This window comes from Osmerus mordax, chromosome 5 (assembly GCF_038355195.1).
Source record: "Osmerus mordax isolate fOsmMor3 chromosome 5, fOsmMor3.pri, whole genome shotgun sequence".
Taxonomy (NCBI): domain Eukaryota; kingdom Metazoa; phylum Chordata; class Actinopteri; order Osmeriformes; family Osmeridae; genus Osmerus; species Osmerus mordax.
Genome location: NC_090054.1, coordinates 21,120,241 through 21,191,947, shown reverse-complemented (window position 1 = coordinate 21,191,947; position 71,707 = coordinate 21,120,241). Strand labels below are relative to the sequence as shown.

The 71,707-nt window shown below is 49.4% G+C and overlaps 1 protein-coding gene across 1 annotated transcript; it reads left to right on the top strand.

Annotated features, from left to right (window-relative positions):
* Positions 1–50,068: 50,068 nt before the first annotated feature.
* Positions 50,069–70,481, top strand: sptlc3 (serine palmitoyltransferase, long chain base subunit 3). The gene is made up of 12 exons (XM_067236969.1): positions 50,069–50,323; positions 52,490–52,681; positions 53,923–54,077; positions 54,268–54,416; positions 58,084–58,208; positions 59,119–59,212; positions 61,098–61,203; positions 63,359–63,578; positions 66,009–66,135; positions 68,358–68,493; positions 69,442–69,571; positions 69,820–70,481. Exons 1-12 carry the CDS (start codon positions 50,213–50,215, stop codon positions 69,931–69,933), a joined length of 1,659 nt encoding a protein of 552 aa, XP_067093070.1. The 5' UTR covers positions 50,069–50,212; the 3' UTR covers positions 69,934–70,481.
* The last annotated feature ends 1,226 nt before the right edge of the window (positions 70,482–71,707 follow it).

The following is a 71,707-nucleotide window of genomic DNA, read 5'->3' as shown; positions in this document are numbered from 1 at the left end:
ATGTAAGATTAGCCTGGTTATTGCGGTGTCACTCACTTCCAAATAGATCAATATGGTGAGGATTTCTAGTGGTAAGCGCTCCATATACCAAGTGAATTATGATTGCTTTGGAGATTGGATTTTCAGAAATAATGTTTGGTGAGACTCCACATGCATCGCAGCTCATAATCCTCTCTCAAGACAAACAGACAAGAAAAACACAGCAACAGTGTACTCCTCACCCACCGAGCGCAGACGGGATCTTTCAGCCAAGCCGTAAAGACTAAAGATCATGTTTTACATAATAGTGTATTTATCCAATGAAAAACATACAATCTTAGAGATATAGAACCTTAGTACCCTGAGGAAACGTTCTTTCCTCATTTCTTTCCCCCTCTTCTTCAGGTCCATACAGTACCTGAACGTGTCGCTGATGCTTTATGCTAATGAATCAATTTTTTTCTTTCTCCAGAAGCGTAGCTTCGTATACCTGTCACACAGAGCTATAATAGCAACGCATGATCAAACCCCCCTGTGCTGTCAGCCTGGTACAGGGAGAGGGGCTGAGCTCTGTAGGTGCTCTGAAACCTCTCTTTCTACTGAAGCACATCCTCCCAAGGCTGCTCTCTCTTTGACAGTATGGAGAGGGAGGGCCCTTCTCCCTCCAGGGTCTGGAATAATGAGTGTGAGCTTACTAAACATGATCTGCAGGGCTCTCAAATAAGCTACTTGAAAAAGAGTGAGCTTGAAACACTGCAACAAACTGCAGAGCGTGTGTGTGTGCATGTTCCTGTGTGTGTGTGTGTGTGTCAGAGTGCATCTTTGTTTGTGAGTGCATGTTTGTTAGTGTGTCCATGTACCTGTGTGTGTGTGTGTGTGTGTCCATGTACCTGTGTGTGTGTGTGTGTGTGTGCATGTACCTGTGTGTGTGTGTGTGTGTGTGTGTGTGCATGTTCCTGTGTGTGTGTGTGTGTGTGTCCATGTTCCTGTGTGTGTGTGTGTGTCCATGTACCTGTGTGTGTGTGTGTGTGTGTGTGTCCATGTTCTTGTGTGTGTGTGTGTGCATTTTTCTGAGTGTGTCCATGTTCCTGTCTGAGTCTGAGTGCATCTTTGTGAGTGCATGTTTGTGTGCGTGTGTGTGTGTGTGTGTGATTTATTCCATCAAACCTGAAAACAGACAAGATCACCACATTACCTTAACAACTTAATTACTGTAATTCTACCTTGCAAGCACAAAATTCCCCACAACGAAAGGTTTTTGTGGGTGATTACAGTCATGGTTTTCTTTATTCGACATTAAGCAGATATAAATGGCTATTTCCAGTACAGTGGTAAATAGATTGCATGTTTTTGCTCAATCTTCATTCATTATTACTTCCCCGTGATCTTATCACTCTAGAGCACTAGATGCTGGTCATCAAGAGAAACTTTATACTGGCAATAAGCAAGGTCTTTTTGTCAGGAAAAATACATTATCAACTAGACCGGGAGTCAGCACAATTTTACAATGCTGCAGTACTGCATTTTATGACTCTCCCACACACAGACATATTTCGAGGGGGTGAGTTGTATTTGCTGAATGCATGTTTTCTCTGTATTTAACCTGAAAGTGACGATGCAATCCTTCCCTCCCACAGTTGAACTATCTGCACTTAGTTTATCTGCACTTGTGGTAGTTTAGTGTAAATATTGGACAGTTTTAGTCGACCTTGTTATTCCCAACATGGCACGGAAAATGTTATATTTCCGTAACATTTTTTTACTGTTGGGTGTGATAGTTTCACTTTGTCATCTTCTACAGGAGTTTGCCTTCCCTGCTCCCTCTTTATTCAGCGGCTGGAACGTCAATGTCTTTGCTCTAAACTTCAGCAACCTGCTTTTATGGCCTAAATTAAAAAGTAGAACACCTTCCTCTCTATCGCTGGCCTCTTTCACTGTATACATCCTCTCTCCAGAGGAACAGAGGAGCTGCCTGTTGTCGTGAACACTTCTTCTGACACCAACCTTTAATACAGCAGCATACTGTACCACAGAAAAGCACCTTGTTCTTTAGATCTATTTTGGGGGCATTTCGGCCTATTCTTCATAAAGACAATGAAGAGATGACATGTAGCAAAGGGTTAGGGTCCGATTTGAAACGAGGCCTCTATGTTAAGGACTCAGCCTACAGGTATTTGCACTTATCTGGTGAGCTATCAGGGTTCTCCAGAAAAGCTTCTTGTGGAGCCACGAAAAGGACATACAGCTGTCTTGTAATTGATCTGGCTGATGATAAATGTAACGTCGATGAAGGAAGGCGTTTTCTCAGGTCTGACTGTAACACGGATAATTAGCTGCAGCTGCTTAAACTGTCACAACAAAGACAAGTCAATTAGAGGTTATGAAAACAAAGTATTTGCGATGATTTCGGAAAGACAAATTGAAGCTTGGTCATTATGAATCCAGAAATGGGAAAAACAAACCAGCTTTGGACGATAATAACAAACATTTTTTTTAATTAACAATGTCTACAATATACTGATGTGGAAAACAAGAAAAATCCATCAACAATTGGATGCAGAATACCCAACAATTTTCTTCCAATTGGCTCTAGGAGGATTTGGTCAGCCCCAAACTGCTTTCTGTTAGGAGCGAGTCGTTGGAGAGATTTATGGAGCCTGCCAACGGGGTTTCTGTTGTGCTTGAAAAAAAAATTAATCCTCACACTATTTTCTCATTGCCCCCAACAGTGACCTTAATTCAATCTTTTAACTTTTTCCACCCCCATTGGATCCCAGCCGGTACATTGTGAAACCTTTGTCGTTGAGGAATGTCAGAACTCGAATAGAAAGACAGCGTGAAGTCAGGTGGATAGTTTGCCATGTGACTGTGTAGAGAAGCACACTTTATATGAGTTCAGTGTACAGGCTGTTAGAGTCCACACCCAGGGGGATGGCCCTATTCTACATCCTCATCCTGTCCTAGAATTCAAGCCCACAGAACAGTCATGTCCGACAGTTAAATTGCTTTTACAGAAGGTGAAAACTGCAGGATGTGCCAGTTTGTATGTGATAACTGGGTCTTCATGTCCTCTGGGACATATTCAGGCACAGCTACCTGAAATATATTTTCACAAAATGTTACTTGACTGTCACTAAAGGTGACATGTTTTCTCACACTGTGAACAGCATGAGTGTGTGTGTGTGTGTGTACGTGTATGCTTGTTTACAAACACGTGTGATAGCCATGTCACCATAATTGTATAGGATGCATCGACTGAGCAGCAAGGGACTTGGGTGTAGTGGATACAGACAGTATTGATGCACAAATCCTGTTGAATCCAAATGAATTCCAGCCAAAGAATAAAACCAGTCATTGGACTGGCAGAGATGCTACCCTGTATATTCCCATCGTGCCTCATCACTGGGAGATAAGTCTGGCCTGAGCTTTTCAGTGAATCTGATACTATGGTTCTACGGCGGGCCTGGCGTCAGAGTACAGGCTGGGGGACTGGGAGGATGACGAGGCGGCAAGTTGCAGATCGTCTCAGATGGAAGACGGGAGCTAAGGGGATTTCCCCCCCTCCCACCCCCTGTCTGAAACGCTTCACTTCCAGCGCTGTTGTGACGGGGAGGAGGGAGGAGGGGGGAGGAGGGAGGAGGGGGGAGAAGGGAGGAGGGAGGAGGGGTGAGAAGGGAGGAGGGGGGAGGAGGGAGGAGGGAGGAGGGAGGAGGGGGGAGAAGGGAGGAGGGAGGAGGGGGGAGGAGGAGGGAGGAGGAGGGGGGAGAAGGGAGGAGGGAGGAGGGGGGGAGGAGGAGGGAGGAGGAGCAGGAGGAGGAGGGAGGAGGAGCAGGAGGAGGAAGGGGGTGAAGAGGGGGGTGAGGAGGGGGGATGGAACACTGTTCCTCAATGATGAAATTCTTTTCATCTGCCCTCGTTTGCATAACAAAGAGGTGTAGAATGCATTCTATACGGCCCTCTGCAACTGTGCGTTCTGGCCTGGGGGCTGCCTTGTCAACGCACTGTCCTACTTCTAGGACTGGAATCATCCTCTCTTTCTCCTAACACAGTGTTGCTCCATGGTGAGGGCGCACTACAATCACAAAACCACAGAATGGGCCTGAGAGCAAGAGCTGCATCGTACTCTGTGGTGGCGATGAGGAGGGGATTCTATTACACTACAGGACCGACGCCGAGCGTCTCTCTAATTGAATCCAGACAGAAGCAGGCGAGCAGCCGGAGGTCAGCTTCTCAATGACAGGCCCGATGACAGGCAGCGTGTTGAGCCAAGATGGAGGCCCAACTGAAGATGACAGGCAGCGTATTGAGCCAAGATGGAGGCGACAGACAGCTGGATGAGGAGCAGACAGACAGAGAACACAAAGAAGACAGACTCGAGCACCATGGGGGTTTAAACTCCAGCATAACAACTCGAGGGGGAACGTCTTTGAACTAAATTCTGTTGACTATTTGTTTGCCCTTCATTTAACTCTTGATTATGTGGGAAACGATCCATACTTCGCTCCCTCGCAATGCATTGGATTAATAGGTCGCTTACGCGGGCCTATTTCCGATCAATAACCACATGGCTATTCAGATCTTTGAGTTAGTGTGTCTGTTGTTGTATATGATTATTATTCAAATCCGACCAGAGTCTGTTGCAAGGGTCCTCTGGCTGTATCAAAGCAGTCCTTTGGACACAGTGTTCTCAGACAAACAGCTCTCCAGATTCTACATTCTCTTGCTTGATCAGGCCTTAACGGGGTCTGCAGCTAAATATATCTTAGTTCAAGAACAGTCTACTGGTCTGTTGAGATCACTGGGTACCTGCAGGAATGAATCCAGACACAGGCAAATGCATGACATAAATTATGCTTAAGCAGTGCTGGTAGGTCATTCAGATATTCAATACAGCACTTCAAGAGCTCCTCAAGATTTGCAGGATCAGAAGGTTGTAAGAATGGCCCTGGCTCAAAGTATTGATCTACCTTCACTGAAAGCTGCTTTCAATTTCCCAACAATTAGATGCATCTGAAGGTTAATACGCTACATTGTTAATCTGTTCTGCTGTGTGAAAATGTTCTTGTTCTCCAAGAATCTGTCTGCCTCTCTCTTCCAACTCCGTTCAATCTCTCTCCACGGGAAAATTAAATACAAATTAAATAATGTTACAGTTTTTTTGTCCCAACTCTGAATGGGGTGGGGCGATCACTCAATGCCTGATGGATGGTCGGGTCAAATCCCTGGCAGGATCGTATCCATAATCCACTGCAGGGGTCGTTTGACAATTAGCGATGTCCACTGGCAGCCTTTATAATGATGCATGGGAAGGGAGGGTTACAGAACCAGGGTTTGTCTGGGCTGAGGAGGAGAGGAATAGGAGGAGAAAGAGGAGGAGGAAGAGGAGAGGAGGAAAAGGAAGAGGAGAAAGAGGAGAGGAGGAGGAGGAGAGGAATAGGAGAAGAAGAGGAGAGGAGGAGGAGAGGAAGAGGAGAGGAAGAGGAGAGGAAGAGGAGGAGAGGAAGAGGAGGAGAGAAAGAGGAGAGGAACAGGAGGAGGAGAGGAAGAGGAGGAGAAAGAGGAGGAGGAGGAAGAGGAGAGGAGAAAGAGGAGAGGAGGAGAAGAGGGAGAGAATAAGAGGAAAAGGAGGAGGAGGAGAGGAGGAGGAAAGGAGGAAGAGGAAGAGGAGGAAGAGGAGGAAGGGAGGGAGGAGCTCCAGAAACAGGGCTGGTCTGGGCTGACGAGGAGGGAGGGCTGGGCTAATGTCACCATGGTGACGAGGAGGGAGGGGTGGGCTAATGTCACCATGGTGACGAGGAGGGAGGGGTGGGCTAATGTCACCATGGTGATGAGGGAGGGGTGGGCTAATGTCACCATGGTGACCTTCAGACAACACAAACCTCCTCCTGAAGATCTTACCATAGCAGGTCATCACCCACACTGGAAATGTTGTAGGCGTAGATTTAACCATTCTCGCTAACTGGAAGGCTGGTTTTGTATATGCAAGGGTGTTGTCATACAAGTTATATGTCTGTGTAACAATGCCCTTCTAACATGTGATCCTGACCGATCTCCCCTGTGTGTCATACAGGGGATTTGAAATAGAGACAAAAGCAGAATTGACAGCCAAATTATACGGTTGAAATGAAGCTCTATAATGTTATCCATTTTATTCATAGAAATCTGTGACATGACGTTTATTGACTTGCGTGTAGAGTATTCACGCAATGCAGTATAGGGCTTTCTGGAAAAATTCTGGGTTGTAAATTGTGGAAAGCTGAGAATGATGCGTCATCAGAAACATGATTACGGGTCTACAACACGCCAGGGTCCTGCTAAACATGCTGAACGCAGATTTAGTTTATACACAACCAGCACAGGAAGATTTATACAGCCTCATTTTCGTAGATAAAGAGTGAGTGATAAAAAGAGTGTGATAGAGAGAGAGAGACTGAGAGAAAGAGATGGTGAGAGTAAGAGGGATGGTGAGAGAACGAGAGAGAGAGACGGAGAGCGAGAGAGCTTCCAGTAGATGTTTGCTAATTGTTGTGCCAAACCGATGCTCTGTAATTACGATTGTTTGAAAACAGCATGTGCTTCCCAGTTCATTTGGCTTCTATTTTTTCTCTGCTCAATCTCCCACTCACTAATTAGGATGGATAGTTTCGTGGCTGGTTCTCTAAAGAACAAATTATAACAGAAGAACTCACAATGACAGTGTGTGGAAGCTTTAAGACAATGCTGGTCAGAGCAACTGGAGAGAGGGGAGATGGAGATAGGGGAGAAGGAGAGAGGGGAGATGGAGAGAGGGGAGATGGAGAGAGGGGAGAAGGAGAGAGGGGAGAAGGAGAGAGGGGAGATGGAGAGAGGGGAGATGGAGAGAGGGGAGAAGGAGAGAGGGGAGAAGGAGAGAGGGGAGATGGAGAGAGGGGAGATGGAGAGAGGGGAGATGGAGAGAGGGGAGAAGGAGAGAGGGGAGAAGGAGAGAGGGGAGATGGAGAGAGGGGAGATGGAGAGAGGGGAGAAGGGAGATGGAGAGAGGGGAGATGGAGAGGGGGAGATGAAGAGAGGGGAGATGGAGAGAGGGGAGATGGAGAGAGGGGAGAAGGAGAGAGGGGAGATGGAGAGAGGGGAGATGGAGAGAGGGGAGAAGGAGAGAGGGGAGAAGGAGAGAGGGGAGATGGAGAGAGGGGAGATGGAGAGAGGGGAGAATGAGAGAGGGGAGTTGGAGAGAGGGGAGTTGGAGAGAGGGGAGATGGAGAGAGGGGAGAAGGAGAGAGGGGAGATGGAGAGAGGGGAGAAGGAGAGAGGGGAGATGGAGAGAGGGGAGACGGAGAGGAGGAGAAGATAAGTAGGTTCTCATGTTGGTGCAGACGGACATGCCAGGTAAAGCTCCTCAGAGACACAAGCGGAAATGAGATTAATCCAGCGCCATCGTTGCTGATCTGCTGCGACTTGGTGAACTTTTTCCATTACGCTTGTCATTTCAAGAAATCCTTTTGACAGGTAATGTGCGGTCTGTGCTAATGGAGTGATGCATTTTCAGCTTTAATGATGTTATGTGATGGAAGCAGCACAATGGATGTGTGTGTCTCAGGTCCTTCACGGTCACTGTGACCTCGGGCGTGCCAGTGCGTGAGGAGGACACAGAAAGGAGAGCTGCCTCAAATCTGGAACTGACGTGTCAACCTCGTCGTTGTCATGGAAACCCTTCAACGCCCCCCCCCCCCCTCAAAAAGAAACAAGGCTGTGAGTGTTAATGAGGACAGTGTCATCTCCCCGGGTCCCCCTGAGACCACAACAGCGTAGATCCCCGCAGACCCTCATCAGCGCTCCTCCCAACCTCACACCCAAAGCCTCCGCAAGTGTCACCTCTGTTATCACTGAATCAGCAGGATGGAAACGGTGTGTGTATGTGTGTGTGTGGATGGGTTTGAGTGTCGAGACGTGTTCAATACCTTGCTGTAGCCGTGAGTACGAGTGCAATAGTGAGGATTCTAAAACGTGCTTGAGACGCAGGAATATTATGTTTTTAAAATGTAATCAGTGATTCCATCCCATCAACCCCTCTTTTCTTTACTTCTTGTTGAACTCAACAGCAGAAGTTAATGTGGTAACGTTGTCCTCCACAGGGACAAGGAGCTACTAATATCTGTCTTCGATATCTACATTTACATTTAGTCATTTAGCAGACGCTCTTATCCAGAGCGACTTACAGTAAGTACAGGGACATTCTCCCCGAGGCAAGTAGGGTGAAGTGCACTGCCCAAGGACACAACATCATTTGGCAGAGCTGGGGATCGAACTGGCAACCTTCTGATTACTAGCCCGATTCCCCTAGCCCGATTCCCTAACCGCTCAGCCACCTGACTCCGATATCTGAAAGCCATTTGTTCCGGCGGGAAGCTACTGTACGAGCTTAACTGAGGCTAGTTGTCTCCTCTCAGTGTCGATCTGGTCTGACACTCTCCTGACTCCTGTTCCCATGGACTGGCTACCTCGCAGAGCTGCTAATTCAAACTCATTAATTCAGATCCACACTGCGGTTCATCCTCGCCTTGTTCCACCCTACCGCACCTCGCTCTCCTTCTCCCCTACGGTAACGGAAGCAGAGAGGGTCGGGGGGGTGCAGATGAAGCGGGTGAGAAAGAGAGGAGCGAAAAATAGATCCGGTTTCCTAATCATCCCTCCGTTTTCCCCACTTGTCCCTGCTTCCTGGTCCAGTGAGGTCAGCGGACAGTGGGGACAGCTTTACAGCCACTGCCTTGACGTAATTAGGGTACACGACAGAGAAAGGCGTTCAGGAGAGCGCGTAGAGACCTGAGTGAGGAGAGACCTGAGCAAGGAGAGGGTCTGAGCAAGGAGAGGGCTGAGCGAGGAGAGGGCTGAGCGAGGAGAGGGCTGAGCAGGAGAGGGCTGAGCGAGGAGAGGGCTGAGCGAGGAGAGACCTGAGCGAGGAGAGACCTGAGCGAGGAGAGACCTGAGCGAGGAGAGGGCTGGGGGATGAGGTCTGGTATGATGAGCTGTGTATGTCACAACCCAGCAAGGGGATTGTCTCTTGAATAATGCCACACACAGAACTGGCCTTTCCCCATGTGAACCGCCCACTGGACTGACAGAAGGGAAAGGTGGACAAGCCCAGCAAATCAGACATAGTCTGAGGTGAAGGCAGGGAAAGGCAGGCGTCTTGAACGGGATGATATTCATGTCCTTTGAGGAGGCAGCTGAAGGATACGAAAGGCTGCTTGGGTTTTAATAACGTCCAATAACATCCAAGGCACGTAAAAAGATGAGCTTGTGTGTGTGCACAGTTATTCAAGCACATACAAGTATTTTTTAAATGGAATGGGCATTTCCTTATCTCACTGCCAAGTAAGATACTGTGAAGCAGATCTGCAGTTTTCCATTTGATTGTCCATAAAACCAGACATCGCTAAATTGAATTTGGACGCATATATAACCCGTCCAACTCCATCAGCATTTTCTATTTCCCAGCGATGAGCTGGGTTTCCCTCGTTTGTAGGTGAAAACCTAATCATCCGACAGTGCAGTGAACCCACCTCTCCAAGCAAGAGATTGTATTAAACATGCTTTGATTCCGACTCCCATTCCTCAACATGACTCCTGAGTGCTATTTCAGCTCAGTCTAAATGAGAAGTTAGCTTTTCTTTGCACCTTCATCAGAAGTACATTTTCCTCCCTATCTCACACCTATCTCTTTCTGTGCCTCATTCACTTACCTCACAGGCTGAAGATGGTTTCGCTGGGATGTTCTGGGGCATTTCTCGAGGCCCAGTCCATCTTCAAACCCACACACCTCTCTGCCAAACCTAATTCGCTCCGAGATGATGGGTTGGAAAGGGTAGTGAAGCATTTCCCGTAGTTAAGCCACCAGCCGGGGCCAGTGAGGGCTGAGCTCTGCCTCTCTTTCAAGATGTCGGCCGTCCTTATAGCCCCACCGCGAGGCCCTGAAGACTAATAGGATTGTGTCTCCAGTGAAGGTGCCATTGCTGGCTGTGCAGGGGAGGTGCGGGCGAGCAGACCCAGAGAGGAGCAGGTCTCTGTGGGGAGGTGCGGGCGAGCAGACCCAGAGAGGAGCAGGTCTCTGTGGGGAGGTGCGGGCGAGCAGACCCAGAGAGGAGCAGGTCTCTGTGGGGAGGTGCGGGCGAGCAGACCCAGAGAGGAGCAGGTCCTCCCTGTGGGGAGGTGCGGGCGAGCAGACCCAGAGAGGAGCAGGTCTCTGTGGGGAGGTGCGGGCGAGCAGACCCAGAGAGGAGCAGGTCTCTGTGGGAGGAGGGGGAGGAGGAGGGCCTTCCCTGGCTGGCCAAGATCATGAAAGGAGGAAGCAGGCAGGAGGATGTATTCTCCGCACTCCACAAATAACCTGGTAAATTGCAGGCTTGGTGGGGTCAGCATGATGCTGGTCTGCCAGTGGATATCCGAGGGCCGGGGTCTAACCTGTAATCCGACAGGCAGGAAAGTGAACAGCGAAGCAGTTACAGCAAAAATGCCTCTTTCTGCGGCATTTACTGTGTTGGAGGGAGACAGAGAGCAAGAGGGCAGGATGCAGGGATGTGTACTTGATCTTGTTCTTCACAGAACCTGAGTGCTATAGAAGTTCTGCATTCACTACCTGGGTCCTGGCTGTTCTACAGCTCTGATGCTGGTTGTAAGAGCCGATGAAAGCAGCTCTGGGTCAGATGGGAAGGGTAATGGAGGAGGAAGAAGAGGTTGAAGAGAAGGAGGAGGAGGAGGGTGAGGGAGCGTCTGTGTGAAAGACTGCTGGATCACTTTGCTTTTGGGGCCTGGGGAGCAGAAGCTGCTCCTCATAGCCCGCTCTCCAGCCCTGCAAGCTTTCAGAGATTAAACATTGATTCTGAAAGTTCAAGCATTGATTCACAGATGATTTGAAATCAGAGCCTTGGGGGCACTAAAACAAAATGATACCCCCTCCCCCCGCGTCTCCCCTCTCCCCCCTCCCCCTCTCCCCCTCTCCCCCCCTCTCCCCTCCCCCCCCCTCCCCCCTCCCTCTCCTCCCCTCTCCCCTCTCCCCTCTCCCCTCTCCTGTCTCCCCTCTCGCCCTCTCCCCTCTCCCCTCTCCTTCTCCCCTCTCCCTCTCCCCTCTCCCCTCTCCCCTCCCCTCCCCCTCTCCCCTCTCCCCTCCCCCCTCCCCTCTCCCCTCTCTCCACTCCCCTCTCCCTCTCCCCTCTCCCTCTCCCCTCTACCCTCTACCTCTACCCTCTCCCCTCCCCCCTCCCGCCGGGCGAGGAAGCGCCGGCGAGGCAGCGCCGGGCGAGGCAGCGCCGGGCGAGGCAGCGCCGGGCGAGGCAGCGCGGGATGGAGGCATTGATGGTCAAGGGGCAGGTTTCTGTGTAGATATGAGGAGCCTGAGGCTGAGGCAGCTCTGGTTAAGATGTCTTTCTCATTTAAGTGAGGCAGGCACAGCAGAGAGCTTGCACTCGCAGTCTCAGCCCTGATAAGACTGTGTATCGGACAGATCTGATGAATCTCTCTCCAAGGAAGAACCGCAAGCCTAGCTCCAGGGTGAAAGAGAAGCATGAGACAATGGCGCTTAACCAATTATTGTTAATTAAGCTTCCCTGCGACATGTTTTTCAAATTGAAAAAAATGCCTGGATATAAGAAGAGGTAGTTACAAAAGCTGGCCACAGTAATCCATGCGTTCTACGTTACAATAGACATAATTTTACCGCTTGCTGTTCTGTTTTTTCAACAGAAAGCAATTGCCGACAAAAACCTTTTCTCTTGTCACAATGTAAACGTCTACTGTTCAATCACAGCATCTGTCAACGGTGGTTTAAGCAAACATCCTTCCCAATGCCACCCCCTGGAACACAGGGGTGTGTTCATGTCTCACAAAGAGGAGCAGCCTCACTTTCTTTGTATATTCTAATTGATTTCTCGACAGGGCTGATCAGATAAGGGGGTCAGTGTGTGGAGGGGGGAGGGGGGAGACAGGGTCTTTCTCTGCCTGTCGGAGGCTGTCACAGCCTCTGTCACAGCCTCTTATCACCCAATCTGGGAGCCTCCCTGTCACGCTGCAGTCCTCATGGAGACGGTCGCAGGTGCTGAAACAGCTGCAGTGTTGTCCTGGGAGACGCGGTGATGCGCAGGCTGCAGAGCCTCTCTGGGCTTCCTGAACAGTACAGTACGGGCTGCGTTTATGTCACGCTTTTCTACCTGAGCGGCACTCAAAGTGCTTTAAGTTTCTGCCTCTCATTCACACACTGACGGAGCTGCAGCTGCCTTGCAAGGAGCTGGCCTGCCCAGCAGGAGCAGCTTGGCGTCCAGGGTCTCGCTCAGGGACACTTGGACACACAGCCAGGAGGGGATTAAATCAGTATCCTTGTGGTTAGTGGACGACCCTCTCTACCTCCTGAGACACGGCCGGCCCACAGATAGATGTGTAGGGTAAAAACAGGAGTATATGAAGCTTAGTCAGTTAGTGCTCACACATAGTGGGCATCTATGGATTCATATTTTTCTGTAGCAACCGGTGAGAACTGGTGCCACTACGTCACGGTAGGAAAGAAAGAAAACAACCGGTCTGTGTTGTTATCTGTGCATCTCTCTCCAAGAACTACCGCTGCTTTTCCAACACTCTCGTCAATGGAAGGATCTTCTCCCATCATCAAAGAGATTTGTGCTTGCGTTCCTCAAAGCGTTCCTCCTTTTGTCAACACACATCAGTGCATATCCTCTCTGTGCTCACCTATCTCATCTACTCTCCCACCTTGTCACATCAAAGCCTGTCTCTCTCTCTCTCTTTCAGATCCCAGACTGACTGTTTAACGTCAGAATGATCTGATTTATAGAACGATGATGTTGATATTTTTTCCACAACATTCCGTTCTCAGTGTATGTATGTAGACGCCTCTCTATGGTGGATTATGTCTCTCTCTCTCTCCCCTCTCTCTTTCTCTCCATCCCCATTTCTAGTGCTCGCACGCTTTAAGAAAAGTACACACAGAGACAAGCTCCCGCTTCAAGAGACACAATCCTGTTAGGAATTGGCACCAATGCTGCCTTTATGAGCCAGTCGAAATATAGCAATCTGTTCACAGACAGAATGAGCAGTAGACATCATGAGACATATATTGAAGGCTCCACTTCCACCCTGGTCTTCCACAGTGCTGGACACATAGCTTCCATCTGCAGCTTTGATCATTAACTACACAAAACTATCCATATACTGCACCCTATCTGGTGATAGCATGTCATTGCACATACATTGAAAGTGAGCCTGTATGTTTGCCTCAGTGTGGGTGTGCTACAAACATCCATGCAACTACAGTACTATGATATGTCTGCATTTATGTATGTTTGTTAAAGGTTTGTCTCTTTCAAAACGGTGTGTGTGTGCTTTTACGTGAATGAGCTCAAAGATATGGAGATGAAGCCATGGGTGTTATGAAGCTGTGTGTTGGGCGGCGTCTGATCAGGATTGTGGTGCCACGCTGCAGGAAGGAGACTGATGCGTGCTCGGGGCCATCAGTCACAGCTAAATGGCAGATGGTCCTTCCTGTGTCCGTGCAGGAGGAGCACTAACACGATCTCTGCAGGAGCAAAGGATCACTCCACCTGCTGCTAATCCACTTACCCTGAGACAAAGCTGCTTTAATCTGGCCCGCGCTCTCTCTCTCTCTCTCTCTCTCTCTCTCTCTCTCTCTCTCTCTCTCTCGTCCACACGGACAGTCCCTGTACCGTCCTGGAGGAGAGAGAGCCGTATTGATCCACGTGAGCTTCCTCTACGCACCGATACTGAGCACTGACTCCCTGGCTTTGAGGAGACCTTCACTTTCACACGAGAGTGTGATCCTGTACACAACTCATTCTAATGATCATCTTCAAACACAGACTACGGAACTACTTCAGGGCTTCTGTTCTTGACCACATGAACGTTTCTATGGGGGGTTTATGTCTGGTTTTGTCAGTAAACCTTTCTACTCTCGGCTGGTTTCAGTGTGGGTCCGGTCGCGGGATGGAAAAGTGGAAGTGGCTTCAGTACAGGAGGGAGGGAGGGAGGGAGGGAGGGAGGGTGGGGGTGGCACCAGTCTAGCTGTCCCAAAGGGAGTGATTAGAAGGCAGACTGAGGTCTGATTGAGATCTACTGCCAGGCCCTTCCTACTGATTAGGCTTCATTACTGACACAGAGGTGATGAGTTTAAACTGGAGAACGTCACGTTTGTCTGCCCAGCATCAGAACCACACACTATTGAATCTCTGCCCGGCATCAGAACCCAACACTGCTGAATATCTGCCCGGCATCAGAACCCAACACTGCTGAATATCTGCCCGGCATCAGAACCCAACACTGCTGAATCTCTGCCCGGCATCAGAACCCAACACTGCTGAATATCTGCCCGGCATCAGAACCCAACACTGCTGAATCTCTGCCCGGCATGGACCTGGAGGGTGAGAGGGGGGAGGGAGGGAGGGTGAGAGGGGGGAGGGAGGGCAAGAGGAGAGAGTGATTTATTGTGGAGAGCCACCGCTATCCCAGGCTCAGAGGGAGGCTTGAAAGAGGGCAGGTGCAACATCACATCCTTCCTGTCGGAGGGAGCGCTTGAAAGGCCCGTGGAGGAAGAGAGTTTAGCCAGGAGGAGATGCGTGCAGAATGATGACCACCGCCTGTAAGAATCAGCTATTCAGAGCTCGTTCCTTCCATGTGCCCTTTTGGGTCTCAAGGGGATCTGCCAAGTAAAATATGCTGCCAAAGTCTTCCCCGGTGTCTGGAATACCGAGCGGGAGAATCAGGAGGAGGAGAACTCTTTGACCTTGATCACGGCTGTCGCTGACACATTCTGTTGAGGTCACACGTTAGTCATCAAGCACACCGCCTCAACAAGCCACGGTCCTCAGGTGCTGCTTCAGTTTCCTGTGTTTCAAAAGGAGGTGTTTTGACACAACAGACTCGTTGTTTGGATGAGAACGTCTAAAACTGAGATGACAAATTTCTGAATGTCTGAAACAAACACAAGGAGGAGCTGATTGTATATTGCTGACTTAGTTATGCTCGAGGTACATCATTTACTGACAAACTTTGCTTTTGATATAAACTAATTTCGCAGCCACAGTCATCGCTCAACATCCAACTCCAGTTTTACTTGCGTCATATTTTATTACGTATTATTTATTTTTATCAATATCTTCTCAGGGTTTCCAGCCTTTCTGGCGAGACACCAATTTTTTTCAGGCTTCTCAAACGATAAGATATCATAAGTGCCATTATGTACTGTTTATCATCTGTCTCTGGTCCTGCCGCCTGTCTCAGGAGAAGCACTGAGAGCTAATGATTGGGATCTCCCTGATTGATATCAGCTCTATTCTCCAAAGACAGGGAGTTTAATCATTTACCCAGCCATTCATAACTACGCTACACACTGTTTCAATTCATTTGTTTTTACCGGTCCCAGGTTGATGAGGAGTGGTGTATAATCCTAATAGTGATCCCCTCCATACACAGCCATCCAATTTTATTCCTCTGCATTTGTAGTACGATGGCGTATTAGGGCAAGTGTAGGTAAAAAAACGAGCGGGAGGAGGGGGGGGGGGGGTTAGGGGGGGGGGAATATTCTGAGATTAAAGTCATAAATTCTCTGAGTTTATAAAGTCACAAATTTGCACTGCTCCCGCAGTCCCTCTTCTTAAAGGGGCAGCCCGCCTTTTTAACACATTCTGTGTGAGTACAGTAAGATGACAGGGTAAACAGGGGCTACATTCCTTGTGTGTGTAATAATTGTGTGTGTGTAATTAGCCAATAAAGCTGTTTGTTATTCTGATGTGTTCAGACAGGCCTTTCTACTGGAGCTCAGGCCCCAGAACTAGAGATCATCTGGAAGACCCGGGGGTGGATGGTCTCGCTTACTATTTCCATCCACCTGATGCTCCTTCAGGACTGAGAAGGTTCTGTACTCTGCGTGACCTGGTGAACATGAAGTCTTTGCATCTCAATGATTTCACGCTATCATGCAATCTTTTCAAGCTTTACGTGCTGGCTAATAAGCCCTCCAAATGTTCCTCAATCTGTGCAAAGTGAGTTAACCTCTCAGAGAGTTCCCTCTCAGAAGTAGTCATCCGTAGCTCTCATGCAAAGGCATTTCATGCACTCGACTGTGGCTGTGAATCGAGATGCAAGCCAAAACGCAATTAGGCTTTTTCATTTCTGATTGCCTGTCTCTACGATTGGCCATAAGTGCTGCCCAATCTCCTTTCAGCAGTGATTGCTATGGGAACCTGTCGGACTGTTTAATTGGTTCCATTAGTAGACTCCTTACACCTGAATGGTTCGCAGTTTCATTCAGGGGCAAGAGGTCTCTCACCAACGCCCTTGCCTGCGGTCCGCTTCCACTAGAATCTTTACAAATCACAGTCATTAGCTGCCATTCAAATTAAATACAAGCATAATAACATACACTTACGTGGCACAGAAGGACTAGCAATGAAAGGAAATGAGTTTTAATAGTTCCCTGCAGACTTTACAATATTAGAGACCTCTGAGAGGGTTGACAGAAGATTTAACCAAAGCCCAGAATGATGAAGCATCGTTGAGCCCGTTTCTTGCCTCATTTATAGTTTGTTTCTTCCAGCCTACTAAGTGGTCTCTCTTCTGTGTATCCAGACGAAACCATGCCACTGCCCTTTCCTCCAAACTCTGGCCTTTTGTCCGGGCAGACTGAAGACTCTGCTGAGCTGAGAGCTCTTGGTGTTTGTCCACCATTGATTAGCATCCCTGTTAGCAGCGCCGATGTTGAAATCCTCTGGTGAGAGGAGGTTTAGGTTCAATAACTCTTTCCGGCCTCTCGATCTCTCCTCTCCACCATCTCTCCCTCGCTTCCTCTCCCTCCCTCCGTCTCTCTGACGTTTTCAGAAATAGACGTACAAAGCATGTGTTATTCAGCTTGGTCAATATTGTCTTGTCTCAGAGTCAATATTCACTACTTATTCACTTACCCTGACTCTGGAGATTTCAAGAGAGAAAGGGTACGACCAGATTCCTTAAACAAGCTCTGGTTTTGTTGTCCAGCCACAATAAACAGAATCAGTGGGAACTGATATGTGGACTGAGGGTGACCCCCTGCCAAACCAGGCAGTATCTCACCCGGAGGTCAACCCCTCTATTGATCGGTTTGAAAACCTTCACCCAGAAACTAATCACGCTTGACAAGAAGAACCAACAGTCCCTCACTGTGGAGTTGGAGTGGAGCAATGCTGAATGAATCAGAGCTGTAGGACAACAACACTTCACCTTAATGTCGTCTCTCATTAGTCTGCTGTTTAGGGCAGCATGCAAATTAAATAAAACGTTATAATCATTGTGCAGAGTACAGGTACAAAGCCAATGAAATGCAGTCAGAATCTAACCAGAAGTGAAAAATAATAGAATTTACATAGAAGAATGTAAATCCAAGGCTATGAATTACTGTATGGAGAGAGAGACACATTGACAGCAATAACTACCCCTCCAGGAGCCCCGGGTGCCCTTGGAGAGGGGCTGTGTGGAGGCAGACAGACTCGGCTCTGACTCACAGGTGGAGCTATGTTGAGGCAGACAGACTCGGCTCTGACTCACAGGTGAAGCTATGTTGAGGCAGACAGACTCGGCTCTGACTCACAGGTGGAGCTATGTTGAGGCAGACAGACTCGGCTTTGACTCACAGGTGGAGCTATGTTGAGGCAGACAGACTTGGCTCTGACTCACAGGTGGAGCTATGTTGAGGCAGACAGACTCGGCTCTGACTCACAGGTGGAGCTATGTTGAGGCAGACAGACTCGGCTCTGACTCACAGGTGGAGCTATGTTGAGGCAGACAGACTCGGCTCTGACTCACAGGTGGAGCTATGTTGAGGCAGACAGACTCGGCTCTGACTCACAGGTGGAGCTATGTTGAGGCAGACAGACTCGGCTCTGACTCACAGGTGGAGCTCTCTAGGTTGTTGTTACTCCAAGTAGGCATCGCCTCTGTCTCCAGTTGCCTGAGGAGCATGAGTAAACAGCATCTCATTCTGCAGGCTGGCTGTTTTCAGGCCCCGGTTCAGGGGAAAGAAGACATGGAAACATTCTGTGGAGACTTTGTATCACTATAAATGCCAAAAGCTTAGTCTTTGGTGTTGTATATCACTGGTTTATGGGAACTTGAAAGCAGGTACTTTAATCACCCTCCGGCTGCTTAATGCTTCATGTGGGAAAGTTAATGTACAACATGACAACAGCAGAATCATTTGTATCAAGAATACATTTTGGTTCAAGGAGACTCTTTGAGTCGTAAACATATTTCTCCAACTCTTCTGTCAACTACGAATGTGTACACAAGACTAAATCACAGCAGTTGAGATTCTCATTCAGCACCTTGAGGACCCGATCAATGGTCCTAGGAAACAGGCAGTGACCCTCACGGCCACCTTAAACTGTAAATAACATTCACACTCCATAATCAATAACGTCTCATGTCTGGGTGACAACATTGACATTGTGCAGTATGTTTCTAATATGCGATGGAACCAATCTGGCCAGCCCTGGGCCATAGTGCAGCTGATTTAACGAGGGCTGAAAGAGAAGCGACAGGCTGTCTGGAGGCGATAGAGGTGTCGCTGGATGTTCATGAGGCCACTCTAATGAATAAATGGCCAGAAAAATTTCCCCTGACTCGGGAACACGAAGCCTCAGGGCCGCGGCGTAAAAAGCCCAAAGTGAGATTAATCACTGTTGCTGAGAGGGATGATGTTCTTTGTTTCTGTTAATTTATGGTCTCTTTGCAAAACGGGGAGCAGGAATAAGTGCCACGTTGCTTCAATGAGCTTCTCTCCACTAATCACACCCTCCTTAGGCTCGTCCCTCTGACACAAACAGAGACACAACAGGACAGGTCTTTACATAAACAGGACATTAGGCCTCATTCCCATTCTGAGGGTAATGATGGTGTAGCTCAGCCCAGGTACAGACCAGAAGCACCCAGGACTGGCCTACTATGGGATGCACAAGAGGGGAACAGGAAGAGGGAGAGCAGAGCCAGTGAATCTCGCAGGTGACGTGGATGGCACAGATACTCAGCCTTGACATGACGAGCGGCAGCTGTTTGTGACTCAGCTAAACTGCCGTTCAAGAGCAAGACAACTCATCAGCCACCTGAGACAGACAGAACCCTACGACCTGTCCACCAATCGCATCGCCTGACAGCAGTCGTGACCGTGTTGGTATGGAAGTTACCGTGATCCACTGTGGGTGTCTACTGCCCCCCAGCTCCTCCCCTGCCCCCCAGCTCCTCTCCTGCCCCCCAGCTCCTTCCCTGCTACCCAGCCTCTCCCCTGCCCCCCAGCTCCTCTCCTGCCCCCCAGCTCCTCCCCTGCCCCCCAGCTCCTCCCCTGCTACCCAGCCTCTCCCCTGCTACCCAGCCTCTCCCCTGCTACCCAGCCTCTCCCCTGCTACCCAGCCTCTCCCCTGCCCCCCAGCCTCTCCCCTGCTACCCAGCCTCTCCCCTGCCCCCCAGCCTCTCCCCTGCTACCCAGCCTCTCCCCTGCCCCCCAGCCTCTCCCCTGCTACCCAGCCTCTCCCCTGGCTGTCCAGGCACCTTTGGAGATCTGCTGGGCTCTGGAAATCCCACATCCCCCACACATCCCCCACATCCAGAGGATGCTTCCTAAAATGTATTAATGCTTCATTCTTTCATTTACTCACTTACTCACCCTTTCATTTAACTATAAAAAAAATCTTTCATTCATTTGCTCATTCATTACTTCATGTAAAACGACCAAACATCCAGTATTCAGTCGTTTGCGTGGTGTCCATGACGTGTGAATGGCCGGTGTTAGCCCGGGTTCGAAGGGAGGGGTAACTTGTCCTTGTGGAGCTGGACGTGAGGGTTGGAGACCCCGCCCTGCTCCCCTCTGCTGACATCACATGACTCGCAGGAGCCGTGAATATTTCATGGGAGGACCTTGTGGGTCCGACCGCTTGGCTGGTCTCAGGCTGCTTTGCAGCATGGAGGACACTCTCCTACACACACACACACACACATACACACACATACAGGAACACTCAGCACTATTTTCTGATGCAGCTGTATGGGCAAGAATGCACGTATAGTCACACTATGAGGAGTGGGTCTGTGGGTCTGTGTCGACCAACACACACATAATCTATTATTCATTGCTATCTGCCATCCAGGTGAACTGATAACTGTGCTGTTGATTATCTGCTGTGTAGCAGTGAGTAGCGCCCGTTTACAGTACATTGACTGCTCCATGACAGGGTCCCAGAAGACTTTAAAACATCCAGTCTAATTACAGACAAGACAAATCAAGTGCTCCCAAACCCCCTCCTCAAGTCCTAGATTCTCAAGGTTATGTTCAAAGATAGCTCAGGCCTTAGCTGTGCAGTATGTGGGTTAGGCTTTAAGTAAGCCTGGCCACTGGAGACAGGAAAGACTGATGCAGGGTGAGGGGAGGGGTGAGGGGGGGTGAGGGGGTGTGAGGGGGGTGGGGGGGGGTGGGGGGGAGACGTGGGCAGCTAATTTGAACCCCTGGGAGGTCTGGAAATGCTTCAACTTTTGTCCTCCCAGATTACATCCAAACCATTTTCGTTCTGGGTGTGTGTTTTTTTCTCTCCCTCTCACAGAGAGAGCAGCGTTGCTGTCAAGTTGCATGTCAGCATTATAGCACTTAAAGGTAATGAGATTTCAGCTTTCTGCATCGTAAACTATGACTGCCTTGAAAACCTGAAACAAAGGCCGGCGTGTTCTGCCCAGGAGCACAGAACTGGCTTAGTCCACATCAGAACTGCACGGCCTCCATGCTGAAATATGATTATGTGCTTCAGAAAACATGTGCTCTCTGTCAGTGATATTAAAGACATTGTAAGATACATCTTTAAACATGTCCAGAGCATTACTGCCTTCAGCTTACCCTGCTGGATGGCAAACCCCTCTCTTCTGTTTGCTCCAGTCCAAGTCTTTCCAAACACCCTGCATACTCAGATCACTATAGCCTTGTTTACCCAGCTCACAATTGCGTTTCTATGAATTCTCCTAATAACAATGGTCAGATGTTCCTATTTTTAAACATATTATCTTTGTCTTTTACCGAAGACATTGCTTTGCCACATTATATCGTGGTTCTGGTCAGCCAAGCAATTTTCTAATGTTGATTTATTTTATTTTGAGGTATAATGAGCTAACTTCAGTCAGGACCTGTCACTGTGCATTACAGTCTGGAGGCAGCAAATGAAAACCTCTCTGATTCTCAGACGCTTTTAAATACCCTGAGAAGAGGAACCACATGAGCCCACAGTGGAACAGACCTGCCTGCTCACAAGCTGTCTCTCCTCCTGTCTCTCCTCTCGTCTCTCCCAATCACCTCAACGGTGTCTTACTTACTGCCTCAAAAATACAAATTCCATCCGTATTTCCGCAAATTGCAAATAAATAAAATATGGATTAATAATGCCAGGAAAGCCAGATAAAGCTGTTTGAAGTGGTCTCTGGGCCTTTCAGATAATGACAGGCGAAGTGGCTGGCGTTCTCCTGGGTCGTAAGATCTTCCTCTAAAACGCTGCAGGCCTCGGCAGTCTGTCAGCAAAATAAGCAGGCATGAATTCACCCAATAATCTCTTCAAAGAATTGGAGTACAGGTTTTTACTTCACAGTTCAGGGGACTCTGACCACTTTTTATAGTTTCAAACTTGATGTTCGTCGGCTCTTCGCTGTTTCAGACAAAACTTCAAATGACTTTGTCCAGGAGGGAAGTTGTTAAGGTAACTCTGTAATGGAAGATCCAATTAGCAATTAATGCAGCATAGAATAAAGTATTGGGACACTTGAAAACATTTATTGTGTGTGTGTGTGTGTGTGTGTGTGTGCGAGTGCGTGCGTCTGTGTGTGTTTGTATATGTGAGTGTGTGCGGGCATGCGCGACTGTGGTAAAGTCAGGTTATGCAATTGTGAATTAATAGCCTGAGTTAATTAATGACCATAAGAATGTTAAAACAGAGAGAGAGAGAGATCTCAGATCTGTCTACTGAGCAGAAAGTACAGCACACCAGAGATCTCTAAACATCTAAGAACCTAAGAACATGGATGAATCACACATCTACTACAAACGAGAAAGAAGCCAATCGAAGGCTCGCATGGAATGAACATGTTGTTCTTAAACGTGGAAACATCGGCAATGCATCTGTTACGTAACTGTTACATAAAGAAATAAACCAAACCATGTCTCCATTACAGCACGGCTGCCTCACACACACTCTGCCTCACGCACACTCTGCCTCACACACACTCTGCCTCACACACACTCTGCCTCACACACACTCTGCCTCACGCACACTCTGCCTCACACACACACTCTGCCTCACACACACTCTGCCTCACACACACTCTGCCTCACACACACTCTGCCTCAAACACACTCTGCCTCACACACACTCTGCCTCACACACTCTGCCCCGCTGCCTGCAGGCTCTGGGGCTGGGATGAACAAGCCCAGATGGTGGGACCCCCTCTCATAGAGCTGATACAATCCCACAGGGCTGATCCCATCTCTTTTTCTGAATAACGATACATGGACTGTACGGAATTACATCACAAATCTGCCCAGGCAGAAGTTCTGCTCTGTCAAATTACAAAGAAACGGGGGCAGCCGAACAGAAATACAAGACAAATCCCCAGAGCGGTTCCAGTCCTGGAGGGGCTTGGCACTGATTTGCAGCTGAATGTGCATTACAATGCAAGTCCCTCCTGTTGTACTGTGAGCTGCTTATCATGACTTCATTCTGTACACGGCCACACAGCAGACATCATTAAGCGCTATGCCTGCATCCATAATGCAACTATATTTAAATGGACACTGGAGCACAATAGGCCTCCTATAGCTCTGTATACCTGCCAGGGTAGAGAGAGAGGGAGGGTATAGCTCTGTATACCTGCCAGGGTAGAGAGAGAGGGAGGGTATAGCTCTGTATACCTGCCAGGGTAGAGAGAGAGGGAGGGTATAGCTCTGTATACCTGCCAGGGTAGAGAGAGAGGGAGGGTATAGCTCTGTATACCTGCCAGGGTAGAGAGAGAGGGAGGGTATAGCTCTGTATACCTGCCAGGGTAGAGAGAGAGGGAGGGTATAGCTCTGTATACCTGCCAGGGTAGAGAGAGAGGGAGGGTATAGCTCTGTATACCTGCCAGGGTAGAGAGAGAGGGAGGGTATAGCTCTGTATACCTGCCAGGGTAGAGAGAGAGGGAGGGTATAGCTCTGTATACCTGCCAGGGTAGAGAGAGAGGGAGGGTATAGCTCTGTATACCTGCCAGGGTAGAGAGAGAGGGAGGGTATAGCTCTGTATACCTGCCAGGGTAGAGAGAGAGGGAGGGTATAGCTCTGTATACCTGCCAGGGTAGAGAGAGAGGGAGGGTATAGCTCTGTATACCTGCCAGGGTAGAGAGAGAGGGAGGGTATAGCTCTGTATACCTGCCAGGGTAGAGAGAGAGGGAGGGTATAGCTCTGTATACCTGCCAGGGTAGAGAGAGAGGGAGGGTATAGCTCTGTATACCTGCCAGGGTAGAGAGAGAGGGAGGGTATAGCTCTGTATACCTGCCAGGGTAGAGAGAGAGGGAGGGTATAGCTCTGTATACCTGCCAGGGTAGAGAGAGAGGGAGGGTATAGCTCTGTATACCTGCCAGGGTAGAGAGAGAGGGAGGGTATAGCTCTGTATACCTGCCAGGGTAGAGAGAGAGGGAGGGTATAGCTCTGTATACCTGCCAGGGTAGAGAGAGAGGGAGGGTATAGCTCTGTATACCTGCCAGGGTAGAGAGAGAGGGAGGGTATAGCTCTGTATACCTGCCAGGGTAGAGAGAGAGGGAGGGTATAGCTCTGTATACCTGCCAGGGTAGAGAGAGAGGGAGGGTATAGCTCTGTATACCTGCCAGGGTAGAGAGAGAGGGAGGGTATAGCTCTGTATACCTGCCAGGGTAGAGAGAGAGGGAGGGTATAGCTCTGTATACCTGCCAGGGTAGAGAGAGAGGGAGGGTATAGCTCTGTATACCTGCCAGGGTAGAGAGAGAGGGAGGGTATAGCTCTGTATACCTGCCAGGGTAGAGAGAGAGGGAGGGTATAGCTCTGTATACCTGCCAGGGTAGAGAGAGAGGGAGGGTATAGCTCTGTATACCTGCCAGGGTAGAGAGAGAGGGAGGGTATAGCTCTGTATACCTGCCAGGGTAGAGAGAGAGGGAGGGTATAGCTCTGTATACCTGCCAGGGTAGAGAGAGAGGGAGGGTATAGCTCTGTATACCTGCCAGGGTAGAGAGAGAGGGAGGGTATAGCTCTGTATACCTGCCAGGGTAGAGAGAGAGGGAGGGTATAGCTCTGTATACCTGCCAGGGTAGAGAGAGAGGGAGGGTATAGCTCTGTATACCTGCCAGGGTAGAGAGAGAGGGAGGGTATAGCTCTGTATACTAGTATACTGTATACTACTGTAGACTAGACCAGGACCAGGACCCAGACCAGAACTGGGACCAGGACCAGGACCAGGACCAGGACCCAGACCCAGACCAGAACTGGGACCAGGACCAGGACCCAGACCCAGACCAGAACTGGGACCAGGACCAGGACCCAGACCAGGGTTAGAGCCCAGCAGCAGACGTGCAGGTGAGTTCACACGTGAGCGGTCAGCAGGAGCTGCTGAACCAGCCAGGCTGTTGTTTATGTTCCTGATGGTGTGGCTGTCATGCCCAGGGTGACACATCTGTGGTGTTCAGCAGAGCAGCGCATCGCAGCCAGATGCACAAATTCTCTTCTCTACTCACCAGGTCACAGCTACATCCATGCGCCACTGGGGTGGAAATCTAAATGCACTATACATGTTTTCATTCAGAGGTATGCATTTGCTCGTTCGATGCCACAGATGGTCGTGTGAGAAAGTTAAGCATTGAAGCAATAGTCTTACCTACTGTGTGATGTGGAGAGTTGGATGATATAGTGCATTCTGTACATGCAGATACCTACATCAGTACAATGGTATGATCTGTTCAAACGACTGTGTACAGAGTTGCCCAGAATATCTGACATGAGGGCCGATGTACAGCACTTGTTCATTTATATTTCTCACTTTAACCCAACAGCCACCTCAAGCTGGCACCCACATGGAAGGTGGAGAAACAAGATAGAGGAGAGAAAAAGCAGTTGAAGAGAGAAAGCAGTTGAAGAGAGAAAGCAGCTTAAGAGAGAAAGCAGTTGAAGAGAGTGGTGTGAGAGAGGAGTGTGGGTGAGAAAGAGGGGGTCTTCATCCAGGTGTTTTGATGCCAGATGGAGATACAGCTGAATCAAGTCCGGAAAATACACTCGTCATCAAATCATGCCTGAAAATTTGATTAAAAAGGCAAAGAGGGAGATATGGAGAGTGACAGAAAGAGAGAGATGGAGAGAGAGAGGAGGAGGACTGAGGGAGAGAGGTAGGGCTAAAGACAGCATGCAAAATGACAAATTAAAATTCAAAGACGTTTCACAGAGAAGTGATTCGACTCTGAAATCTGTGGCTTAATAGATTAAATAAGTATGTGCATGCCGACCTTTCTATTAATTACTGATTGAAAACCCTATTAATTAGACAGTTGGAGTCCGCGTGCAGACACAAAATGGAAGAGAGGGGAGAGGGGAGAGCTCTCTGTTATCCTCGTTATGGAGGATATTATTCAGGAAATGATTCCCTTCATGATTTCAGTTTCATTCCTCTCTGCCCTCCAAGCACTGCGTTCGTCTTCTGTGGAAACTGAGGCTGGTGTGATCTGTTGCTCTGGAGGAGGTATTGATTGAACTCGGAGGCCTGGAAGCTGTAGAGGTTTGTTTTTGTGATTGTATCCTAGCAACTTGACCGCTTGCTGATAGGGGTGGGCGGGCGTGAGGGAGTTTAGCCCGACAGAGACATCAGACTGCCGGGCGTTCACATCCACACTCACTGAGAGGAGCAGAAGTGTGTTTCCAGGACTTTCTTTATAGCAGTCTGTCAAACACACACACATCACACACCTCTCGTCCCCCTCTGATAGCCCTGAGAGATAAGCTGACCCCTGGACCTGAGAACAGCTTGTATTACCCCCCCACACACACACACACAGACTCGCACGTCTCCTATCTGGGCTTGTCCAGCTCGCCTCCTGTTCCCCGGCAACCGAGCACGGAGGTGATACTGTCTAAAGCATCTGTGTGTGACAAATGGTTGCTGGAGTGCCGGAGGGCTGGAGGTCAGGGAGGCTGGAGGAGAGGGGGGAGGCTGGAGGCTGGAGGAGAGGGGTGAGGCTGGAGGAGAGGGGTGAGGCAGGAGGAGAGGGGTGAGGCAGGAGGAGAGGGGTGAGGCTAGAGGCTGGAGGAGAGGGGTGAGGCAGGAGGAGAGGGGTGAGGCAGGAGGAGAGGGGTGAGGCTGGAGGAGAGGGGTGAGGCTGGAGGCTGGAGGAGAGGGGTGAGGCTGGAGGAGAGGGGTGAGGCAGGAGGAGAGGGGTGAGGCAGGAGGAGAGGGGTGAGGCTGGAGGAGAGGGGTGAGGCTGGAGGCTGGAGGAGAGGGGTGAGGCAGGAGGAGAGGGGTGAGGCAGGAGGAGAGGGGTGAGGCTGGAGGAGAGATTGGAGGGTGGACACCTAGAGGGCTCGGGCTCTGGAAGGCTGAGTTATTGGGGGTCTTGGGGGGTGTGGGGATCTAGGGGTGGGGGTTCTAGAAGGGTTCTAGAAGACTGGGGAGTTCACAACATCCACATAGTGGTCAAATATTTCCCACAGTATTGGCACCTCTCCTCTGGCAGGTTGTCTATAGCAACACCAGTCTGTCTCTTGTAGACAGGGTTTGTTAGCAGTCTGTATGATCACCTGCACAGGCAGTGTCTCGACTCAGACCAACACAGTCTGGCTGCTGCGCTCCAAGAAGCAGAGCATCTCTCTGGGATGTTTCCAGCTGTCTTAATTGCTATCACAACACGTCCCACCTTAAGTTCACCCCGAAACCTCCAGGAAAAGAAGTCCCCTGTGAAGACCAGTATGTTTTAAACATGAGCATGTTTTGTTCCCTGTGTTTAGCTCCAAGCTATAATTAAACATCGTAATTAGAGAACCCTCTGGAATGAACAGAAGAGGATGGAATTCAATTTTCTAAAGTCATTTTGAAGGACTGAAGATTGTGGGGAGTGTGGGGAGGGCAGGCAGAGAGGAGGCAGGGCAGAGAGGAAGGTGTGAGGCAGGCAGAGTGGAGGCAGGGCAGAGAGGAAGGTGTGAGGCAGGTAGAGTGGAGGCAGGGCAGATAGGAAGATATGAGGAATGAGAGGCAGGTCCTGGGGGAGGCAGAGGGCACCACTCCTCCATCAGCTGGTCCTGCTGCCTCGCTGCTCAGCTCCCAGCTGTATCTGTTACATCTTAATGAAGTCAGTTAAGAGGCGGTGGTCTGTGGCCTCCCATCACACGGGCAGGAGGAGGAGAGAAACCACAATTAGCTTCTCTGTTGAACTCTCTCCCCCTTCTCATTTGAACTCTCTTGCCCTCCCTCTCCCCCTTCTCTGTTGAACTCTCTCGCCCTCCCTCTCCCCCTTCTCTGTTGAACTCTCTCGCCCTCCCTCACCCCCTTCTCTGTTGAACTCTCTCGCCCTCCCTCTCCCCCTTCTCTGTTGAACTCTCTCGCCCTCCCTCTCTCCCTTCTCTCCTTCATTCTGTATGTATTGTTGGGACTCGTTGGCCTTTGCTTTAATGGGAAGGTCTGGTGTTGATAGGAGGGCTGTGAGTGGCTGTGCAGGGGGGGAGGGGGGAGGCGGGAGGGGGGAGGGGGGGGGGGGGGGGGGGCTGTGACAGAGCGCTACGTCACTCAGCTGCAGCACAGCCTGGCTGCAGGGCAGAGAGGCAGAGAGGCCCAGGGGGAGCAGGGTGGACCAGGACAGAAGCAGAGAGGCAGAGAGGCCCAGGGGGAGCAGGGTGGACCAGGACAGAGGCAGAGAGGCAGAGAGGCCCGGGGGGGCAGGGTGGACCAGGACAGAGGCAGAGAGGCAGAGAGGCCCGGGGGGGCAGGGTGGACCAGGACAGAGGCAGAGAGGCAGAGAGGCCCGGGGGGGCAGGGTGGACCAGGACAGAGGCAGAGAGGCAGAGAGGCCCGGGGGGGCAGGGTGGACCAGGACAGAGGCAGAGAGGCAGAGAGGCCCGGGGGGGCATGGTAGATTTGCCTCGGCTGTTTGATGTGTGGCACCATCGGCAAGCCTCTCTGTGATATTGAAATGTGATGCTCTGTCTAAAACTGAGTATGGAGGAGGGCTGGGAGAATATGCTTTGCTCTGCACAGATTCTCCTGTGGGGTGGGTTTGTGCATGGCGCTTGAAAACAGAGAATTGAATGTCCGTGTGTGTGTTAGTGTGTGTCCCTGTGTTAGTGTGTGTATGAGGTGTGTGTGTCCGTGTGTGCGTGTGTGTATGAGGTGTGTGTGTGCGTGTGTGTATGAGGTGTGTGTGTGCGTGTGTGCGTGTGTGTATGAGGTGTGTGTGTGCGTGTGTGGGAGGGAGGGTGGAGGCTGATGGGTGGTGAATGAGTGAGTAAGCAAACTGCGCAAAGCCCACTCTCCAAATGTTCTTTTGACCTCTTTTTCCTCCAAAGTTTTGAAAAATGTTCATTTCATCCTGAATCACTCCGCAGAGAGCCGCCTGAGAGCCAGGGTCAGAGGTCAGCTCCCGGGTGATCCTGTGAGCTCGAAGGAAACCCGACAAATGTACTCATGCTCCGACCTTCCCAGGCACCGCGCAGCTCTGCTGATCTGGAAGTCAGGAGACAGACTCCTGAGAGCACAGCCAGACCACGCTAGCCCAGAGCTGAGCGGGAGGAGGAAGAGGAAGAGGAGGAGGAGGAGGGAGGAAGAGGAGGAAGAGGAGGAAGAGGAGGGGGAGGAGGAAGAGGAGGAGGAGGATGGGGAGGAGGAGAGGGAAGAAGGGGGAGGGGGAGAGAGGGCAGAGGAGGAAGGAGGGAGGGAGGAAGAGGATGAAAGAGGAAGAAGAGGGAAGAAGGGGGAGGGGGAGAGAGGGCAGAGGAGGAAGGAGGGAGGGAGGAAGAGGATGAAAGAGGAAGAAGAAGAAGAAGAGGGAGGGGAGGAGGGAGGGAGGGAGGGAGGGAGGGAGGGAGGGAGGGAGGGAGGGAGGGAGGGAGGGAGGGAGGGAGGGAGGGAGGGAGGGAGGGAGGGAGGGAGGGAAGAGGAAGAAGAAGAAGAAGAGGGAGGGGAGGAGGGAGGGAGGAAGAGGAGGGAAGAGGAAGAAGAAGAAGAAGAAGAAGAAGAAGAGGGAGGGAGTGTTTGTGCAGTCAGAACAGCTCTGCTGAGGGTTTACAGGCTTTAACGTGTTAGCTGCACATGTAATCCCCAGGCCCCTGGCGGACGCTACACAGGCTGGATCCCTAGCAGCTCTGCCTGTCCAACCGGGCGCTGAGAGAGAACCACCAGGTTTCCATCATCCCCAAGTGTTTATCGCCAAGTAACTCATCACGATGCCGCACACCAGAACGATTGTTTGTCCTCCGCTCCCACCGTGTACGACGTCTGCTAGACTTACAGCCACGGGTCTGTCGGCGGAAAAGATTCAATGTCTCTCGTTGATGAGACAAACTTCCTGAGTTTACCCACCAGATAGAAATGAATCCCCTCTAAAGCTCTGCGGTTTGGTAGCTGTGCTGGCTGTGCATAGCAACCACACATCCACCTCCTGGGGGATCCTAGCATGACCACAGACTGAGAATGAGAATCCAGCAAAACGTGATCAATTGGATCACCTCTCCATCCTGCTGGGAGTCATGAATGGTCCGTGTTCACACTTTGAGACACTGTATTTACTGGAATACAAATCGTACCCATGACGACAGCAGGAGAAATAACTCATTGAAGTTGACTGCATCCCCCTCCCTCTCCCCCTCTCCCCCTCTCTCTCTCTCTCCCTCCCTCCCTCCCTCTCCCCATCCCTCCCTCCTTCTCCCCATCCCTTCCTCCCTCTCCCTCTCCCTCTCCCCCTCCCTCCCTCCCTCCCTCCTTCTCTCCCCCTCTCTCTCTCCCTGGGTTCATACCTCCCAGAGGAAGAGGTATAAAGCTGGCATCAGCAGAGCCACAGGAAACGAGGCAGTCCACATGAGGCAGGTAACACTGTCCACATCTCCCAAACACCAGCCTACACTGTCCATTAAATTGATTATGGGTGGAATCCACAGAAACACAAGACAAATCTGTTTGCTTGATACGTGTGTGTGGGTGTGTGTGTGTGTATGTGTGTGTGTGTGTGTGTGTGTGTGTGTGTGTGTGTATGTGTGTGTGTGTGTGGTGCAAAAACATCAGGAGAAACAGAACAAAGTGTTGTCAGTTGTAGCCTGCAGGAGGGAGCGTGTCACACAGCATTTCAGATCACGCACAAACTCAACACTTACCAAGTCACACGTCATGTTTCATAAATACAGCACGTCACGCACTTGCACTTGAAGCACAAGCTACATGCAACATGAGAAGTTCACCCAGCCTGATGTAAGAGTCCTCTTTCTGATGAGGTAGGACACAGTCAGCCCGGATGATAAATCAGAGGAATCCGACTTTAAATTCTAACGATTTTCACATTTGCACCTTCGGTCTGGAAAAATTGAGCTAATTGCTCTCAAAGCTGCATTCATTAGGCTCATGGAACGTGGAACCCCCAAGTTCAGGGCTGGAGATGTCACGGAGTATCTGGAATGCACTCCCAAGGTGGTTTGACGTGATAAGGATGATTAAGTATTGTGTGGGTGGCTATTAATGCCCTTTCTTTTCCTCACAGAATCAAATAAACTTGCACTTTATAATTCAGCTAGTGAGCTCTTTTTAGAAGCAGTACTCTGCACGCTGTTGTAATTTGAGTGGCAATCGAAGTTACTCTCAATCCACGAAATCAGGCACATGCATGAGCCAGAGAGAGAGAGAGAGAGAGAGAGAGAGAGAGAGAGAGAGAGAGAGAGAGAGAGGAAGAGAGAGAGAGAGCTTCACCAGGAAGCAACCGTGAACATGGAAGATGCCCTCTTCAGAGGCTGTGTCACACTGTATTACCGCTGATGTTTAAACGGTACGTGGCCTGGATGACTAGCATCTGTCCTCTTGACCACATATCACTGATCAGTTACTCTGAAGCAGTGCATCACTGCCGGCCTTTTCTCAGACAAATTCAATACAATTTGTAGACAAAACCAGAAATCTGATCAGAAAACGTTGCCTGCACTTGTTTTGGAAACATGCAAACGGTCATTTTCGCTCTGTTTCCCTCTGTCCTCGCTTCATGAGGCTGTCCTCTGTCCTCGCTTCATGAGGCTGTCCTCTGTCCTCGCTTCATGAGGCTGTCCTCTGTCCTCGCTTCATGAGGCTGTCCTCTGTCCTCGCTTCATGAGGCTGTCCTCTGTCCTCGCTTCATGAGGCTGTCCTCTGTCCTCGCTTCATGAGGCTGTTTCCCTCTGTCCTCGCTTCATGAGGCTGTTTCCCTCTGTCCTCGCTTCATGAGGCTGTTTCCCTCTGTCCTCGCTTCATGAGGCTGTCCTCTGTCCTCGCTTCATGAGGCTGTTTCCCTCTGTCCTCGCTTCATGAGGCTGTTTTCCTCTGTCCTCGCTTCATGAGGCTGTTTCCCTCTGCCCTCGCTTCATGAGGCTGTTTCCCTCTGCCCTCGCTTCATGAGGCTGTCCTCTGTCCTCGCTTCATGAGGCTGTTTTCCTCTGTCCTCGCTTCATGAGGCTGTCCTCTGCCCTCGCTTCATGAGGCTGTTTCCCTCTGCCCTCGCTTCATGAGGCTGTTTCCCTCTGCCCTCGCTTCATGAGGCTGTTTCCCTCTGTCCTCGCTTCATGAGGCTGTTTCCCTCTGTCCTCGCTTCATGAGGCTGTTTCCCTCTGCCCTCGCTTCATGAGGCTGTTTCACTCTGCCCTCGCTTCATGAGGCTGTCCTCTGTCCTCGCTTCATGAGGCTGTTTTCCTCTGTCCTCGCTTCATGAGGCTGTCCTCTGCCCTCGCTTCATGAGGCTGTTTTCCTCTGCCCTCGCTTCATGAGGCTGTTTCCCTCTGCCCTCGCTTCATGAGGCTGTTTCCCTCTGTCCTCGCTTCATGAGGCTGTTTCCCTCTGCCCTCGCTTCATGAGGCTGTTTCCCTCTGCCCTCGCTTCATGAGGCTGTTTTCCTCTGCCCTCGCTTCATGAGGCTGTTTTCCTCTGCCCTCGCTTCATGAGGCTGTTTTCCTCTGTCCTCGCTTCATGAGGCTGTCCTCTGTCCTCGCTTCATGAGGCTGTTTTCCTCTGCCCTCGCTTCATGAGGCTGTTTTCCTCTGCCCTCGCTTCATGAGGCTGTTTTCTTCTGTCCTCGCTTCATGAGGCTGTTTTCCTTTGCCCTCGCTTCATGAGGCTGTTTTCCTCTGCCCTCGCTTCATGAGGCTGTTTTCCTCTGCCCTCGCTTCATGAGGCTGTTTTCCTCTGTCCTCGCTTCATGAGGCTGTCCTCTGCCCTCGCTTCATGAGGCTGTTTTCCTCTGTCCTCGCTTCATGAGGCTGTCCTCTGCCCTCGCTTCATGAGGCTGTTTTCCTCTGCCCTCGCTTCATGAGGCTGTTTCCCTCTGCCCTCGCTTCATGAGGCTGTTTTCCTTTGCCATTGCTTTATTTCCTGGTCCTCTACAAGCCATTAATCAATCATTCAGAGACTGTTACCCTGAGCACACATTACAGAAACAAGCTTTGCTGTTTTCCACAGCTGGAGTATTTTACGTAGAGTACCTGCCAACTGACTGACAGCTGTGAGACAAGCTTATTTATTCCATCACCTGTCGAGCAGGTCCCAATGAGCGGCTTCCTGTCAGGTATCTGACGTGCTGCAGTGGGTCTATGTGCTGTTTCTCTCATGCTTTAGCGGGAGGCGTTGTGACACAGAGCAGATTGACGAGAGCGGTGGGCGCTGCGCTGCCTTCAAATTGAGTTTTCTTTTGGTTTGGGGGGTTAATGATATCTAGGTCACTGTTTTTGATGAGAACTGAAGATACCCGTAAACAGAAGCACACACACATACAGACACATACACATACAGACACATACACACACACACATACAGACACATACACACAGAGACACACACATACACACACACACATACAGACACATACACACACATACAGACAGACAGACACATACACAGAGACACACACACACATACAGACACACACGCGCAAATGGATACAAAACACACAGAAGATGTCAAGCTACAGGATATATGGTTTGAAACTGGGTCATCGAAAACCTTTCAACATGAAGGAGTCTTTCTCCTCATTCCAAGTAATTCTATTAATCTTCAGCATCTTCATTCTGCTTAGATGCTAGCAAAGGAGTTTAGCAGCAGAGGGTGTGTGTGTTTGTGTGTGTGCGTGTGGGGGGGGGGACTGGAGGTAGGGGAGGGGAGGAGAGGGGTAGGGGTAAGGGAGGTAGGGGAGGGCAGTAGAGGGGGAGGGGGTAGGGGAGAGGAGGTAGGGGAGGGCAGGAGAGGGGTAGGGGGTAGGAGAGAGGAGGTAGGGGAGGAGAGTGGCAGGGGGTAGGAGAGAGGAGGTAGGGGAGGGCAGGAGAGGGGTAGGGGAGGGCAGGAGAGGGGTAGGAGAGAGGAGGTAGGGGAGGACAGGAGAGGGGTAGGGGAGGAAAGGGGAAGGGGAGGGGGTGTTTTTCTTAGTCTGAGAGGATGTGCCCTCCCCTCCGCTCTCCCTGACAGGAAGTCAGACTTGGATGGACACGCCTCAGTCCCACAATGCCTCTGGGTAATCTCAGCACCATGTTCCTTCAGGAGAACACGGATAAACCACATCAGTCCTTAATCACACGACTCGTGGAAGATTCCCCAACCGCCAGATCTGTGAGACCGGGCTCGTTATGGTTTACTCTTCCAGCATGTGGCTACAGGGGATCAACGGTGATGTCCGGGGTGAGGCCTGTGGTGGCTCTCTCATTAACCTTCCCACAGCGCCCCCCCCCCCCAACCCCCCCCACAAACACACTCTCCTCCCAAGACAGCTGTAATCAGGTCATTCCCTGTAGTACACGTCCCTACATAATGTTGTTCTATACTGTCGGTTCAGCCCTCATTGCCTGCCTGCTCTGTACCCAGGTGTATCTCAACAACAAGCATCCCCATGAGGTCTCTACAAACCATCCAGCTAGTTCTGTATCCAACCACTCGACTACATTTAGTCATTTAGCAGACGCTCTTATCCAGAGCGACTTACAGTAAGTACAGGGACATTCCCCCGAGGCAAGACTAGAGCTCCTTACACTTCCACACGCAGCGCCAAGTGCTTTGAGATGCAACTTTTTAAAGGCGTTATAGAAAATACAAGTTTCATTATCATTATTATGAACACCTGGTCAAAACCCTTCTCTTCAGCAGGTAACGTTTCCAGATGAAGGTTGCTGGGTTCATCATCCATCACGTTATGCAGATTTGGGTCTGAAGTTCCATCTGAAACTCACAGCCGTTCTCAGAAGTATTGTCATATAAGGTTGCATCTCTGACTTATTCTCACTGATGTTGCTGATGAATCTAAATGATGCCTTTCATTCCAGCGGCTGTTTAGAGCGAAGCATGTTAGCACAATATAATTGAGACTTCCCCCCCCCGCCCAGACGATTCCTACCTGCTGACATTTACGGGATTGCATTCCAACTCGACTTCATTTGCGTATTGAACGTAAGATACCCCCCTCCCAAGGGGGGCCGCCCCCGCCAACACCCCCCCCCCCCCCGCCCCCCCCCCTCCGCCCCCTTTTTTTTCAGAGCATATTTATTTACTCTGTTGTTTGTTTACTCATTATTTTTGAATTATGATGATTTGATTTGTAGATAAATGTGTCAGAAGGAGTCAGGCAAACGGAACAACCCAGCGGAGACACAGTGGGGGCTCCAGAGACCGTCTGAAGGTCTGAGATCACCTGGACCAGAGAAGCAACATCTCTAAGGTGGACTACATTCAATGCACTACAGCCTTCGCCTGGTAAAACTCAAAGTGTTCGTTTCATTATTCTCTGACACATTCATATCAGACAAACACCAGGATGTATCCAATCATCTTCGCCAATGTGTCTCAGTGCAACAGAACACCAGGTTGTTTGAGAGAGAAAACAGACACACTGTTCCAGTTGCAGCTCTTTTATCAAAGTATCCCATAAAAAAAATGACCCCTTTCTATGTGACGCCATCTCCCTTGCTTCCCCATCAACACCGCCGGCCTTCATAAATAATTAAAGATTTAATCTGTGATATTTTCAAAGGTCAGACTCACAACAAAGAGAGAGAAATGCCAGTCGCCTCTGCAGTACATTCAGTAATCACTCCACACCAGTTTCATGTTTTACCCGAGACATCCAGTGAAAGAAAGACAGACTGACAACAGAGAACAGTGGATGAAGGGAGAGAGAGAGAGTGGGAGAGAGAGAAACAGAGGGGTGGGGGGGTGGTTGAGGAATGGGGAACGGTGGCTCAACACTGTTGATTCTCCCTGTGTCAAAAAGGCACCTCATGAATGTTTCATCCTGTTGTCTAGAAACGCAGAGATGCCTCCGACAGTGAGAGAGAGAGACGGAGAGAGAGAGAGAGAGAGAGAGAGAGAGAGAGAGAGAGAGAGAGAGAGAGAGAGAGAGAGAGAGAGAGAGAGAGAGAGAGAGAGAGAGAGAGAGACAGACAGACAGACAGCTCAAGGTCTGCCCTCGGTGTCACCCCACAGAGCCAAGGTCTGGGGCTGGAAGTCAGAGGTCATGGTGAGGCTACTGCATAGATGAAGGCCTGATTCATGAATTGAATGGACCTAAACAGGAGGGCTGTAAGAGACTAACTCTGGATCCCTCCTTCCCATGCATTAACTATGAGATTATGAGTCCTGGTTCCCCCTCCAGACGCCACCTCCTGTCTTCAGGGACTGACAGGAGAAAAGCTGCCATGGGCTTCTTCTCATCCAGCCAGTTATTTTACATGAAATCTGCAAAAATCGGGTATAAAACAATAGGTTTTACACAGATCTTTATTGACTATAAATCAATCGCTGTGAAAATAATCTTTTAGTTTATTCATCATTTGAAATACATTAGAAACTGATTAAGTGAGGGTATGTATATTAATGCACTTAGATATAAGTTTTAAACTGTGTGACCAATGATGGACCTAGTGAATATGCAGTAGTCATGCTTTGGCAAGTTTTAGCTGAGAACATCCATATTCATGACGACCAGTCAGATAGCTGACTCATCTCAGCTTGTTCTTTTACAGAGAGTTCTGCTGAAAGCTGAAGGCTTTATCTTGTCGTTCCTCCTTGGTAGAAATATTTTAGACTCTTTATAACTTAAAGTTTCTCCTATCCGACTCCTCTGTGCCCCCAAGTCTCTCTCTCTCCCTCTTCATCTCTCCCTCTCAGTCTTTTTCCCTATTTTCCTCTTTCTCTCTCCCACCCTCCCTCTCCCCCTCTCTCCATCTCCCCCCCCCCACTCACACTCACACAAACTAAACTTCCCTTCTCCTTCCTCTGTGTGAGAAGAGAGTAGGCAGACTCAGAGAGGTCGGTGAATGTGTTGGTGCAGAGAAGCACTGGAGAGTCAGAGTAGCATTAATCAGAATTCAAACTGCTTTACTCTGGCTAGATCCACTCATTCTGTACCTCTGACTGCAGTTCCACATGCTGTCAACGTTGAACCACAGGTGTTATGCGTTAAGCAGTCTAGAATGACAGGAATGTATCAGGAAACTAAGTCCCACACAGTGACATCACCATACACTGTGTCCTTCAAAACATTTGTTTTGTTTCAACATTGTCACGTCGCACTTTTCTGTCCTCTCCTGACTCCAATCTTTCCCGCTCTCCTCTAAATGTCACCCCCTCCTCCCTCGTCAACTTGCCCTCAATCCCTTTTCTCTCTCCTGCCAGTCCTCCTCTCTGAGCTTTCAGGATGTTCTGTCTTTCATTCCTCTTCAGTCTCTTCTCCGGCTGGCCGGCTCTCTCCTCGGGGGCTAACCGGGTGTGTTCTGATGTGAAGTTAATTAATCTCTGGTCGCCGCAGTAGAGAATATGGGTCACATGATCATTGCTGCTCCAGCCCGGGCAGGTCTGAGATGAAGACGATAACCAAGAACCAGATCTGAGAGACTGTGTGTGTGTGTTTGTGTTGATGTGCGTGCATGTGTTTGTGAGTTCATGTGTGTGTGAGTGTGTGCGTATGGGCGTGTGTGTGTGTGTGTCAGTGTGTGCGTATGGGTGTGTATGTGTGTGTCAGTGTGTGCGTATGGGTGTGTGTGTGTCTGTGTGTGCGTATGAGCGTGTGTGTGTGAGCTCGTGTCCTAGGGGTTAACTTGTTTACTGGTGGAGGGTTTGATTGTGACGGCCTTGTTTTAACCTCTACTCTGCCTTTGAGTTAGTGTGTTACTGTCAGTGCTGCTACCCTGGCCTGACAGGCCCAAGACCACATTAAACATTCATGAGCTGTGGTGCAGAGGCACAAATGCAGAGGTCACTGACGAATGATCGTCCGAGTATTGCTAACACAGCACATCAACCCGTCACAGGAATGCTTTTCTATTATAAACAAGCAGTCTCCAGCTGCCTTTCCACTGCTTTCATAACAGACAGGAATATGTGGGTTGTAAGGCTGTGATTATTGGTATGTGGAACGGTCTGGAATGCGTTCAGTGAGTCATACGTGAGGCGTGTAGGAGACAGATTACTTTCTGCTTCCCACCTGTGCCTGGAGGGAGGCTTGATGGAGACCCAGTGGCTACGGAGCAATGCTGATCCGTCGGCTGGTCTCTACTGTCCAGGGCTTTGTTTGGTGCATGGCATAATCTTTACGCTATCTATGCGACGGACCGTGTTTATATTATGTATCGTAGACGTGGGAGATCACTCGGGTTTATGGGATGTCCTTCTCAACGTGTGTGTCTGTGGAAGCAGAGCTGTGTTTCCGACAGGAGCGGGGTTGTTGGAGTAATCACAGGAGATCTGAGTCAGAGGAGAGGGGCGTGGCAGACGTCAGGTAAGCAAAACAAATCACATCACACCTCAAGTAACATCAGGAGGCTCAGGAGGGTACCGTCTTTCTGCACTTGGAATCCTTTAAACAAACACTAACACACACACACACACAATGTTCAAACGCACACAGCCACACACACAGTATGTTCATACACACACAGCCACACACACAGTATGTTCATACACACACAGCCACACACACAGTATGTTCATACACACACAGCCACACACACAGTATGTTCATACACACACACACACACAGTATGTTCATACACACACACACACACAGTATGTTCATACACACACAGCCACACACACAGTATGTTCATACACAGACAGCCACACACACAGTATGTTCATACACAGCCACACACACAGTATGTTCATACACACACAGCCACACACACAGTATGTTCATACGCACACAGCCACACACACAGTATGTTCATACACACACACACACAGTATGTTCATACACACACAGCCACACACACAGTATGTTCATACACACACAGCCACACACACAGTATGTTCATACACACACAGCCACACACACAGTATGTTCATACACACACACACACACACAGTATGTTCATACACACACACAGTATGTTCATACACACACACAGTATGTTCATACACACACAGCCACACACACAGTATGTTCATACACACACACACACACACACAGTATGTTCATACACACACACAGTATGTTCATACACACACAGCCACACACATACATGAACACATACCAGCTTCCTTTGTTCCACTTCCTCTTTTGCCCTGCCACACACACACACACACACGTTGTTTGTGTACAGGCACACTCTCTCCTAATTGTCTCCCGACGACTGTGGAGGAGACAGCAGAGAGGATGACATCAGAGAGGATGACATCAGAGAGGATGACAGCAGAGAGGATGACATCAGAGAGGATGACATCAGAGAGGATGACAGCAGAGAGGATGACATCAGAGAGGATGACATCAGAGAGGATGACAGCAGAGAGGATGACATCAGAGAGGATGACAGCAGAGAGGATGACATCAGAGAGGATGACATCAGAGAGGATGACATCAGAGAGGATGACATCAGAGAGGATGACAGCAGAGAGGATGACATCAGAGAGGATGACATCAGAGAGGATGACATCAGAGAGGATGACAGCAGAGAGGATGACATCAGAAAGGATGACATCAGAGAGGATGACATCAGAGAGGATGACAGCAGAGAGGATGACAGCAGAGAGGATGACATCAGAGAGGATGACAGCAGAGAGGATGACAGCAGAGAGATACACCTCCACCTGTGATCAGGGGCGTGCGAGACGGCCGCCCTCTCCGCTTGTTCCCTCTCTTCTCGCTTGGTTAATAATTAAGAGCCGAACAGGAGCAGGGGATGGATTGAGAGGGCAGCAGGGGGGCCAATCACAGTCCTCAGCCCCAGACAGGGGCCGTCCCTCGGAGCGGACAACACACGGCTCAGGACCAATTACCCTCCTGCTGTCATGCTGCAAGCCATGGGTGTCACCTCACGCTAATACGAGCCACCTCATTGTTGTTGATTTTTTGTTTCGTTCACCCCCCCCCCCCCCCCCCCCTCAAGAGTCTCATGGAAATTCGATTGGAGTGGGATTCAAAAGGAAGCGTATTTCGGTGGTTAGACTGTGTTGATGGTGTTCAAAGGACGAGAGAATCACAGTCAAGCACGAGCATTAAGCAGCCATTAGCTCTTCGGAGGCGGAAAGCACTGTATTTCGGCTGCATGCTAATTTTAATTCATTTTAAGTGTAAAAGGATATGTGATTATGTGTTAGCGACAATTTGAAATGTACATCTTGATTGGTTCTATAAAAGGATATCATTATGGCAAAGCGTTTTACTGATGAACCAGCAATGAGGCATTTTACTGCAGCAATCACAAGAGAGAGATATGATACAAACCTAACGATAATGCTCGCCTTCTAGTTAAATCCCACCAGCAGAAACACAGAGATTTGCAGCAGAAGCAATAAAGAGCATTTACTTTCTCTTTACCTTGATCATTATCCCTGTCACTATCTGTTTTTACAGGCTGTTAAAGTGGCTCTTTGGGATCATGTCCGAGCCCTCTTTCATTTCAAGCAGCGTCCCCCTCTCTCTTTCTCTCTCTCTCTTCTTGGTGCTGTTATTTCCCGTGGGACTGCGTACGAGACACCCGGAAACAGCAAACAAATAAAGGTCAGGGAAAACGGCGGAGGCAGGAGAGGAATGAAAGAAATTCAATTAAGACCATGATGAAAGGCCAGAACACCATCGCCGTTGTGGAAATGCATCACAGTCAGATTGTTTTTGTGAATGGGGAGTAAACAGGATTCTAAACCGGACCGGTCTCACATGGACGCTCTCTGAAACGACTGACAGAGTTGTGCATACACCCTCTGAACAACACAACAAGAAGAGTGTGTAGTGGTGTGTGTGTGTTGTGTGTGGCAGCATTTCCTTAATTAGGGAATTTTCTTTTGTAGTGACTAATGATTCCACTCTGTTCTCCAACTGGCTGTTTGACTTTTGCCTCCGAACGTATTACTGAGCCTGATAGTGACTGACAGGGACTTTCACATCTCACCCCAATTAGTGAGCTGCCCTGTCTCCCTCCTTCACCACAGAGGGGTGAGGGGGGAGAGGGGAGGAGGGAGGGGTGAGAGGGGAGAGGGGAGGACTGACACATGGCCGTCACTCACCTCCTGTCCTCCCCTCTCCCCCCTCACTCCTCCCCTCTCCCCCCTCCTGTCCTCCCCCCTCCTCTCTCCCCCCTCACCCCTACTGTCCTCCCCTCTCCCCCCTCCTGTCCTCCCCTATCCCCCCTCCCCCCTCCTGTCCTCCCCTATCCCCCCTCCCCTCTCCCCCGTCATGTCCTCCCCTCTCCCCCCCTCCCCTCTCCACCTCCCCCCTCCTGTCCTCCCCTCTCCTCCCTCCCCCCTCCTATCCTCCCCCCTCCTGTCCTCCCTGGTCTCCAGCCTCCCAACACTGTCATCACCACAGTCCCCCCCAGCGCCCTCTCCCACGTCAGAGCAGGACCTGCTAATGAGGCCTTCTCCAGGCGCTGTGGAGAGAAATGAGAATTCCCTGCGGAGGCGCTTGCATGTGGTGTCAGAGGAGAGGGCGCAGTGGGACTAGCAGGGGCTGCAAGACAACACCCATCAGGATGGGCGTGCGAAGACGGTGGACTTTTAGCACCGCGGCTTTTAGCACCAAAGCATCGGTGGTGATCTAGACACCTCTCACTTCTCAGGATCTCTCAATGTCACGGTGTCCGTCTCTTCCAAGAGCCTCTCAGCATTACTTAGGGTGGATGTTTTTCTCCCGGTGGTGCTGTTGTGTCACCAACGGAAATCTGAAATAGTGTCACCCGGACAGTATGAATGTTGTGCTTAGACTTCACCGCAAACACAACACTGCTAACTGTCCTTTGAAGGAAAAGTCAGTGTTCTGTGTATCTGACTTTGGATGTGAACAAAACTCCCTCAGTTAAAACAAAACAACACAGACCTCATTTACTGTAAAAGCGCTGAAAAATATCTTAACCTTGGTGCCAGGCGTTTGTACCCATTTGTTTTATCGATTGCCTTTTCATAGGGTGAGAGTAAGCCATTAACTTCCTTCTTCGCTCTGGGAGTTTCCTGCATCGACCCGTTCCTCTCGGTGACTTCTAAAGTGAGAGGGCAGTGTGACTGCACTCAGATTCCTGCAGGGCCCAGCTAACGCAAGCTGGCTACTACAGTGCCGCAGAAAACAGCTCTGTGATGGGGCTGGCAGGATGCTTCTGGCACGCCACCTAACAGAACACCCAGAGGTCAGTGATTAACCGGGGGGGTCGAAGTCACCTCCCTCACAGGTCTGGATAACGGCTGCAGCACATTGGAGGAGCTGGTGCAGTTGTGGAAACGTTAAAGCTACAGTACGCTGTTGGTGAATTTGCTGTGATCTCCGTTGAGAAGGAGGGTCTGAAGAAAGCACATCTGTAAATCTGAATCGTGATCGTTCTCTTCTGATCCGTAACAGGCCACGGGGCCAGTTTCTTAGCAGCAATGAATAAATAAGAATTATTGAATGAGACTTTTTGTTTTAAGACAGGACTGTGATGGGGCTGGCAGGATGCTTCTGGCACGCCACCTAACAGAACACCCAGAGGTCAGTGATTAACCGGGGGGGTCGAAGTCACCTCCCTCACAGGTCTGGATAACGGCTGCAGCACATTGGAGGAGCTGGTGCAGTTGTGGAAACGTTAAAGCTACAGTACGCTGTTGGTGAATTTGCTGTGATCTCCGTTGAGAAGGAGGGTCTGAAGAAAGCACATCTGTAAATCTGAATCGTGATCGTTCTCTTCTGATCCGTAACAGGCCACGGGGCCAGTTTCTTAGCAGCAATGAATAAATAAGAATTATTGAATGAGACTTTTTGTTTTAAGACAGGACTGTGATTCACCCCCCCCCCCCCCCCCCCCCCCCGGCCCGGGACTTCTCGTAATGAGCAGAGTGGCAGTGCGTCGTAATGTTGATTGGTGATCCTAGAATAACAAGACTCAGCTAAACAGGGTTGAAATAAAGAATCCCCTTCAGCTGTCTCTCTCTCTCTCTCCCTCTCTCTCGTCTTCAAGCAAACGTACGTTTGATTGTATTTCAGACCAGCCCAAAGCACAACCAGTCATGGTCTCCTTTGAACTGACACTCTTATCAACTGAACATCATAATATATATATATATAATGCATGCAGGTGAACTACATTTGCTACTGTACTGTAGTGCAGACTTTATAGTCATTAGTCGGTGTACTGTATTATAGAAACCAGAAACTCTATCTTCCAGGGAAGTCTGCTACAGAATATTGTTCTGTAAAGACATGAGATGAAAAAAAGGCTAAACAATTCTGATAAAACCAAAAGTTTGTGTCTGTTGGGACAGCGTCTAAGTTGAGTCATCTTAAATAAAGAGCTCAGTTTGTAGGTTGGCGTTCTCCTTTGACTGTAACAGAAGAGGCATTGAGATGTGCCCCTCTCCACACATGCAAGTTTCATCAGCTTGTCTTTGTGTTTCTGTCTCACAAAAAGGGTTAAATCCAGTTGTGTTTACTGAGACTCCATTATCTCAAAGACAAGAAGGCTGAAGCCCTCAGAGACGAGGCATTAATCAGTCAGCAGCTATTCTACTGAAGTTCAACACTTGGGCCAAAGCCAGCTGCACAAAACCTAGTTCTGTCCGAGACTGTACCACTAACTAAGAATGGAGACTTGGTTATCACATGTGTACACACTCAAACACATGCTCGACTCAGAAATGAAGCTTGCGCAAGTTCAGTCAGGCAAGACCGATCCCTGCGCTTGTGCCTAATCGTAGTGTACACTACTCACTCCCCCCGCTAAGAACGCCCTATTTTCCCCCGTTCCCTGGTCGGGCGGTCATTGGGGTTCAGGTCGATTAACGCTCCCGCTATCAATTAATGGCGTCACATGATCCGTGCCTTTAAATATGATTCTCTCCCTGTGTAGTTTGTTCATGCTATCAAGTGCGCGACCCTCCACCACCCCGTGGCCTACCGGTTCCTGTCTCAGTCTTCGGCTCGATTGGTCGTCGACTGCCGTCACCGCCACCAGTGTCTGGACTCCGTGGGGGATTCTTCTTCGGGCAATGGGCAGGCGCCCGTTGATCTATATAATTCCACGTGGGGTTCAAGCTCCAAACACCATAGTACATTTATTATTCTGTAATAAACATCTTTCACTCATCCCAGGTCTCTCCTGATTGAAGTAGATTCATGCACACACACACACACATCCACACACACACACATCCACACACACACACACATCCGTCACTTGCATGCACAGAACACTGTTCATCTCACGTGTCCACTCATCGAATCATGCCCCCGACAGCCATTCATCCTCTGACAGCCACACCATCTAACTTCTCTTCTAACTGGAGAGAAAAGGGGTGTGCACCAGTCACCCTCTCACCAGCACTGCTTTATCCTCCATCTCCCAGTCACCCTCTCACCAGCACTGCTTTATCCTCCATCTCCCAGTCACCCTCTCACCAGCACTGCTTTATCCTCCATCTCCCAGACACCCTCTCACCAGCACTGCTTTATCCTCCATCTCCCAGACACCCTCTCACCAGCACTGCTTTATCCTCCATCTCCCAGTCACCCTCTCACCAGCACTGCTTTATCCTCCATCTCCCAGTCACCCTCTCACCAGCACTGCTTTATCCTCCATCTCCCAGACACCCTCTCACCAGCACTGCTTTATCCTCCATCTCCCAGTCACCCTCTCACCAGCACTGCTTTATCCTCCATCTCCCAGACACCCTCTCACCAGCACTGCTTTATCCTCCATCTCCCAGTCACCCTCTCACCAGCACTGCTTTATCCTCCATCTCCCAGTCACCCTCTCACCAGCACTGCTTTATCCTCCATCTCCCAGTCACCCTCTCACCAGCACTGCTTTATCCTCCATCTCCCAGACACCCTCTCACCAGCACTGCTTTATCCTCCATCTCCCAGACACCCTCTCACCAGCACTGCTTTATCCTCCATCTCCCAGACACCCTCTCACCAGCACTGCTTTATCCTCCATCTCCCAGTCACCCTCTCACCAGCACTGCTTTATCCTCCATCTCCCAGACACCAACTCCCATCCATCCTTCGCACCACAATCACTCCAGCCGACAATGACATCAGACCAACACGAAGCTGCAGAGAGCACAGATCAGACCATCCCTGAAAACATCCTATAGGACCATACATCACCCCTCACTCCAACCCCCCCTACACCCTTTCTTTCACCCAGAGAACAGCTCACCTTCGGGGGCTGACGACAGGGAAGAGAGGAGATTTACAGTGGCAGTGCCACGCTCCCTGGCCCTCTCTCTGCAGGCCTGGTCAGGGGGGCCCTGCAGATAGAGAATAGTAATTACAGCAAAGGAGGAGGACCCCTGGGAGACTGGTGGAGATTGAATGTCATAAGGCAGATGGATTCCTGGGTGCCTGGAACAAATGGCTGCTTCTGCAGTCAGGGCGGGAGAGGCAGTGCCAGGCTCGTTTGAACTCGAAGTTGGACTTTTATTACTGTGGGTGCCTGCTTGGTAAATGCCCCTTACCCCAGCTGGGATGCTGAAATGACGGCTCATTTTCCAACGCAATCTCTGGTGTTGTGCAATTCATCATTAATGTAGCCTTCACAGCCTGATCGTTGCAGTGCAACGGGGCAGCAGGCTGAATATTTATTTTCATAGCATAACAGATTGGTCAGCCTCTTTTTAGACATTTGGAGGGCTTCCGAGATACCACATGGACGGACTGTGCTGTTACACGTCACGATGTTAAATGTATGGTGAAGTGTTTGTAGTGGTGGTGACAACAGCGAGGAAGGAGCAGCTGATTGGCAGGGATGGAGAGAGAGGAAGGGGATGAAAGAGGGGAGAGGAGTGGGCAGAAACTCAAGACATCAGAGGATATTCCCTCCAGCTTCCCCTCATCCCGGGGTCTTTGTTCTTGGAAGGTGAACGCCGTAGTCCTAAAGGACTGACTGTATCTGTACAACTTAATTAGGGTCACAGAAGCGTTCAAGAGCTGAACTAGTGACCCCAGGAAGAGGCCCTGGGCCCCCAGACTGACACAGCCTTAGGGGAACCTTGGATCCATCTGTACGTTCTCTCTCCATCCTCTCTCTCTCTCTTTGCTTCTGTACCGCACCGTGTCCCAGGTTCAGCCAGCGACTCTCATCCTGCCTCTCTCCATCTCTGCCTCACTCACTGACTATCTCTCTCTCTCTCTCTCGCTCCATCCTCTCTCTCTCTCTCTGCTTCTGTACCGCACCGTGTCCCAGGTTCAGCCAGCGACTCTCATCCTGCCTCTCTCCATCTCTGCCTCACTCACTGACTATCTCTCTCTCTCTCTCTCGCTCCATCCTCTCTCTCTCTCTCTGACACCCGATAGTAAATCTGTTTTCTCTCTCTCGCTCTGTGTGAAGAGCATGGAGCTGTGTGGATTGGTCCACCCCCTGCGGACATGCACACCCACTCAAGGTTAGACACAGTGCAGCTGTTGGAGCTGGCACGCTGGGTATCTACCGTCAAACAACTTACTGAAGAAATACAGATCAGTCTATACCACCAAGCCTGCGATCACTCAGGGTTATGTAATGCTGGGTGTTCAATCTGCTGAATAAAACAATAACAAAACAAATTAAAAATGTAGTAACTGTTGGAATGAGATTCTGTGTCAAAACGTCTTTTCTAAAAAGGCACATGCAGTGAATAAAGTGGTTGCGGTCACGTAGAGTTCAATAAAAGTTTGCGATTCATCCTCCCCGCCACTACCCCGAAAACAATGCGCTGCAATACAATACAAATGTTATACTTTGTTTACTTGGGTGGGAAACATGTACACTGATTCTATTTTTGGCATGGTAGCAACAACACATCAATGATTCGTGCTTCAAGCTATGATTTCTCTTGCTTCCTTTGCTAGCCCAGTCCTAATGGAGCTCCTGCTTTGTAGCTGTAAAGTGAGTTCTGTTTCCAGCTCTCCCGACACCAAACACAAAAGGAAACACAGCTACATCACAGCACGAAAAGGTACAGACCCCATCCCACTCCCACCGCTCTGACATCCAACAATATGACCACTAACGCTTTTGCAAATTCGCTAGAAATTCAATACCTCTTCTTTTAATGTTTTTTCCTTAATGCTTTCTGATTGCGTGTGGGGGGTGGGGGGTCTTAAAATGAGGTCAGTCAGGCCTGATGAAGAAATTATGTGATTTAATGCCCCCCCAGGGAGAATTTAAATATAGCTCTGCATTTGCACTGGCCCTTCACAGCACAGCATGACAGAGAGTTCATCCATAAACACTCGTCCATGTGGATCTTGGTAGGACTATACGAGCACTCTGGGAAGCGCATGCTACGTCTGTTAGAACGTGTAACTTATGCCAAGTTTCTGCTCATTACGTTAACAAACATATGTTATGATTTCTCTCACATGCTGTGTGCATTTCATTTAGTATCACATAATGTAGCCTACTGTTATTGCTGTAGGTGTGAGTATTCATGTGTGACAGTGTGACAACGCACTGTATGTGAGGTGTGCTTTATGTCGTTTTAGCAATGGGAGAGCAAATTCTGTAGTTCATAATGTTTATAGTCAATGTGTACCGGTGTGAAAACCATGAAACTCACTCCTCAGGTATGTAACTGGCCACCCTCGTCAACGAAGAGCTAGCTTTTCTTTGGCGTAGTTGGTAGTGGTCGCGCTTGGCAGGTCGGAGGTCGAGCGTTAGAATCCCGCGAGTGGCGAACGATACCTTGTTGTGACGGAGCGTGGCTACGTCTGTTACATACCCGTGACAAACGGCTACTTCCATAAGTGTATATTTTTATATAATATTTTTACTAAGATATATTTGTGGCATTTTTCTGTTTTATTCGACGGTTTGTAGGTGAATTTTGACAGGAAAAGGGTAGAGCGAGAGAGAGAGAAATAGGCTGAAGCTCTCGAAAGCCAGATTCGTACAGGCCGCTACGGTGAGGCACAGATGTACAGACGTCTTCTCATGATCTTGACGTTTGACACACACGTGTCCTGTACGTGGAGAGCAACATGCTTGTTGTATGTATAAGTAGCAAACCTGGCAACCACATATACATACCTATCAGGCTACTAATCATTTCGGTGTGGGTGAATATGCACCAGTGCTTTGAATATAAACCCTTTTACATTGCGTCATATAAAATCAGCATTGACACATGCCTCCTGCTGTGATCGTTGAGGACCTGCCTCAAAGATCGCTTTTACATTCATCTGTATTCCAGGTAGAAGCCCTTTTATAGAGGGTTCGGAAATAATTTCCCATCACATCTTTATAAAGGAAGTACTGTATTTAGTCAAATTCAAGGCTCCCTCTCTACCTTGATAACAGATCGTAGAGCAGCAGGGGGCAGAAATGTTAAAAGAATAAACCTTTCAGAAAATTAAGACATCTAGCGCTATTACATGAGGGCGCATGCACAAATGGAAATAGCTAATCTTCAAAGTATTGGGGGAAAAAAAGTGTATTTGTTGAAGTGTAAAATAAGGACATTCCCTCTGGATCAGGGCTCATTGGCATAATCAGCGTCAAACAGCTTTGGTTAAGTGTGTGTGGTGCCGTCAGTGCCAAACCGACACCCTACTTTACTGTTAATGTGACACCTTCTGGAAAATGCGAAGCAGTACATACTGCTAATATCAGAAAAGTAGGTCCGCTTGAAATTTTTTATGAAAATGATTGTGAAATGATGATTACATCTACCAAGCCAATGAGAACCACGTCAGATGATTGATTTGGCTAATGAGGCCTGACAGATCTAGGTTACAGCTGGTCCCAGGATAGAGGATAGAGATCAGCCCTATAGTGGAGGTAGACTCCCCCAGCTACTCCAACTACACTCAGGTTTACATCTGGGATTCATGGAGGGCGGGAGCTGGCGTTAAATCAGAATAATTATGACTGTGGCAACGTCACTTTCCTCAGATCTACATTTTTTTCAGTCTTCTTTCCTCTTTCACTCTGTCTCCAGTCCTCTTTCCTGTTTCACTCAGTTTAAACACCTCTTTGCCCCTTTCGCTCATGTGATCATTGATTCTGTTTCTCATAGCATCTGTTTATGAGACACCCCTACCCGTCCTGGATTGATGTGAAGTGAAGGCAGCTCTGTAGTGATGACAAGCGCCACCCCGCAGGGCCCTGGTGTTTTCACCCATAATATCACAGGCCATCATCCGACAAGGCCTGATCCTATCAGTTTTGCAATTTAAATTAAGATTTAAAAGCTCCAGGCATGTGTGAGAGAGACAGCACAGCTTCTTGTTGGAGGGGTGAGAGAAGGGATCTGGAGAGATAGAGGCAGAGGAGCCCACACAAACTGAAACAGTCAAAAGGTGGGGATGGGGCGCCCGCTAGCTCACCGGATAAGCGTGCGTACCATGTAGGCTGAGGCCTTACCGCAGACGCCTGCGTAAGAATCTGGCCTTGGCCCTTTGCTGTCTGTCTACCTCTCTCGCTCTCTCTCTCCCTGCCTTTTCTGTCACACTTCACTTAAAAACTGTCCAACAAAGCATGAAAACTGCTCTAAATATATATATTTTTTCTTAAATAGGGAGGCAGAGGAAATAGGCTTGTTGGAATGTGACCTTCCCAGTAATGTGTTTTTGCTGTGGATAGAGTGGCATTATAAACTCTACAGCCCTCTCTGCTATTCATTACCTGCTCTGCCTATAATCCAAGTACACAAGAACACAGGGCTTTCATTCCTTGAAAAGGCAACAGGTTATTTCACAACCATTATATTGGTTAAGTGATACTACACCAGTCTTGCAGTGGCTCCCTTCCAATGTATCTTCAAAGCTATTAAATATATTGTGGTTTCTCAAAGAGGCATTTGAACTTTGACCAACAAATTCTCCTTCCGCCTCCCTTGTGCCTTGATGACAGTAATATCAAAGATGCAGTCAGGCAGTTGCCCCATAAGGCTACTGATGGCTCTGAACATTAAGCACACATGCATAATATATAGGACTTTTCTTTGAAGTTAGAATGCTCTATGTAAATAAACATGACAACAGAACCATCCCAGTATATTTTATTTGTTAACAAACAAATAAACAGCAATAAAACAACACAAGCTTTAGTACATCTAAGTCTTGATTTAGACTGGTTCAATGTAAGTACATTAAACAGTCTAAGGGAGTCAGGTGGCTGAGTGGTTAGGGAATCGGGCTAGTAATCAGAAGGTAGAAGCTAGTTTGATTCCCGGCTGTGCAAAATGACGTTGTGTCCTTGGGCAAGGCACTTCACCCGAAGAGCGTCTGCTAAGTGTAAATGTCTAAAAGTACTCTTTAAAATGCAGAACTTCCTTCTATGTCAGTGGCAATTTCTTCCTGGATTCAGTAGCATATAGCTTTGTACATTAGAGAAGTGAAAGTTTGGACCTTAATGAAAAAAATTATGAAAATAGGTTGGGTTGTTGAAACTGGGCAACAGATTTTAAATTCCGGTGGATCTACAATTACAAACCATAACATAGGTGCGCATGGTTCCTAGAGTGACAGGGCAATGAGGAAGTCACCAGGTAGCTACGCACACAAACCGCGAGTCCAAACTCTGGAGATACACTTCCTTCATTCAAGGCGAGTTGACTCTACTTTGTGAAAAAGAATGGCTAGAACTGAAGGTCCTGTGCAAAACGGAAATATTAAACAATATGTAAACCAGTGTGACTTGAAAAACGGTATTAAGAAAAGGACAAATGGATATCACAAGGCTGAGGTATGTACAGTATAGCCGTAATGGAAATAAGTATCGACCGCAACGTAGGCAATTGCATTCCTAAAATTGTCATCATTTAAAACAGGTTGTTCAGAAGATATTGTCAAAATAATATACTCAGTCGGGGACTCGACTAGGCTGGCCAACGTTTAACCAGGGGGTACTCACATGCTCTTTAATGAAGGAGTCGAGATCAGATTCAATCTTATAGTTTGGCGCGCCCAGTTCAGTTGACACTGACAGTTGTGATTTAACGTTGTCAACGTTGTTGGTCTACAAAAAGCGGTCTGGAATTTCTCACACTAAAATGACTTGCAAAGCATTATTTTACTTGTTCTTTACTTTTACTATACAAGGGAGTCACTTCTATTTCTAAATGTGCTTCAATTGTAAAAATTGTCTTTATGTGGATGAGGAAATGATCCAGTACGAACGAAACCACATAGGCTAGCCTATGCAAAACAAAATAGGGCTCCTGTTTGTACTGGTATGTCAGTGTTTGAGCTAACGTCAATCTTCTTAGCTAGCTACTGCTTTGAAGTGTCCACCGTGTTGGACGAAAGATCAAGGTTGCACAACGCCCACATTGTCATTCATACTCCAGCAACCTTTTCAAAGGTGTAGTTGGACCTAGTCCTGCTGCAAGTAAAGAGTTGTCATTTTTGACCCCATTTACCAGGTGTTCCACAACTTGAGTGCCATAGGGTTACCACCGGCCTTGAAAATACTTTAAAGTTTGTCAAGTATAGAAAGTTAAAATCAGGCCTTGAAAGTTTTTGTAAACATGAACCTTGAAAGGGTTGGAATCCACAGTTTAGATATAGTCAGGCTATATTCTTCTACAACATATCATATAGAAGTGATTGCTTCATAGTGGACTTAGTTACATAAACTAGTTTAATTTCTGCGACTGACTCTCCAACTTTGCAATATATCTAGAGTTACACTTTACATTTAGTTGTCATTGGATCATTTAAATGTAGCTAGTTTACCTGTAATGTTCATGAAGTGCACATTTTAAGGATTCGTGGTTGGTAGATTAGGCTATTGCTTCAAATTGTGTATTTGTAATGGTGTCAGATGCGTGCACATTGCCCAGTGTAGTGATAACAAATAATCAAATAAAACTACAATCCCTGGGTGTGGCAGTGCTTACAATCTTAAGGCCTCACCTCATTCCTAAACATATATGATGTAAAGTGGGAGCAGTATAACTTCTGTGTATCTTGGATGGTTTTAACATGATATGATCAAACAGAAGGACATGTCGTTCATCGTCTTTAAAGCTGCATTTTCTGATCTCTGTCAGATCCACTGACTGTCAATAGGGGTGGGGGAAAAAATCAATTCACATTTGAATTGCGATTCAGTCTTCTAGCGATTCACATCGATTCACAAATGTAAAAAAACACCCTTGTAATGTATTATATATATATTGGGGATTACAAGTCGCAAAATATCGTGAATCGATCTTTTAGCGATTCGTGACACCAAGAATCGATTCAAATCGTAAGGTACCAAAAGATTCCCACCCCCTACAATACAAGATACACAAAAGTTCCTCTTGGTTTCAGTCATGAGTCTCTTGTAATATAGAGAAGAGAAGGGTCCCCTTCAGTGTCAGGCGGGAAAGTCACTGCCACAAGAGTGTCCTAGTGAGTGGTGACAACGATCTGTAATTCATGCTGCATAACAATGTTGCATCCTTGAAATTCATTGAATTTGATGTTGAATAAGGTAGGGGACAACGCAAGCTTACTAGAGGCAGTTTTAAAAGTCCCTTGAAGAAATGTTATCTTTAATCTCATGTTCTTAAACTTAAATTGGGGTTTTCCTGTATTCACTGGCTGGTAAACTAAAAACTTTTATAAATGATAAATCTTTTCTTGGTCATATTTTTAATTACCAACGCTAGCATCATTAGCTAAAAGGCTTAGTTGCGATGTACGTTTGAATATTGTCTTCATTACTATTATCTGTTTATGGCTTTAGTCTGTTACTCTGAATCTGAAATGAAGAGATTAAAAAGTAATACCTGTTTAACAGCATGTCTGCTGATTATCGAAACGAAAATCTCCCTCACTATATGAGATCATTCCAAGGATCAATGTTTGTTCACAATGCAGAATACACATGCTTATGTCTCCTTCCTGTTTTGTGCTGCAGAGAAATGGCCCGTGGAAGGGGCCATGCCCCAGGCGACGCATGTCAGAGGCGTTTGAACAGGCGCCCATGTATGTGGCTGTTATGACATACCTGGGATTTGGCATCGTCACCCTGTTCGGCTACTTCAGGGACTTTCTCAGGGCGGTGGGCCTGGAGAGATGCAACCTTGCCCAGGAACGGCATGAACAGAAGGTGCAACACCTCGCCCCACTTTTTCTTTTTCTGTCTCAGTCTAGCTCTCTCTCTCTCTGTCTCTCTCTCTCTCTGTCTCTCTCTCTCTGTCTGTTTCTCTCTCTGTCTCTCTCTCTCTGTCTGTATCTCTCTCACTCTGTCACTTTCTCTCTCTCTCTCTCTCTCTCTGTCTGTATCTCTCTCTCTGTCTCTCTCTCTCTCTCTTTTTCTTTGTATCTCTCTCTTTCTCTGTCTGTATCTCTCTCACTCTGTCTCTCTCTCTCTCATTTTCTATGTCTCTCTTTCGCTCTCTGAACATATAGTTAACATCAAATATAGTGGTGGTAGATAGTCCAAAACTCACTTTGCTCATGCCCTATTTCAATGCAGAAAAATGCTGCTTTGGATGAGTGGATGTTCAAAGCAGTCCTTTTTTCTCAGTCTTCCTCCTCCTTGTTTATCCTTGATCCTGTGATGCTGTGGGTGAAAGTGAGGACACCGTGGAGAGTATCTGTTGAAGACTTAATTAATTCTCAGAGGATTCAAATGTATTTTTTACTGCTTCGCTGTTATCCTCTGAGATCGTTCCAACCAAAAAGTTCCGCTTTTGGAAAATGGGAAGGGTATAAATACTGAATCTGTTGATGTGTTCTACAGATGACTGATTCAACCACCACGGAAACACACTTGCTGTTAGTAGATTTACAAGAGTAATTTATTTTGCCATATTAAGCCATTCCAATCAGTCAGAATGTCAGAAAGACAGTAAAAAGTGCTTTGTTCAGTGACAAAGGGGCAGATGTCTTGGAGGGTAAAGAAGCAAGTGTGCGCCCTGTGTTTGGCAGGGGTCATTTTACGAGTGTGTGTCTGGGGCCTTATGTGTGCTGTGCTCTCTGGGAGAACTCCCTTCATTGGGTTAGATGCTTCATGTTGTTTATGGAGGCTTGAAACTGGGATCATCAAAGGCTCTTATAAACACGGTTAATGACATTTCTCCATATCAGTCATGCTGGTGTGCTGTGTTCCTGTCCTCAGGGAGCCCTTTGAACACAGCAGTTACCAACCTTGTGATCAGTAGCGATTCAAACGGGCTGTAATACAATCTCCACTGGACTTTATTTCATAGGGCCCTCCAAGCCTTTCATGGCCCGTCTGTTAAATATGACACATCTTTATCCCTCCGTCTATGTTATTTCATGCCATTAATTGTGTTTTAAATGTTTACTTGCATCCTCTGATTTAATATTTCTGTTCGTTGGCAGGATTTCGTTCCACTTTATCAAGATTTTGAGAACTTTTACAATCGTAACCTGTACATGAGGGTGCGTGACAATTGGAACAGACCCATTTGCAGTCTGCCTGGTCCTGTGTTTGATTTGATGGAGAGAGTTTCCGATGACTATAACTGGACCTTCAGGTAATGTCCTTCATTGGAGCTGTTCCACTGTCAATTACTAAATAACAGAACGTTATTCTCCAACGGGGACCTGCTCCCGCTAATGCACGTAGAATGATCTGTTTCGAACACGATGTGCTTGTTTTAGTTTTGTAATCAAACAGGACGCAATCAGGATAGAAAATGATATGCGATGTTTCCGCTACTGCAGGTTAACTGGGAAGACGATAAAGAATGTCATCAACATGGGCTCCTACAACTACCTGGGTTTCGCGGAGAACAACGCCGACTTCCTGAAAACCGTGGCCGACAAAACACGTCAGTATGGCGTTGGGGTCTGCAGCACAAGACAGGAAATGGGTACGTCTGGTTGACTTTCGATTCCACGGAATACGCACTTTCGACTTTCGGTGTTGAAGGTTAGAAACCACGGGAACATGTTGTTCAGAGTGGTTGCGCTTGTTCCAGGGTTTTACTGCAATATTTCTACAGTACACAGTTTTATAATTCCCTTTTTGTTTGTATTAGTCATATATTAGGCCATAAGGTAACTAGGGTACAGTATGATACTGATAAGGTTAACCATCAAACTGGCAAGAAATTCCAACTCTTTTATCTCAGGCACCATCATTTATTATCTTTCTCATGAATTATACTGCCAGAATCTTTAATTATCTTCCAGCGGCGGCTATGATGTATGAATAATTCAGCCATTGTTAAATTATGTACAGTTTGAGCATAAGCTGGGATCATTACATAGTGGTCCACATGGTGCAATGGAGATATCCTGGTGTATTGTAACACTACGAAACACTTTAAAATAGTCCACGGAAGTATCGGAAGATCTGAAGAGACATCTGGTAATCTAACCTATATCTGGCCTTACTACTGTATTGCTGTACGACTGTTGGCCAACTTTCGCAACTTCCTTAAATGCCAGACCTAGTCAATCAGGTTTCTGTTTCCTATTGTTGTGGTATAACCTGATGAGCGGTTCAAGGTGGGTGGATATAAGGTCAACACTTGGGTAAACGTTGTCGACAGTCTCCACTTGAAACCTTTCATAAGCCCCTACTTGACTAAATGTCTTTGTTCTGGCCAAATAGTTGTTTAGTTTTGGTGTGGGCGTGGGCACAATTGGGGCTGCACAATCTGCTGTACCTGGGCCGGGGGCAGGGCGACAGGGGCGATGATGTGACACTAGGAGCCCTGAGAGAGTGTGTCCCTCCAGCCCCCTGACACGACCCTGATGACCTTAGAGACAGGAACGGAAGGCCAGGGGATGAAAGAGCATGCGATCATTAGTCATGTGGATGTTTGTACAAAGTACCTCCCCACCAACACCACTCACGCCATTTATTATTCATGGGAGGATTTTATTTATTTATTTGTTTCTTTTTTTTACCCAAATTAGGCGGTTTCTGCACATGTTTGTAATGTGTTTCTTTTTTGGGGGAGAGCCCTTTCCATGGGGTTATATTAAGCATCAATTATTAATGATCTCAGCATCCATGTTTGAAGAACAACACCCTCATATCCAATGTTTAGCTCCCATGGAGTGATTTATCTACAGAGCGCAGTCACATCTGGTGAACTGGCCCCAAAGCAGACTGCTCACTGTGAGTTGCTGCTGTCTGCTTAGAGGGATCCTGAGTGTGGCCATGTTGTGCTGGAGTCAACTAGGAAGGGGAAGTTGCTGTGTTTACGGTGTGTGTGTTTGAAACGTATAAAAAAGGTTGCGTCAACCATTTACAGGTAGGCATTTCAGTGTGTCGTCCTCCATTTCTCACTGTTCTAACAGTGATTAACAGAGACTGAATTCCCTCAGAGTGGTTAACTTGCCTCTGGGGATGATGGACCTGAGGTACAAACGTCTCAAACATTAGAAGCTGTGAGGCCGGTGACATGGTGATGTCATTCCTAGAGAAAAACAACTGAACAGTTTTATTGGTTGTTTTATAAGATTACATATGCGAGGTCAGAGATGGAAATGATTAACTCCTGGTGTTGAAATCTTGGCAGACGTTCTCGTGTCACGTGTGCTGAAAAACTAAAGTAGGTGTAATCCTGAAGATCCGCCCACGCGGGGTTCTGAGACGCAGGCGTCTCCAACCTTGATCAGGGGCTGCTGTTACCACGGTGAAAACGTTACTTGGCATTCAGGCGAACCTGTGACATTCACACAGCCTACACCGTTTAATCAGAAGTTTAATGGACATAATTCACACTTGACTTGAGGTAACCCAGGTGACTCTGGGAGAACTCCACTCTCCTGGCGGATCCCATGCAGAACTAAAGCAACACTGCGGGGTGGCATGGTGATCAGGGAGCAGGAGGACAGAGCCGGCATGGTGATCAGGGAGCAGGAGGACAGAGCCGGCATGGTGATCAGGGAGCAGGAGGACAGAGCCGGCATGGTGATCAGGGAGCAGGAGGACAGAGCCGGCATGGTGATCAGGGAGCAGGAGGACAGAGCCGGCATGGTGATCAGGGAGCAGGAGGACAGAGCCGGCATGGTGATCAGGGAGTAGGAGGACAGAGCCGGCATGGTGATCAGGGAGCAGGAGGACAGAGCCGGCATGGTGATCAGGGAGCAGGAGGACAGAGCCGGCATGGTGATCAGGGAGCAGGAGGACAGAGCCGGCATGGTGATCAGGGAGCAGGAGGACAGAGCCGGCATGGTGATCAGGGAGCAGGAGGACAGAGCCGGCATGGTGATCAGGGAGCAGGAGGACAGAGCCGGCATGGTGATCAGGGAGCAGGAGGACAGAGCCGGCATGGTGATCAGGGAGCAGGAGGACAGAGCCGGCATGGTGATCAGGGAGCAGGAGGACAGAGCCGGCATGGTGATCAGGGAGCAGGAGGACAGAGCCGGCATGGTGATCAGGGAGCAGGAGGACAGAGCCGGCATGGTGATCAGGGAGCAGGAGGACAGAGCCGGCATGGTGATCAGGGAGCAGGAGGACAGGGCCGGCATGGTGATCAGGGAGCAGGAGGACAGAGCCGGCATGGAAACTCTACGAAGACACCAGATGCCAGTGCAGCCTGATTAAACGACCTGCACGTGCCAGCAGGGTCTGAGAGTCTGACGGGTTTAGGAAACATCTGAATCGATCTGACTGGGACGGAGCTGGATGGAGAGAGCAGAATAGGACAGGCTGGAAAGAGAGAGAGAGATGTTGTTGCTCTGTAGACCTCGCTCCTCAGTCCCCCACTCCCTCTTCCTGAAACATCTTGAATGTGTCATACTGCACATTTTAATGTATTCTGTCTCTTGTCTCTCTGTCTGTCTCTCTCTCTCTGTCTCTCTCTCTCTCTCTCTCTCTGTCTGGCTCTCTCTCTGGCTCTCTGCCTGTCTCTCTCTGTCTCTCTCTCTCTCTCTCTGTCTGGCTCTCTCTCTCTCCAGCTCTGTCTTTATCAGTGATTAGATTTAGATAGATTTAGACCATAGATGTATGATAATGATGTTCATTTGTTTAAAAAAGTAATTTGATGGAGACTCAGTATATTTCGCAAATTATATTGGCTTGATATAATGCAAATGACTATTGCATGAGGTTACTCTAATGTATGACAACAGACCAGTTGCAGATCTTGCAGTGAAAAGAAAAAAACCTTTCCACCAGCTGTCCTGGACAAGCCCATTAGCATGTGTCTTTATTGCACAACATCGGAAAAAAATGTTTCAGTATTCATATTACTATCTGATCATGGGCGCTGTGGAACACCCAGCAGATTGATTAATTTTTTGTGATTTTGTCATAATTTGTTGATCTTGTACAGACTTGGAGGGGATTCTTCACCCAGAGTGCAACCGTCCCCCTGCCCTATGATTGTGTAGATACTCCCCCTGGCTGACCAGTCTCTCACCAAGCTCCTATTAGGTCCTGACACCTGCCTGAGATGACACAGAGCAACAAAGCCACAACGTGGTTAGGCTGTCGTGGCTGCTTCTTAAGAGCCGTGGTGGGTGTAGAGCTGTGTTCTGTCCTGTCATAGTGATTGTTGTTGTCGTTGTGTCTGGCAGGTAACCTCAGCATACACCAGGAGCTGGAGCAGCTGGTGGCGTCTTTCCTGGGAGTAGAGGCCTGCATGGCCTTTGGGATGGGCTTCGCTACTAACTCTATGAACATACCAGCACTGGTTGGAAAGGTCTGTCTCAAACACACACACACCCACACACACACACACACACCACACACACACCGCACACGCCACAAAACAAAGCACTGCGACACTTCTGCTCTGTAGACCCGACTTTTCGCGGCGGTTTAAAGGGATCTAATTAGCTCAGCTTTTGTCCCTTCCCCCCAGATGGCCTAAATGAATGAGAACGCCGCTGAATTACACTCAGCTCCCCTCCCACCCCCATTAATTAAAATCCTAATTAGACATAACAGCAGCCAGGAGGAGGGAGGCCCAGGGCCTCCACAGTCAGTCAGGCCCGCACGCTAGGCAGCGAAGGGCAGCCGTCGGAGCGGGCGCCCCTAACGGGCATGACTGCTCCACGCCCGGCTCTGTTGGCGCACCAAGCTAGCCACAAGGCTTCGCCGTCGGCAACACAGAGCTTGGCTGTCACTGATTGGACTAGACAGGAGGGGGGAGAGGGAGGGGGTGTCCGGGGGCTGGGGTGTAAGTGACTGTGTGGTGGGTAGTAAACGCAGCGATGGTGCAGATCCTCCAGGGAGAGTAGAAAGCATCCAGAGTTTCTGGATGTTTCCGTCCAGCGCAGGTCATCTCCTGAGACCCAGGCTGTAGCAGGCCCGACCAGACAGCCCTGCTGACTGGTACACCAGACAGCCCTGCTGACTGGTACACCAGACATCCCTGCTCACTGTTACACCAGACAGCCCCCCCCAGACCATTGACTCTGGAGTGTGTTTGAGCTGTGAGGGGCGATGCAAATAGGAGGTTGCTTGGCGATGGTTGCTTGGCGATGGCTGCTGCGCTGCGTCTGTGTTTGAGGAACGCTTGTATGTGTTAGAGGAGGCTTGTTAGTTTTGGGCCTGGCTCGTTTGAAGGGATTTGTTTGTGACCCCGCCCTGTTTCGGCCTGTTTCCAGGGCTCCTTGATCCTGAGTGACGAACTGAACCACACATCTCTCATCCTGGGAGCGCGGTTGTCAGGAGCAACCATCCGGGTGTTCAAGCACAACAGTGAGTAGACCCAGTCTGGAGACGTACCGTACGTGCTCCCTCCCTCCTGCTTCCTGCTCCCTCCCTCCTGCTCCCTCCCTCCTGCTTCCTGCTCCCTCCCTCCTGCTTCCTCCCTCCCTCGCTCCTGCTCCCTCCCTCCTGCTTCCTCCCTCCCTCCTGCTTCCTCCCTTCCTCCCTCCTGCTCCCTCCCTCCTGCTTCCTGCTCCCTCCCTCCTGCTTCCTCCCTCCCAGGGGAATGTTGTCTAACTTTAAGATGAACCAAATCACATGCTGTGTCCAAATATCAAACAATAATAATGAATGTAGATGAATACACTGTGGACTATGCCAATTAGGCTTTGTGTTGTCTAATTCTTTTTCCTAGAGAAGATAAGAGAGGTAAATAAGATTGAGTGGAGGACTAGTGTGCGTGCGTTGGAAAAGTTCCCCCTCCTTCTCTCGGCAGACAGGACAAATGAGCAGATCTGACATGCAGACCTGCAGCAGCAAATGTGTGCTGACAGGTACAAGCAGAGTCAGTTAAGGGTCCTTCCAGGGCCCGGGGGCCTGCCTTCTGGGAGAGCAGGGCCTCAGGAACCTCACCAGCTGACCCCTCCCTGCCTATCTCCCCCTTTCCTCCCTCCTCCCTCCCTTCTTCCTTCCCCATTTCCCCCCCTGACTCCCTCTCTCCCTCCAATCCCTCCCTCCCTCCCTGTCTTCTCTCTGTATTCCTGTCAGCTCCTGGGCTCAGTGCTGTGCTACAGTAGTTGTGTGTCTTGTCAGTGGGTGGAGGATGTAGTCAGTGCTAGACGGGACTGGCTTAGCAGGTCTGGCAGCATCGACGCACAGCCCAGCCCATCACACCCCCCTGACGTGCGCTCGGCATGTGGCCTGCGGGGATGGTTGGAGCCGCGTGGCAGCCAGGGATCATGAGTGATGTGCATACCTGGGGATTCCTGAGCGAGGTTTTCAAGGCCCCGTGCAGGGACAGACACGACAGTCATGTTGATAAACGTGTTCTAGTCTCAGTCGATTGATTGTGGGTTGATTTAATAAACGAGGCAGCTCTTGTTCGACTGTTTCTGTTTGGAGGTGGTTGGGTTTCGTTGCGAGTTGGTCAATACTGCCATCTCCTGGCCGCTGTGTTCTGTACATCAGCAGCTCATAACATCGAGCTCTCACGACATGATCACAGGACAGGGAGGATTTCAACACTATTTAATAAATGCACCATTGCTGTTCGGCCATTATTCCTCCCTGTGATCCCCTCTGTTCCCATAGGCCTTCAGCCTTTCCACAGTGTGTGGGCTGCTTCTCTCTAGCTACATCTTGCAGGTGTTAACCCTTGTGTTATCTTCGGGTCATTGTGACCCACTGTCGTATTGCGACAAATTTACCTCATACAAAAACAAAGTGAAGCATTTTCTTTTAACTGTCGGGCTGTCTCAGACCCCCCACATTGGAATGGTTAAAAGAAAATTATTTTTATTTGTTTTTGTATTGGGTAAAATTGGGTAAACACAACGATGGTTCGTTATGAACCTTTGGGTCATGTGACCCGAAGGCAGCACGAGGGTTAAGGAGTTACGTTCTGCTTTGGTACTTGCTGTTTGAGCTTTATGAAAGGTGCTGCTGGCAGGTGGATCAGTGATCTGCTCTGGCCATCCTTATCTCCCCACAGGCTGTTATCTTTCATAGTGGTAATATCACAGGTTTATGACACACAATAAATCTTTTTATTATTTTATTTTTTTCAGCCATACTCTGCAATGATTTTAAACTACATCCTTTTATGATGATGATTCTGATGAGTGTTTGTGTGTCGGTGTGTGCGTGTGTGTCTGTGCGTGCGTGTGTGTGTGTCTGTGCGTGTGTGTGTGTGTGTGCGTGTGTGTGTGCCTCCCAGACATGCAGAGCCTGGAGAGACTGCTGAAGGAGGCTGTGTGTTCAGGTCAGCCTCGTACCCACAGACCCTGGAAGAAGCTGCTGATCATGGTGGAGGGCATCTACAGGTCAGCATCCCTCCCTCCCCACTCTGCCTGCCTCCCTCCCTCCCCCAGCTCTGCTCTGACTGCAGGCTTACAGGTGCTCTCTAGTTTAAAGGGAGCCAGGGTTCAGCCCACTCAGACTGCAATCTTTATTAGTAACCTGAGGAGCCCTCTCTCTGTCTCTCTCTCTGTCTCTCTCTCTCTGTCTCTCTATGTCTCTCTCTCTGTCTCTCTCTCTGTCTCTCTCTATGTCTCTCTCTCTCTGTCTCTCTCTATGTCTCTCTCTCTCTGTCTCTCTCTATGTCTCTCTCTGTCTCTCTCTCTGTCTCTCTCTCTGTCTCTCTATGTCTCTCTCTCTGTCTCTCTATGTCTCTCTATGTCTCTCTCTCTCTGTCTCTCTCTATGTCTCTCTCTCTCAGGCATGTGTGTGGCTCAGGTCTTGTGATGTCCTCTTTTCCATGTTCTTACTCTGTATTGTGGAATAATCATGAAGGTGTGTCTGTGTGTTCGGAGAGTGCGTCTGTGTGGGTCAGGAGGTGGTTAGGTAGCTGTTTGAGAGAGAGGGAGAGAGGGAGAGAAGGAGGGAGGGAGAGAGGGAGAGAAGGAGGGAGGGAGAGAAGGAGGGAGGGAGAGAGAGAGAGGAAGAGAAGGAGGGAGGGAGAGAAGGAGAGAAGGAGGGAGGGAGAGAAGAAGGGAGGGAGAGAAGGAGGGAGGGAGAGAGAGAGAGGAAGAGAAGGAGGGAGGGAGAGAGAGAGGGAGAGAAGGAGGGAGGGAGAGAAGGAGGGAGGGAGGGAGAGAGAGGGAGAGAAGGAGGGAGGGAGAGAAGGAGGGAGGGAGAGAAGGAGGGAGGGAGAGAGGGACTGCTGTGCTTTAGGGGTCTGGTGCTGTTTGATTACTGGAGGAGGGAGATTGTGTGTCTGTCCTGGCAGAGAACAGTCAGGCGCCTGTGTGACCCTCCATCTGTTCATTAGCTCCAAATCAAGACCACATGGAGCCACTGAGATCCACTCCACTACACCTCCATCCACTCCACTACACCTCCATCCACTCCACTACACCTCCATCCACTCCACTACACCTCCATCCACTCCACTACACCTCCATCCACTCCACTACACCTCCATCCACTCCACTACACCTCCAACCACTCCACTACACCTCCATCCACAACTGGGTTTCTCCCTCCCTCCCTCTCCCCTCCCTCTCTCCCCTCCCTCCCTCTTTCCCCTCCCTCCCTCCTTCTTGTATTACTCACTCTCTCCATTCCTCTCTTGCTCACTCCTCCACAATCCTCTCTCTCCCTCTCTCTCCCTCTCTCTCCCTCTCTGTCTTATCTTTCACCATCGCTTGCTCGCCTGGTCCTCTTCTCTCTATCTTGTTCTGTTCTTTATCTTGCAGTTCTCCCACGGTATCTTTCATCTCCCCATCGAGGTACAGCTCTAAGGGAGACATTCCCCTAAACATACCCGTCTAAATGAGTGTGTGATGGGGAAGGTGGACCAGGGGGAGTCCTCTTATCCTCCAGTGATCTGCCAACGTTTTTTTTGTGGTCGTCAACGGATATAAATCCAACCTTTTAGTTCCACCTCAATCCAGCTCTTAATTGGAATGACTTAAATGCCTTATCTGCAAAGCCACACTTATCAGAAGATTCCCTGCAGATCACAGACAGGGCAGGTACAGTTTTTAAAGCCCCCCCCCTCCCCTCCCTCCCTCCCTCCCAGGACATCAAAAGAGTTGGATAAAGATTGGAGCATGCTTTAGCTGGGATCATGCTTCCTTTGAAGTCCTCATAAGTCTTGCAGGAACCCTGTCTGTTGTCGTTTGGTTTACAGGAGGTACAGGGGTGCTCCATCACGGGAGACTAGCAGGTCTGGGAACTCAGTTTCCTGCCCAGGCACAGCACACACTCCCAGCCTCCATCTGCCCTTACAAGGGCTGCCGTGCACGGCAGGAATGGAGGGAGAGAGGTGGGAGGAAAACAGGAGAGGGGGAGGGATAAGATCCTTTGGAGATGGGGCATGGATGGTTGTATAATGTGTAGGTGAAGCTACAGGAGGCCCAGTCAGCTGTCAGCCCTGTGGGTCACACTGTGGTCACACTGTGGTCACACTGAGAAGGAAATGTTGCTGTGCTCTCTTCTTCTTTAATAATATGTGTGTGTGTTCCTCCACCCCAGCATGGAGGGCTCCCTGGTGCGCCTGCCTGAGATCATCGCCCTGAAGAAGAAGTACAAGGCCTACCTGTACCTGGACGAGGCTCACAGCGTCGGGGCGGTGGGCGGCTCAGGGCGGGGCGTGACCCAGCTGTTCGGGGTCGACCCTGCTGATGTGGATGTGATGATGGGGACCTTCACCAAGAGCTTTGGAGCGTGTGGAGGCTACATCGCTGGGAGCAGGGTAGGCTAGTATTAACACCTGCTCACAATGCTCCACCACACCTCTGTGTTCCTGTCTGCTGGGAGCAGGGTAGGCTAGTATTAACACCTGCTCACAACGCTCCACCACACCTCTGTTCCTGTTTGCTCAGCAGAAACCTACACCAGATGTCTCCACTTTGACTAGCTTGAGTTGTTTAGCATCTCCTCCCGTGCTTGGAACTCATTTGTCACATCTGTGGCTAGCAAAACAGGATAATCCTGGGGTCTGTAGATGGCTGTGCTGATAGGAGGTTCCGTACAGTAGCGTGGTGAGTCTTCAGGATGATGAATAGCGTGTGAGCTGTTTGGCCCTGTCTTACCCATTGTCACACCCTCTCCTCTGAGGACAGATGGATGGAGATTCCTTCTCTGGACGACTTCAGAACTATCCCTGACCTCGTCTACACCAGCCCTTATGTCCCTCTCCCTCTCTCTCTCTACCTCTCGCTCTCCCTCTCTCTCCCTCTCTCTCTCTCTACCTCTCGCTCTCCCTCTCTCTCTCTCTCTCTCTCTCTCTCTCCCCGTCTGTCTCTCCCTCTCCGTCTTTGTCTCTCTCCCTCTCCCCCGCCCGTCTCTCTCTCTCGCCTCATGTGCTCAACAAATGTTCAGATCTCGGTGTGTCTCGGAGCCTTTGTCATTTCTCACGACTCCATTAAAACGTGGACTTCAGTCCACAACCACATCAGCAGCAGCGTGCCAGTTGATTATAAAGGAATCGGGGTGAGGAAGCCATGTTGTTTGAATTAGCTGAGCAGAGAGGACCTGTTTCCTGCCTGCGCGCAGGGCCAGCCCGGCTCCACGCTGCTGGGACACCTAGGTGCAGCTGGCCGCCTGCCAGCCCCTTCTTGTGGCGAATGTCGGAACTGCGCTCTAGATTACACAGGATGGCCTTTAACAAGCGTGATGGTGTTTGAAGTTGGAGTGCCGCCTCCCCTGACAGCTGTCTGCGGTACACGTCTAGACTCCACTGAAGGGAACACTGGGAGGAAGCCTTGATATCGGACTGATTTGTTGTTGTGGTGAGATCTCGAAATCCAGCGTTAAATGGATTCAGGGTCGGCCCACTAAAAACAGTTCCAGCACATGTGTTCTGGAAGGCAGGGATATGTCGAGCATATTTTATAAGCTTGCCAGAAATAAGTACCCTAATGAGTAGACTGCAAACTGCTCATTACTCACTTCATCCATGTGTGGGTGAGGCTGTTTGAGGCTCTCTACCTGTGAACGCAGGGCTGGCATGTGCAGGGCTGTTGCAGTGTGACCGGACAGTCACCGAGCTGCTCGCAGGCTCAGAGGGCGTCCAGGCCTCCTGCCCACTGGCTTCTCCTCTCCACAGATGTGGGTCAGGGGGGATTTCGGACGTTTCCTCTTGGCCGCTTTATCTCTGTCGCTCCGAGATCCTGCAAGGCCCTAAAGCAGTGAAAATCCCCGCTCCGTAAACGGAAGCAGATGGCGGTTCAGCCTCGTTCTCCTCCTCAGGTCGAGCGTTTCCCCCCCGAACCCTGGCGCGCCCTGGCCCGCCGCCCCCCGGTGGACACAGATGGCAGCGCGGGGGAGTGGTGTCCTGACTCTCCTCCACCCCTGACCACCAGCACCCCACCCTCCACACCTCCGCTGGCAGGCCTTCTGCCTCCTCCTCCAGACCAAAACCACAAACACACGTGTCTCAGAGACCAGATCAGCTTCCTGAGCCCTGCTCTCTGCTCTCTGCTTCCTGCTCTCTGCTTCCTGCTCTCTGCTTCCTGCTCTCTGCCTCTCAGATGATAGTTGAGGCAGATCGTATCGAGCGAGGCAGGCTCCCTCATCCTGGCTCACGTCACCTCAGGGTCGCTCTCTCCCCTGAACCAGGGCCAGACCAGGGCCCCTGGGCACAGTCACAACCCCAGACTGGTAAAGAACGGTTGGAAGGTGTTGGTTGGTGGGATTGGGTTTGATGACCACTCAGAGATTGGGCACGCCCTAGTGGTCCCTAGGGATAACTACATGCCTAGACCTAATACGCACCTCAAAATGATATCATTCTGCTCATAGTTTGTTGAATATAAACATTTTAACCCTCCTGTACCTCACTGCTGTACCTCCTGTGAAGTAAATGTACTACTGGATGCTGTATTCTCATAGAACACAACAAAAGATCAACTGCAGGTTTTGAAATACCTCAAAGGGACAGCTAAGTTGCTGTGTCAGAGTAATGTCAGAGAAAATCTTCACACAAAATTACCTAGTTTGTTTCATATAAACAATAGTAACATGCATGTGCCTCTAAGAAACGGTAATAGATTAGATTTTCTCCTCACAGGGACTGTATTTCCTACACAACACCAGTCAACACTGTCTTTACCTCTCTGATTGATTGATTGATTGCTAACTTCTGATTAACTGGTTGATTGGAACCTCTGATTTGTTGCAGAGGCTGGTGGACTACCTTCGCTGCCACTCCCACAGTGCGGTCTACGCCTCCGCCATGTCTCCACCAATCACGGAGCAGATCATCCGGGCCATCAAGTGCATCATGGGACTGGACGGGACCACAGTGGGTGAGCGAACATCCTTCTCCCCCCGTCTTTAATCACACCCCAGGAGCAGAGAGTCTGGCGCTGGGTAGACTCAGCCCAGACCCTCCTTCAGGGCAGGACCAGTGTTAGCCTTGTAGGTAAGCCCAGCTCTACAGGGGAAGATAAACAGCCGCAGCGGTCTGGAAACGTGCTAGCGATTACAGGGGTCCGGTCAGGGGGTGGGGAGACGAACAGGGCCCCTGCACGTGACCCTGCCTGGGGGAAAATCAGTTTCACGTGTGCTGAGAGGAAAGATGAACAGCCTCGGCAGTAATGGCTCCAGACACCCTGAGCCTTTGTAGCCTGGCCGGTCAGATTCCTCTGGGAAGGGAGGGCTCTTCTCTGGGCACTGCCTCTCTGGGCACTGCCTCTCTGGGCACTGCCTCTCTGGGCACTGCCTCTCTGGGCACTGCCTCTCTGGGCACTGCCTCTCTGGGCACTGCCTCTCTGGGCACTGCCTCTCTGGGCACTGCCTCTCTGGGCACTGCCTCTCTGGGCACTGCCTCTCTGGGCACTGCCTCTCTGGGCCTGGCTCCCTGCAAACCTTCAAATTCATTTAACATTTGTAACAAAGACAGGTAAGTTAGAAGGATTTGGTGCTGCTCCTCTCGACAGTTCTCTAGTGGTGTCTAGGAGGGAGAGGCCTATCTAGGACCCTACAGTCCATCATACAGTTCTGTATGTACGGTCTCACAGTGTTATAGTCACACAGTACAATGAAAGGTACATAAGTGTGTTGGATATCAACTACTAGAAAGAGTGAGTTCTCTATTGAAATGAGAGAGCATGTGAGATTACTTGAGCCTGCATAGTTTCTACCTGCGGCTGGTTTTCACATCAGTCAGCCAGAGTCCAGATGGTGTGTGTGTGTGTGTGTGTGTGTGTGTGTGTGTGTGTGTGTGTGTGTGTGTGTGTGTGTGTGTGTGTGTGTGTGTGTGTGTGTGTGTGTGTGTGTGTGTGTGTGTGTGTGTGTGTGTGTGTGTGTGGCAGCAGAGCGGGAGCTGAAGGTCTCAGGATCTGTGGTGCTGAGCGCTGCGTAACCCTCCTACAGATGCCTGGGGCCTGACGCACCCTCGGAAAACAGCTGCTTGTTGTGAGGAGATCCCTCCTGACCTGCCTCTCTGGGAGGAGATCCAGCACCAGGGGCCCTGGGCTCTCTGCACCAGGGGCCCTGGGCTCTCTGCACCAGGGGCCCTGGGCTCTCTGCACCAGGGGCGCTGGGTTCTCTGCACCAGGGGCGCTGGGTTCTCTGCACCAGGGGCGCTGGGTTCTCTGCACCAGGGGCGCTGGGTTCTCTGCACCAGGGGCGCTGGGCTCTCTGCACCAGGGGCGCTGCACTCGGACCCAGCAGCAGGTCTGTGTTTGGGGAGGCTGGAGGGGGACTTGCTCCTCAGGGAGGGTCCTCAGGGAGGGTCTTCAGGGAGGGTCTTCAGGCAGGGTCCTCAGGCAGGGTCCTCAGGGAGGGTCTTCAGGCAGGGTCCTCAGGGAGGGTCTTCAGGGAGGGATAGGGGCTCTATGTTCCTGTCCTGGCCAGAGCCGAAGACCTCCTCTGTGGCTGTAACAGAGAATCTGTCTGGGCCTCTGCCTGGGCCTCTGCCTGGGCCTCTGCCTGGGCCTCTGCCTGGGCCTCTGCCTGGGCCTCTGCCTGGGCCTCTGCCCGGGCCTCTGCCCGGACGTCTGCCTGGGCCTCCGCCTGGGCCTCTGCCTGGGCCTCTGGCTGTCCCTCGCTCCACATGGTTAGAGAGCCCTGGGGGGTGCTGCAGCAGGCCCTTTCTCATGCTATTGATTTGTCTGTGGTGATATTTATCTGGACATAACACTTAAGCGCTACTTGTGTTGGGTTTCATCCTGGGCTGTGGTCCAGGGGCAGGGTGTGGGGGGTGAAAGCTATCGTATCCTGCGCTGTAAAGCCCTGCCTTGGCAGCACACGCCGCATTGAGACACTGACAAAACAAAACCATCTGCTGCTGGATCATGGAGGAGGCTGGTCCACTGTAGAGGCTGGAGGGGTCATAGTGGAGGCTGTTTACTAGAGGCTGGAGGGGTCATAGTGGAGGCTGGTAGAGCCACAAGCTAGATGCTAGAGCATGTGTAAGCTTCTATATACCTGCTACTATCTGTACTGTCTGGATCAACAGTCACCAGCTACAAGGGCTAGGTGCTAGAGCATGTGTAACTGTGTCTCCTTTGCTGTTGTTCTGTAGGCATCAGTAGGGTTCACCAGCTGGCAGACAACACCAGGTACTTCAGATCCAGACTGCAGGAGATGGGATTCATCATCTATGGTAACGAGGACTCCCCTGTGGTGCCCGTGCTGCTCTACATGCCTGGCAAAGTGGTGTAAGTACCTTCCCTCCTGACCCTGACAGCACACCTGGAGGAACCCACACCGGGAACTGCCATCAGTATACAGGTGCATCATGTCACCTGGGCCATCCCTGCATGTCACCCCGCTGTACTAAGGATTCAGACAAAGTGGAGGCCTTAGGATTTGAAGTCTAAATGCTTGAGAACCAGTTCAGTGACAGGGTTAATGATTAGCAGACCATAGGTGTAATTGTGGTCTTTTCAAAACCTTTACAGAGACAGTAATTTCCCCTTGTCAGTCCAGAGAGGTCAGTGTTGATTCTCCCAGTGTCTCTGCATCCATGCTGGATGAGCCAGATGCTCGGGGAATCAGTGGTGTGAGAATGTGCCGTGCGAGTGTGGCCCCCTCACAGGCGTTTCAGGGTCCTTCCAAAGATAACAGGCCTCTGGCACGCATTCAAGCTGCTGGCAGCTGCCAGGCCTTTTAACTGCTCACTATGCCCAGCCTGCTAGTGCCACAGGCAGGCAGGCATCTCAGTCTGTCTCCCACACTGCAGGATCCACCACTCTGTCTCTCTTACACACACACACACACACACACACTTTCACCCTCCTCTATCTTTCTGTCGGTCTCTCTTTCACACACATACTTCACCCCCTCTCTTTCTCTCTCTCTTTCTGTCTCACTTTTACACACACACTTTCACCCCACACCCCACCCCTTCCTCGCTCTCTCATCCCCCTCCAAAAAGAATTCACTCCAGCCACCGCTGCTGAGATCAGAGTGTTCCTCCTATGTGAGCTGACTAAGTGTTTACATAACCTGTAACCCTGTCAGTGAAAGGTAAACAGGATTGATTATATTCAGGGGCCGTACATGGAGCTCTGCTGCAGGTGTTTTAGCTTAAACCAAAGGGTGCAGGGCTGCCTGTGATGGCTGGTCTGTGGTCCTGCCTGTGATGGCTACTCTGTGTTCCTCAGGGCCTTCTCCCGGGCCATGCAGCAGAGGATGGTGGGTGTGGTGGTGGTGGGATTCCCAGCCACGCCCATCGGTGAGGCCCGTGCTCGCTTCTGTCTGTCTGCCGCGCACACCAGAGACATGCTGGACAAGGTGAGACTCCCACACACACCTCTCTCTCACACACACCTCTCTCTCACACACACACACCTCTCTCTCACTCACACCTCTCTCACACACACACACACACACCTCTCTCACACACACACACACTTCTCTCACACACACAGACACCTCTCACACACACCTCTCTCTCTCACTCACACGCACCTCTCTCTCTCACACACACACACCTCTCACTCACACACTTTTGCATACTTACCTTCCTACACTGTCCTCAGGTGCTGCAGGATATGAATGAAGTGGGAGATGATCTGTGCCTGAAGTTCTCCCGGAGGAAGTACTGCCCACGACCGCAGCTCTTTGACGAGACAGACTATGAGCTGGACAGCTGATGGCCTGACCCCTGACCTCTGCACCGAGAGACTGTACCGCTCCACATGTGGAGGGGGTGTTCCTGTGTCACTGTGACAGAGGACCACTCACCCCCCTCGGTCCAACTGCACAAGAAGGAGAAACTCAGGACCATGTCTGGCAGCGGCTTTGAACAACACACCTTTATAAAGCGTGTGAATGAAGAGATCCTTATATTTCTTATTACGACTGAGGAACAGAGAGACAGAGAGTACTGTATTCTTATGTATTAACTTAAGCTCCACATCCCATCCCTTTAAGAGTTTACTAGTTCTGTTTGTAGAGATTATGTACAAATGTGGATGGAGTGGCTGTGGTTGTGTTTGTTTGTCTGTGGCAGGAGTGTCGTGATCACTGGAACAAACATCTTCATGAGACCGAACAGATCTGTAATACATGAATGTATGATTTGCATTCTGTTTGATTTATTTACAGTTAAACTTGTTCGTTTCTTGCCATGATACCAGTGTTGAGCGAAAAACTCTGATTGTTATCGATTGTCTGAACATAAATGACTATCACATCCAGACAGTGTTTGAAAACAGTTCTAGTAAATTGCTACACAACCAGTGTGGTATCTATAGAAAAACATAATAGTTTCATAATACATAATAGTACATAGTTTCCATAAAGATAGACAGTTGGAATTACCTCATCGACATGCAATTAAATCTCAAATCTAAAAAGTATGGGAGCAAATCAGTGACTTGATGTCTAGAATTTTTAAAGGCATTGAATACTTAATATTGAAATTTAAACACACTCCATTATAAAGAGTTGAATTCCAAACCAACAAATTCAGGTACTGATTTGCTACCATAAAAAAAGCTCTTGGGCACAACAGAATAGGTGCTTTGGCATGTTTTGTGGCAAGACATTGTGTATTCAGTCTTAACAGCTTAATTGTTGCAACTTAAAGAGGGACTGTTTTCTCTCCCTCACAGTGTCTGAGTTCTTTCAAGCTGAACATTCTGAGCATGTCTCACCTGAGCCAACAGAAACCAAACCTAGTAATTAGCTCTTGAATCTGAATTCTCCTGGCATGGGGTAATCATTTGATTAACTTGCGGAGGAATCCAAGGGAGATGTTGAGTGTTTCACAAGGTGTCAGCTTAAGTCTAGTCCACACTTGTTTTGCCCAGAGGATGATAAAACTGTATTTTCCATCACGTGAACAACATACTGCAGAGGTTGTCTTTTACAAGACCGGAGAAGAATACAAACACAATGAAGAGGCTCAACTGGCGACTGTATTAAGAGAAGTTTGTAGTGTACAACATGCCCTGAACCACCCCCAATAGTGTCATACAATATAATAATAGTAACATCCTGGTAATATCCTGGGCTGCGTTTCCCGATAACGATGGATTGTATCAACGATCGAGCAAAAAACGAAACCATCGATATTTCTTACGTGCGTTTCCCAAACATGCTCGTAAGGAGTAGGCTAATCTATGCACTTTCAAGAGTTACGAATTTTCAAGAGACACTTTAGCTACGATGTCTTTAGAAACGGCCCGTAAAACTAAGATTCGTCCTACGATGGTTTCTACGATCAACTTAGGTTTAGGACGCTTTCGGGAAATGCACCCCTGGTTGTTGTGCGAACGGTCTCTTCCAGCATAAAATGTGTCCACAGCACACTGAAAAGAGAGTGTGTAATGACCTCCCTGACACATCCTCCTGTGCTAATGAGAGCCGCTCTGACAGGAGTCAGTGGGTCACGGTGCTCCCGTCATCGCAGCTTCACCTTCC

Coding starts and splice junctions, on each gene's coding strand:
- sptlc3 (XM_067236969.1), top strand. CDS start 50,213: ATGGCTAGAACTGAAGGTCCTGTGCAAAACGGAAATATTAAACAATAT. Junction 54,078..54,267: donor GACTATAACTGGACCTTCAG/GTAATGTCCTTC, acceptor CCGCTACTGCAG/GTTAACTGGGAAGACGATAA. Junction 69,572..69,819: donor CCAGAGACATGCTGGACAAG/GTGAGACTCCCA, acceptor CACTGTCCTCAG/GTGCTGCAGGATATGAATGA.